We start from the raw sequence: 70893 nt of genomic DNA, 5'->3' as shown, positions 1-70893 counted from the left end.
TCGGGAGTAGCTCTGGTTGGTACAGTTTCCCAAAATAGTGGAGATACTAAATTCTCATGTTTGGTATGTTGACAATTCCTTTCACAGAAGTTAGAGCTTTCTCATATCACTTTGACTGTCTCGAGCCTGTGCTTAATACAAGCCCTTTCAAATCCCCCACCAAATACCTCTTCTACTGTATTCCCAAATATTTCTAAAACCTCCTGATTTCTTGTCCTGATTTTTGTCTAGTCGGATTTGTCATGCTCTTCCCTCAGAAGCTCTAACAGAAAAATACTTTGCTTCTTTTGCCAGAAACTTTAGAACTCTGATTTTAGCCCAGATTGGGCATCAGAACTTAAAGATGAATAGAGATTGCCAGGAGGTATCAGGTAGTAAAGACAGCAGGATCCAATCAGAAAGCAGAGATGGGGTTTTGAGGGGCTCTGTTTTTACACTTTCCTGTTAATAGAAGCACTGACACAGGAAAGACAGCGCTTCCATAACTAAATCTGGATTAGAAAAGAGAGTGGAGTCTAGGTTTTGAGAAAATGTAAGATGGTGTTGGCATCGGTTGGAGAAGGGCAAAGACTACTGGGAGAGCAGGTTTAAAAATCTTAATAATTTTTTTAATTTAATTTTTTCCTATTTTTTTATTTTATTTTTATTATGGTGACATTAGTTAACAAAATCTAGTAAGTTTCAGGTATACAATTTAACAGTTTTAAATTATACAATTTATACAATTTTAAAGCATACATACATACATGTTGCATTATGTGTTCACCAAAAAATCTTAACGATTTTATTTGTTGTCAGGCTCATATTATGTCTTTGTCTGGAGATACATATTTCTTTGTAGTATCAATTATTAGATCAGGATCATTACATCTATCATTTTCAGTGCAGCAAAATGTTTCTCGCAGTAAGTCATGGAATACTTGGAACATTCCCTCTTCGCAAGGATCACAAGATAATTTTGAATAACGATATAAATATCTCCCTAAAGAGAAGAAAGCAAATGTGATCACTTTGCTTAATCTCACCATCTTCCTAGCAATGACTTCTCTCCAGAATCTTTTCAGTTTTCTGTAGTCTGGAATGAGCTTCAAGGCTGTGTCTGCATCTCATCTACATCTCTTTGGATAGGACCAAGCAAAAGACTTTTGCCTCCCACACAGTCTCTGCCCCAGGTCTATGTATGAAGAATCGCACTTTCCCTACCCTCTATCGGGGTCCCAGTCTCCCTCCACACCTTGACTCCAGGGACTGTGGGCTCTATCGGTAATATTTCCTGTCTCTCTCTAATACCTTACTTACCTGAAAAACGTTCATTAAAGTAAAAGTGATCTGTACGACAACTCCTGTTTTTTAACATTACATTAAACTTCCAGCAACTTTTCATGGTATTGAGGCATTTGAATCCATCATGATTATTACAATGATTGCAAAATCGAATCCCTAAAGAAAGAGAGAAAAGCTTAAAGCAGAGCTTCAGGGAAAGTGATTCTGCTTTACCTCTCCCATCTGGAAACATTTATAGTGGTGGTGCCAACATCACAGGAGAGAAGTTGACACCCTTCCCAAGTCTTCCAGGGATTTTTACTCCAGGGAAATAAGTAGGACTCTTTAAGGAGTCAAGGATTCTGCCCCCCCACTCAAGGTTGGGGGCAGAAAGAAGACACTAGGGAAGTGAGTGAGGAGAGTGCAGTGGAGTCAGGGAGGGTAGAGAGACAATGCGTAAAGGACTCAAGACTGTCCCCTCTCGTTGTAGCATCATTTATCCAAGAACAGCAAACCATACATTTTGTGGTCAGGACTCTGTCTCCTGTGAAGAGAAGAAGACAAATTCTATGTGAACCATTTTATAGCAGCTCCATAGCAGAGTCATGCTTAGAAATTCCCTCCTTTCTTCCTCCCCATACATTCTCTTTCCATCTTCACTGCCTCCCTCACCAGGCCTTACCCTCATCCATGAAAAGCACTGTGAATATGCCAAGCAGAAGCAACTGGAACATCCTGGGGCCCATTCTTGAGAATGTTCCCGTGGGGAGGTTCCAGCTTTATTTATTCTCATCACCAGCCCTCAGGCAGCCCACTAAAATCACAGAATCGTAAACTTCAGATCAAACCACCCTAATCCTCTCTCTAATGTTCCCAGGAGAGGATGTACACTGTCTGCGTTTGCATTCCTCCAGCTCCTGGGAACTCAGGCCACCCAGACACCACATTTCATTTTATTAGATCTATCATAAGATACTAATTAATGTTGATGTGAATCTCTCTCCCTGGTACCCCTTCACTTCAGTTGTAAGTCTATTTGTTGGTCTATACAAACACGTTGCACTTTACATCCACGTGACATCCTGTTAGATATAACAAAGCTGGGGTCACTGAGCACTTGTGAGTTGCTCAGGCCCTTCCAGGTACCATAACCTCCAGGGGTACTATATCCCTCACAAAGTGCATCACCAGATCAGAGCCCAATTCTCCAGATATAGTCTGACTGCTCAGTGTAGCACCATCTCTGAGGATGGATGGGACAGCCCAGAAAAAAACAGGTGAGGAGAGGAAGATGATCTCAGCTTCAAGTTTCTTCATTACTTTTTTCAAGGAAGACACAGACCATAAATGATTATAGTGGGAAAGACACACGGAGTGTTATGAGGAGAAAGAGAAAAAATATTTGGATTAATGACAAGAAAGGGCGTGGATGGAAAAAAGAGAGGGCTGGAAATAAGTTTTTCCATCAGTTCCCTGTCTTTACCTTACTTCCTCCAGACGGTGCCATATATTTGTGCCATCCATCTTTCATCTACTAGGTGTTAATTTACCAGGGAAGCTTTTCATATATACAAGCAAACTCTCTTTTCACACTTCCCTGTCCCTTTCCTGTTTGATTTTTCTCCAGAGTACTTAACCCAATTTTAGTTCTATAGCTTTTCCTTACTAATGTTTACTTTGTCTCTCTCCTCTCAAGAATGAAAGCTCCACAAATGTGTTTTACATGTTGTGCTCATCGCTATCTCCTGAGCACCTAGAATGATGTCTTGCACATATCAAATCATCAAAAATCTTTGATGAAAAAATGAACTGCATGATTGGTATGGTTAATCTGAGAGACACAAGAGAACGGTGCCTCTATACTGACACCCCCTAATTCCAAGTTTGCAGGATGATACTCCTGGCCTTAACCTTGCAGTTGCAGTTAGTAGTCACTATCGAGAAGACGGGCAGTAGTGATGACAGATCCCCTTTCTTGGGGAGAGAGTGAGTGTGGGGCCATTTATCTGAGTGGGTGTAACCCTAAAACCAGACACATGTTACACTCAAGTGTGATCCCTTACATTATCTTTACTATAAGGGCACTCCCTGCACACCTGGGGTGCAAACCCCAGTGTGCCACCTACCTGCTGTGACCACAAACAAGTTACTGAACTCCTCTGTGCCTCTGTGACCTCACAGGCAAACACAAGGACTATCACAATCTATCTGATACAGCTGTCAGGACTATGTAAACTAACATATAGGTCACAGCAAAGGGGACAAACATTAAGAACCTACTTAGTATCAAGTATCTTTGGGCATGTTATGCACCTCTTCTCTTTGAATTCTCAGAAGGACCTCACAGGTAGAAATAATTGACCTCATCTTACAATTAAAGACCAGGAGTGCTTAGAGTAAAATATTTCTCCCTAGAGAACAAGGCACACATCTATCTGACTCAGTGGGTTATTGTGTTTGCACTACACCTCAATGTTTCTTTTTCTTTATAATCTGGAAGGATTCCCAGGGCTGAAGCTCTGCGGGGCTGGGCTGTATTCTAAATCATCAGATGACAATGGAGAGAGAAAAAGAATGGGGAAGAAAAAGTCCATCTCCATTTTTTAAAAGAACAAAGAAACTCCCTCTGACTGGCAGAGACCACGTTCATGAGCAAGCTCCCACTGAAACTGGCAGTGGGAGGTGGGGGAGGGGTCCCAAGGCCTGGCTGGGATCTAAGGCTGACGTGCCACTATCTAGAAGGAAATCCCACAGAGATCACCTTCAGGAGTCTTGCCTTTGGAACATGTGAGACACAGGCAGCAATCATGAATATAAGTCCTAGAGAGTCTGAGCTAAGAGCATCGGCTTATGCTTCCAAGCAAAGGACCCTTGTTCTGCCTGGGAAGATGCTCTAGCACCTTAACCTGGGCAACCAGTGATGAAAATCTGGGCATGAATCTCAAACTCTATGCAACCCAAATGTCTCATGTGTTTGTCCTGGTAAACTTGAACAACATTATTCTCTGGATAAAAGCAACAGAAATTTTGGAATATCAACCTGGTAAACAAGTAAATAAAATTCCCTTTATACCCCCAAATCTGAGAAAAACAATGTAAATATTTTGCCATATCTCCACACAATATTATTTCTATACACATACCACATGTTCATGTTAATAAATGCTATCGTAGTTGACATCATATATGTGATGTTATGATGTTTTTACTGTGAAATTTGTGCCCTTAATACTGTACCTCACTGCCCTTCCTATAATGTGAGGGCCAGAAATGGCAGGCAATTCACGAATTAGTCAACAGGTAACTCCCTTCAAAAGGCTAATATTCAAGCCTACCTTCCAGACTCAGCCCTTAAGCCTCAGCTAGCTGCTTAGCCTTCCAAAACCTGTCACCCCAGGATCTTAGTGTGAGGCACAGACAGACCTTGGACACCTAAAGCTATCTCTCTCTTCCACAAATACAGGAGGATGTGCTGGCCAACCTACTCTTTCCTCTTCGTCTCTGTATCTGAGCCTCCAGAAGTAGGTTCTCTGCCCTCCCCTGAGGCGTCTCCTGGAGCCCAGAGTCTGCACCTTCTCCCCTTCAGCACTGGCTTCTGCCCAAGGCCTTTCCATTACCGTTGCTCTTTCCTAGATGAGAGTTGGAGGACATGCTGTCTTGCCCTGTCCTGCTCCTGTCCTGCCCAGAGGCACAACCTGTACCCATCCCCTCTCGCTACAGAAGGAGGGGGAAGGTAATGGATTTGAGGCCAAATTAGGCTCCTTTATAGCCACCCGAAGTTTGGGTTTATGTTTCCCCAGCAGGAGGACAATGAAAGGGCATGAGATACAGGGGAATAAAAAGTAAAAATAAAAATTTCCCCTAAAGAAAGTCTCCTGCATTCAGCGCTATCCCCTTCAACCACTTCTGCCAACCTCAGACAAACACGAGTCCTCAGCCTGCACATCAGGGAGGAGACCTGGGAGTAGAATCATCTGGTCCCAGGTGAGTTAGAAGATGGAGACTTACTTTATTATGCAGCTCTGTTAGAGGCCCCATCCAGGCAGGAGAAACAATGTGCGTGTGGCAGGAGGACAGTCACGTTTCTTCTCCATGACAGTTCCTTCTCCACAGCATCTCATCTGCCTCACTCCCAGGCCTGCAGGGGATATGGGGTCTGACCAACTAGTTCTCCTGACACTTAGATCTGCCTCAGATCCAAGCTCCCTCTAGCAACCTGAATCACCCTTAGAACACCGACCTGCACGCCTGGGTTTCATCCACTCCTCCTCCACATCCAACCCAAATCAGCCTCCTGACCCAATCCCATTTACCCTCTTTTAACAGCACTCCAAACTCTCTAGCCCTGGGCAGCTTTGGAAGCACCATTTTACCCTACATGTAAAATACAAACGTTGAGCATACAAGCAACGTAGCCCAATGTCTTTACTTTGTGTACAAGAAACCAGACCGAATTAAAATGGCACCATGATGTAAAGGCAGAAGGAGATTCTAATCCATATGGTCTTGGTTAACAGGTCAGACATCATGTCCAACAGGTGAGAGAAGCAAGGAATGTGCTTTTGGGATCAGATATGGATTCTGAGTCACCACCCTCCATTAGTGCACCTCCTACCACACGCCCAGCTCAGAGCTTAATGCATTTAACATGGTCAAAAGGGGATTGATTGTGGGAAGGCCAGGATAACAACAACTAGCTTCTTCACAAGGACTCCTCCGAAAGGTTTCTCTGTGACCCCCTCTCCTGAGGCTTTTCCTAGACTGAGTCTCAATCTCTAAGAAGGGAAGGCTTTGCCTTGAGGCCATTCCTTCAATCCCTGTCCCATCAGCTCAGCTCTTGCCATCTAGTCCCCAGCTCTAATGGTAACGCAGCACATTTAGGAGTGATGGGTACAGGTGGGAAGTTCCAGCAAGCTACTGCCAAACAGCAGTTATCGACCATTTCCAGTCTGCAGTCACAGCAGATGCTTGTCACATGCCCTTCCTACTACAGGCTGCACAGTCATGGACTGGTCACACTGGAGAAGGGGCACTGGAGCTTACACTGCCCCCAAGCTGCGACTTCTGTCTGTTCTCCCCTACCCAAGAAAACCCGTGTACAATGCCCATGGGAGTTTCGCTTTGCCCTTAAGTTCACACAAAGTTGCTTTTAAAGTGCAGTGGGAAGAATGGAGTCTGGATGTCACCAAACATGACACTGTGGGGTTCATTATCTCTATTTTCCCAGGCCAAGAATGAATCAGGCTCTACCGTGTTCACCAGGGCTACCCAAACAAAAAGCTCTGTGGTAGGGCTGAGGTAAGGACATCAACACTTTGTTTTTCTAATTTTCCATAGTGCACAGACTTCCTAGCCAGAATAGATGTCAGAAACTTTAGCCAGTGGGAGCCATTCTTTGAGAAGGTCATCTGTCCAGAGAAGACAGTGTGTGAGGGCCTGCAGCTTAAGCTCTGGCATGAGATGAGGAAGAACTTAGCAGTGTGGGTGACTGCAGGAGTGGCCTGATAAAGGTTAACTGCCTCCAGGGTTTGGATTTGGATTATGTATTGGAGTGGGCAGGAAGATCAAGAACAGTTTCTTTGAGAATGGCCTTTGAAGATGGAGGATCAGGCTCAGAACAGACTGGGTTTTCTCAGATGAGTGAGTACTATGGAAATTAAGTGAGCTCTGATTCACTGAAGGAGGGTTAGATCTGTAGCTCTACAACCTAGAGTAAGCAAAGACTGAAACACTGCACAAAGGATTGTATACAGTCTTAAAAGGAACTTGACTGAAGTGTTATGGGGATGCTTTCCTTGTACCTCTTCCATCTTCAGACCTCCCTTCTCTTTAAGATTTTCTGGGAATTTCCAAGTGCCTTTCTAGATGCCAAAGTCTTAGGCACAAGTAATCTTCTTCTGGAAGGCATAAAGGGGCTAGGTCAGGAGTATTAGAAAAGACTGTATTCCCAGACCAAACCTGAATATTGAGTCAATTCTACCAAACTACCCCACCCTTTCCCTCACACCACCCTACCAAACACCCCCACGCCCACCTTTGCTTTCCTGGAGGCCTGACCCTGAGTTCTCCCATGTCTTCTTATATTGGGAAAAACAAAAATTCAACTCTTCAACTCTTCCCACAATGAGTGACTGAAAGAGAGCATCAAAGTCAGAGAATGACTGTTTGCAAAGGTGCACAACTCTGAAGTGCTGTGATTATGGCATCTACAATTATTCCCTGTGCACTGCACCCTGCAAGGGCCTCACTTGGTGATGCTATTGCAACCTTTGTGTTGTCTCTCTGCCTGTAGTTTCAAGACCTTTCCTTCTTGATAGTGCCTTTTCTCTCTAATTAATAATATCCCTCTTCACACTGAAACCAGAGTGCAGTAAGAGTGAAGTTAATAATAGTTTCTTTGTCTCTGCTCACCTGGTAGCCAAAGGAAAAGACTTCTGGACCCCAAATTGAACTGTTATAACAAACAAAACATCCTACCCTATTCAAAGAGACCATGTAAGATTAAAAGTGGGCCTATATCAGACATGGAGAAACTTTTAATCATGTGGATTGCAGCTCAGACACAGGAGCATACCCCTCTCGGTTCCCTCATAGATCTTAGCCAAAACAAAAAGTTTGTTAGTGATATTGAAAGAAAACTCTAGACCCAGCCATATGGAATGTCCTGCCAGCTCTAGGTGGTTTAAATGATTCAAGCATAACGTGAGTGAGTGGTGAGTCTGCGAACGGTGAAGTAAAGGAAGCTAAAGAATTTTTGGAAATTTTAGGTAAGTTTAATTATAGAGGAAATTTACTTGCTAGGGCAAATATTCAGTATGGCTGAAACCTCCCTATTCTGAAAATGAATGCCTTGTCATCCATATGGAGGACAAGTCCATACTAGGTTTCACGGTTTTTAAGGACAGGATAACAGTCTTGCTTGGGGGCAATGTGGCAGGCTACAAATTAAAACCCTGTGTGATCTGGCACAGTAAGAACCCCGGGACTTTTAAGTACACATCAGTAAGTATACACACACTGCCAGTGTACTACAGGAGCAATAAGAAGTCATGGATGACCCCGTTCCTCTTCCAAGATGCTATCTTGAATTGCTATGCAAGCAAAATGGAGAAGTACTGTTTGGAGAATAAAGCATCTTTCAAAATTGTACTTATTGTTGATGATGCTCCTGGAAATCTAGAGTTAACTTTTTGTCTGCTATTTTCTTGGGATAAGGAAGTGAAATGGAATGAAAAATGACTATAACAAAAGGGAGCGAATGGACTTTAGGAGTTTGTTTGTTTGTTTGTTTGTTTGTTTACTAATATTACTGGAAATATGACTTGCCTTTTATTTATTTTGTATTATGAGAAATGTTAAAGGTAGTAATTGATCATATTACCAACTTATCTAAGATCTCCAGTGGGATTAGTGAAGTTACTGAAATGGGATACCGTATTTGCAATATCTGTGATTTAGGAGGAGAAGACATATTGAAAACATCAGTGAGTAAAATGAAATGTCACCCAAAAAATTTTTTAAAAGAAATATGCAGAATCAAATTGCACATGGAGAGACCATGTGCAACAGAAGGAAGAAAAAGGAGTGATCCCATCTGGAACATGGTGCTTTATGAAGGAGGAGAGGGGAAGGCAGAGAAACAGAGTGGGGGAGAGGGCGGGAGAGGAGAGAGGAATGAAGGAAAGGGAAGGGAAGATATTAGTGACCTTTTAATTTTGGAATGTCTGGGATCAGAAAGTACCGAAATGGACACCAGGTATTAATGAAGGAAATTGTGATCATTCAAGTCTTTGGGAATGAAACTTATTTTCAGACGAAACTATTTTTCCCTTATTTTCTTGTCAGCACAAGCTAATATGGTAAAGGATACTAACTAATAGGTGTGTTTATGCATATAGGTGGGAATGGGGTTTGAAGACAAATGTCAGTATTGACTTATTTTAAGAAAATATTACAATTTCATTTTAATTGAGTATACATGTTAAACTTTCCTTTCTGTGCTCTGTCATTGCAAAAGATTCTTGTCTGCATAGAAATTTGCACTTTTATTTTTTTTTAGTAATTGGGAGCCACTGAAGACTTTTAATCAGAGGAGTGAATGAACACGTTGTTTTAGAGAAATTAAGTATGAGAGCAGTAGAGAGGAAAGATTTAGGGTTAAGGGTACTAAAAGGATGGAAGACAGTTCAGGAAAAAGCCAGAATTGTAACAGTGACTGCAAGATAGACGCAGCAGAAGAGAAGACATTCTAAATGATTGATATGCCTGGTTTTTAAAAAGTATGATATAAAAGATGATTGAAGAATGGCTGTGAGGTTCAAAGTTGGAGTAAAGGCATCTGAGGTACCTGCAGAACGTTATATGGGATGTCATATGGGATAGAGCAAATTGCAAACAAGTGGTCAGATGTATAACTTTACAGAAGTAAATTTGATATGACTTTGTATTTAATTTGATGCTGGAGAGAAGGAATCTGGGCACTGTCACACACTGCTGGTAAGTTTCATTTAATCATTTTTGACAGCAATCTGGCAATAAGCATCAAAATCCTTAAAAGAAGTAAACTCACTGTTCCAGCAATTACACTTCCAGGAATTTACACTAGGAAAACAATGGTGCATTCTTCCAGAGAGATAACTAATAAAAATTAACTTATCATATTTATAATAGCAAAATGATAGAAAGCCCCCAAATGTCTAGTAACAAGAAACCGATTAAATAAACTAAGATCCTTACATATTAGAACGTTTTGCTATTATTTAAAATAATGTTATAGAAAATAATTCACATATAAAGAATGTTTACAATAAGAAAAAAAAAAAACAAGTTGGCAAACAGTATTCATATACCAAAAAAACAACTGAAGGTGGGCGAATCAGAGCAAACAGGGAAGATAAAATAGGAAGGGAGAAGAACAGAGACTGGTGCCACAGATGCAGCCTGGAGCTCACTGTGGGTCTTAGAGGAATCAGGTTGCAGTGTGAACTCTGTAGCCCCAAGTATTTCTGACTGAGAGATCAGCATGTACTGCGGCTGAATCCAGTGACCACAACAGAGACAGAATACAGCTGCGTGACAGCAGCTGCCATTGCCAGACAGAAAACAAAGCCATGGAGTCTGCCTGTTTCCCTTCACCCTCCCAGAGCTAGCATTGGGCCCCAGAAGAAGCTGTAGCAGTGAGTGTCAGGTGACAGCAGAATATCCGCAGCCCCGAGAACTGAAGAGACAGTTTCCGAGCAGCAGATGCACACACGCTGCAGCTAATCCCAGTAAGGAGCAGAGATAGAGAGGTGAGGCAGCTGAAGTCTGGCAGTCGCAGTTTCTGGGAGAAGAACAAGCCACAAAAACACAACAGGACTCTTCCAACCCACCCCGCTCCCACCCATGGGGGCTGATCTCTGTCGGGGCAACTGAGACACCTCCAGGCAGTGCAGCACTGTGTCTGGTTGCAGGGGACAGCGCTGAGATTTCACGGGCTTGGAACACCATCGTCCACCACATGCCCCCACAGAGGTGGTGTCCTGAGACCTAGGCGACCTTATCATAGAGGAGATGCCCATCTCCCCAGGGAATACAAATCATTTTCCACTGCCCACAGAGAGACTAGATGGAGCAGGCAAGGGAAAATAAAACACTTGCACTCTAGCGCCATCTACTGGAAAGCAAAAGAAAGACCTCTTCTTATCAACCTGCTAAAGAGGTATCACTGATCAGAATACAGAAATCACGAGGGTGAAACCAGAGGGAAAAGATGAATAACAGTTCATATATATTGCATTTTGCAAGATTAAAAGATATATCCATGTAGAAATTCAAGTATGCAGCTAAGACAGATGTTAGAAACTCAGGAAACAGGTAAAGATTTGAAATATAGATTTTGAAATTATCTCACCTAAAATGGATATTGGAGCAACAAAACTATTAACCTCTATAAGGGGGTAAAAAAAGGACCAATCTTTAAAGATTAGCAACAGTTGAGAGGCAGAAGAGGAGAGGTGAGATGGGAATCAGGGCAGAGGAGTTCTATAGAATTCAAAAAATGGGAGTTTCAAAAAGACAGTAGGTTGCCTTCCTTTTTTCACTCTAAACAATCTCCAGGAAGACCTATTCTCACCCATTACTTAAACTACCGTCTAACCTCCACACTTGAATTTCCAGCTGCCTAATTTTAGCTCCACTTGATGTCTCAAGGGTACCTCAAATTCAACATGCCGAAAATCTAACTTCCTCTCAAAACATGGTCTTCTCCCAGTATTCCCTATCTCAGAAAATGACACCGAGCTACAATAATTAGAAACCTATGACTAATCTAGGGCTTGTCTTTCTCTTGCACGTCAACCCCAACCAATCCATGTTCAAGTCATTATAGGTTTTATCCATTAAATGTCTATCGATTCCCTTCTTGCTATCTCTGGCGACTACCAGCCCAGCCATAGCCACCGCCGTCTTCTGCCTGAATAATGCAACTGCCTCCCATTTGGACTTAAAATATAATCTTGCCCTCTTCAAATCCATTCTGCTTAACGCAGGCTAAATGAAAGTTCAAATGCAAACCTGCGTATGTCACATAGCACATAGCACAATTCTCATGTGAATTTTCCTAGTTCTTAGGATAAAGATCAAATCTTTTGCTTTTACCTGCCTGCATGACCTACATGATTTGGCCCTCCAGTCTCATCTCTACCTTCTGTCTCTTTGCTGGTCTTCTTTCAACTTCTCGAATCTTCCAATCTTCCACCTCCACAGGCTTTTGCATATGCTTTACCCTCTGCCTAAAAACACCTTTCACTCCCATCTCTCCCCTCCACATTCTTCCCCCTACTTGTCCTTCAGTTCTTGGGTCAGTGACAGTGTCAAACCTCCATATTATTGGATGTTCTCAATTGGCCTCTTCTTAGCACTAAACACAATTGTAATTTTACAGTAATTCATGATTGTTTGATCAATGTCAATTTTCCCTATCAGATCGGAAGCTTCAGAAGGGCAGGGTTTGTGTCTTTATTTATTAACAAATCACCAAGACAAGGCACAGTACCTAACATAGGTGTTCAATAAATATTTGCTGAATAAATTATCAAATATCCTCAAAAAAATAAGTAAAAGAGAATGGGGACTGAGCAAAACAATGATTTGACTAAGAAGATCAGTGACCCTTGAGAGTATGGTTTGAATATATTGATGAGGGCAGAATCCAGAACTCAGGGATTTAAGGAACTGACCAATAACAGGAGAGAGAGATTAGACAACTAGGCTGACAGAAGGGGGCAGCAGTGTCAAGTGAGAGTGGTTTTCATTTTGTTTTTCTTTGTGCCATTGTTGCCGTTCCTCAGTTTGGAGAAAATATAAAGAGGGAAGAATTGAAAATGTTAGAGATAGGATTAGTCAGCTAAGAGAGGACTACAGTTGAAGGAGTTTGAAAATGTCAACAAAGGGGTGAAGTAAGCAGAGATATCATAAAGGAGTGATTAACATGCATGACAGTATAACCAGTGGAAAGTAATATCTGAATGCATAGATAAAGAGGCTGATGGGCTAGTAAGCCAGCTAGACTTAATTAAGGCAAGCATCTGGAAGAGGGCTGTATTACAACCAAAAGGTAAGGAAGCCATGTTAAACTACATCACTTAGATATAATCAGCAAAGTCCAATTATGGGAAACTTGATAGGACCAACAATATGGTACCTTCAATAAATAAATTACAAGGGAAAAAAATGGAGGAGGAATTTATAGAATAAAAGAAACTTCAAAGCCATATCGACCAATCACAATGTGTGGACTTGATTGGATCCTGGTTCGAATAAACAAAGAAAAAAAATTGAGACGAGTAGAAAACTGAACACTGGATATTTGATGACACGAAGAAAATACATTAAATATTTTAAGTATGATAATTGTATTGTGGTTTTGCTTTTAAAATATCTTTTTCAAAGAAATCATACCGAAATATAGATTTCGGATGCCTGCTATTTGCTTCAAAATAATACAAGAGAAAGCAGGTAGGTAGTGAAACAGTAGCAACAAGATTGGTCATGAGTTAACAATTGTTGGAGCTGGGCATTGAGTTCATGGGGCTTCATAGGCTTCACTATATACATTTTTTATATGTTTGAAATTTTTCTTATAAAAATTTTTAAAGAAGCAATTTGTTTTGCAAGAATAGGATTTTTTCCATATACATTTTAGATGGTCTTGCTTCAGTTTTCTTCAGGTTCAGGGGATTTCAGGGGACACGAGGATTATTAAATCAGATCTAGGTTAAGTTAGAGGATGAAGTAATCCACCAAAACCAAGTACTGAGTTGAACACAAGATACCACTTGAAATATGACAGGAGGTAGCTCCTTCAAGGTGTTGCCAATTAAAGGTGTTCAAGGATCAAATTTTAACATAAAGCATAACAAGAAACGAATTGGGAAGTTGGTAAGAAATATGTGGAACGATCCAAGCAGTAGGTCAGAAAAATGACTGTTTACTCTCTTATCTAAGACAAACTGACTGGAGATTCAATGCCAGAGAAAAAGGCATGCAGGTATAAAATGACCAAACCTGAACATGGGGTATTTGTTCATGAGGAAAGAAAAAACTGTGTGCAGTAGCGTTAGGATATTGAGGATCTAAGGACAGAGTCATTCAAATCTTTACAACCTACTTCTGTCATCCTGTTTTTTTTTTCTTTCCCCCAACAAACCCAAAGTGCCTTAGAAGTAATGCCAAGGTTTTGAGACACAGGGAGAAGGATAAGAGGTAATATGAAATATTTGGAGGAAAAAGATTAAACATTATTTTCTCGTTAAACGCTGGATTTTAAAAACAGCATAAATTCGTCAACCAGCACCTCCCTATTTGTGTGAGGACTTGGAGGACAAGTTGTTCAATGCAGCGACTAGGCTTATCGAGTCGTGGGGACCTCATCCCTTTTTCTTTTCTAGGTCTCATTCTTAACAATTGCCAAAGCACTAGACCGTTTTTTTATCAGATACAGCTTCAAAACAAACAAACAAACAAACAAACAAAAACACCGTTTTTAAGAATAAGACTAAGTGAAGGGAGTAGACGGGCGCATTCCGCAGGAACACCGCCTGTGAGCGGTGGTTCTAGCAAGGAAGTCAGTTTGAAAGTAAGGTCGGTGGGACTGGAGACATAGCACTGGGTCAGATCAGGGAGCCTGTGAGCCTGAGAAAGTCCTCCCGCGCCTCCGAGCCTTCACACAGAACCCGCGTGTCGGACACGGGTCAAAGGGCTGATGTGCAGAGGCGGGAACCGGATCACGGCTCCGACCGCGCCGGGAACCCTCTGGACGCCACCGAGCCGCCCACAGTCGGAAAAGTTAAGAGACTGATTCGGTGAGGTGGACGGAACTCTAAGACAGCCCCTCCTTAAGCCCAGCTAACCAGGCCGTTAAAGGAAGCTTGAAAGCCCTCCCCTCCGCGTCGGGTGTGCCTAACGACGCAGCAACGGTTCCAGTTCGCGCTCCAGCGCCGCGGGGATCAGATTTTTCCCAGCGGAAGCCCCAAATCCCGGGTTACCTCCCGCCCGAGGGGAGGGCCCAGAGAAAACATAAACCAATCAGGATGTAGACTTGGAAGGCGTACACCCTCAGGACCAATAGAAGGGAAGGGGCGGGGCCAAGGACACCTATTGGTTCTCCGGGTTTTAAACCTCAGCGGCCTGGGGGGTTAAGGCGGCCGCCGTGCTCGGGCGGGCAGTGCGCCTGCGCAAGCTGCGGGGCGTCAACCGACACCTGCGGAGCTGCTGCGCTTGAAGCAGGGCTACGAGCGCACCTCGGTGTGACTGGTGAGTGGGGCGGGCTGGGAGAGGTGAAGAGGCTTCTCAGCGGCCATCCCGATGCTGGAGAGAGGTCGGGGCTGAGTACGTGGAATTGGTTTCGCTGTCCGGGTACCGATTCCCAGGCGCGCAGTCCTGAGCCCCGACGGCCCTATGGCCCGGATTCGGGGTTTCCTCAGGCCGCATAGAGGTAATGCGCCAACTGGAGCCCCCGCGGTCACAGGGACTGCGGCTTAACGCGGTGGACCGGTCAGGAGGGGCGGGTGCAGCGAGGGAGCCGGCCTCTCCGGAGGCCGCGATTGTCGCAGACAGACGACAGCCACATGCTGGCCAGGTGGTGCCCGACGCCGGTCTTTCTTCTAAAGGGACAAAAGCCTTAGTCTTTAGTCACACCTTTTGTGAACTTCTAGGTGTGAACTGTGCGAGAAACTCTTTCCCTGATAAGTTAGGATAGCCTGTAAATTTGAAGAACCTTACTACAGTCCTACCCTAAATTGAAAATAAACTTTTTTCCAATTATAAAAATTACACAATCTCATTGTTTTTAGAAATAGATCCAAGCACTATTAAGTACATATAAAGAAGGAAGAAAATAGTCGAAATTCCATCAGCCACACATAACCATCAAAATAACACTGTTCACATTTGTGCTTACTGCAGATATATTCAATATGAATACATATTTACATGATTATACTTACAAAATGTATTTTTATAATTGTACATTTTGAATATAATAAAGCATATTATTTAAAAGCAGATTATGCCTTATCCAGTCAGTAATTTAGAAGCACATGTCTATCTCAAGCGTAGATATGCATTATCACTTTTAATGATGTGTGGTATTTGTTGCCATGACTGCACTGTATCATATTAACTAACCAGTCCCCTAATGATGGATATTTGTTTATCCAGTTCCATCATCATGATTGAATAACATGCCAGTGGTAATTGGTACTTAGACATTTTTGCATTCTTGTCCAATTTATCTCCTTCGAATAATTCCTGGCAGCAAGTGATGGCTTAGAAATAATGGTACGATTTAAATTCTGATTCAAAAGTTGATATCCCCCATCCCACCCACATACACAGAGAGTGTAGGTTGCTTATTTCTCCACACACTGACCAGAACTGGGTATTGAAAAATCTTACCAATCTAAAAAAATGTTTTTTATTTGCATTAATGAGATTAAACATCTTTTTCTATGTTTGTTATTTCCTTGGTAAATCATGTTTTCCTTATTCTGGTGGTGTGTGTACCTTTTAATAGCTTTGTAAGAAAAAATTGAATTAGCAATTTTGAATCTGTTACAAATATTTCCCCCATTTTGTTGAGTCTTTCGATATGATTCTTTTTAGGGTGGTTTTTTTTTATTTGTGTTGTATTATTGTGGTTCTTTAAGCTACTTTTTACCTCCACAGAGGTAGAGGGATTTGTTCTAATTCTGCAGTAGCCTCTCTGTAACAGAATCTAACTACTGACTCAGCCCTCTGCTTCCACCCTTGAAATCCTTTCACTTGAAACTAGCTAAACCTGGGACACCTGGATGCTTAAGATTCTGAAGAGAAGGTATTGTTGGGTATTTGGGTTAATATTGTGTTTACTTACAAAATATAATATATTCTAACCTCTATATGAAAGTTTCCTCCTAAGATAAAGGATTATCAGGTCTTTATATTAAAGAGAAAGAACTGACAGTTACCTGAGGACCTTACTAAAGTTTAGCTTTTATTATTTGCAAACACTTATACGTTCAAGAAAAAAGAGTGTGCTGTATTTAAATGTAAATAAAATAACATGTTAATCATTATAGTTCAGTACACAGAACAATCTCTTTGGGCTTTAATGTTGGAACCCTTCCTGGCCCAGAGCCCTATTCCATCTCTGTCCTTCCTTTATTCTGTGTTCATCTTTTTAAGGTAGGTTTCTATTGCATGAACATTGAAATGAATAGTGTAATACTTCTTACAAAGCTCCATTTTATTTACATATCACATATTTATTATGTTACATATTAGCTTTTTAAATGTGACATGTATATGTCTATATGTAAAATCTCATTTAAAGTTCACAGCCTATTGAAATAATTCCTTCCATTTTTCCAATGAAGAAAGTAAGATCTAAGCCCTACTTCACTTCTTACATTTATTTAGTCCCTACCCTGGGTAAGAGACTTTGGAATTGATGGAAACATTACCTCAGATAACTAATTTTGCAAAGTTACATTTTGGGATTTCTCACTTGCTTCATCTATGATGACCTGAATTTTATTCTACAATAACTACCAAAAATCATGTCATTAAACGCTTCTTCTAGATTTGATAGTATAATCTAGTTAAACTTGAAAGGATTTTACTTAAGACCTAAAACCCTGATCCTCTACCCTTTGGCTTCTATACACTCTCCCAAGCATGACTTTTTAGTTAGTGCTTTTTGTCCCATGTACCATTTCTTTAGAGTTGATTTTTTAAAATAAGGAGTCATTTCCTAAATCTGTTCTTTTCTAGGTTTTTCTTTAATTCAAAAACTAATGCCAGTGAAGGTACATTGCAATAAGGTAGGAAGTTGAACAAAATAAAATGCTTTAGTTTGTCCTTACATGTTTAAATGAGAATATTCTAATATGCTCAATGGCTACACTAAAAACAAAAGAATCTTTTACATCGAAATTCAAGGAGAAAACAGTATGTTAAGAACACTCAGGGCATTTTGAAATGTTGGCAGATCAGGTCCCAAAAATCAATGACATAATTCAAAATCCAGAAGGCCTGGATGCTACGATTGGTTATTTAGAATAATTCTTATTTGGTATCACTATTTCCCCATCTCTAAAATGGGGATCTTTTCCGTTCCTCCTCTGCCAGAAAGTAAAAGCTATTCTGTCTTCTTACTCTTCAATACAAGATCACATTACTTTTCTTATACTATTTTACTTCCTAAACCGGGAACTCTTTCAGGGAAATCTTGCATCTGTAGCCCACTCACTACTAAGTTTCTGTAGCACTTATATAGCATGTTTACAATTTATGTTAGTATTATTTCCAACTGTCCCATGTTAGTTGTGTTTTAGGTAGCAACTTGAGACTATAAACCCTATTTATATACCTGGAGTTTTCAACATAGATAGGAATAAACTGTTGTTTGGTAAATAAAACTTTGGATCACATAAACATGTAGTATATTGTAATTGTGGATAAGTGATACAGTCTGCAATGATGAAAGCTGTTATCACTTAGGCAGAAGGTCTGAGTTCATTTACTTGATGTTTATTAATTGCTATAAAGGATAATGTATTATTTAAGAGAATAATACGTTTTGAATAAATATTGGTGTTTGTATTTTGAGTTACTTATCAACTTTGAGAATAAACAGTCCCATGTCATTTTCCTGTCCCAGTGTCTCACATGTGCTTTAAATCTGAAACCTGGGAGTTATCCTGAAAACCTCACATTCATTCACCTATAAAGTCCGTTGCTTCTCCTTTCTTAATCCCAAATTCATCCACTTCTCTCTGTTCCCCTTACTACAAATCTAGTCTAGGCCATCATGAATTTCCCTGATTACTCCAACAGCCTCCTAATTGGTCTGTCTTGCCCTCTTCCAATCCACACTATATCTAGGGAAATATTTTTACTACAATTCTTTTTTTCCAGTGGTGCCACAAGATAAAATCTAAGCTTTTGTAGGAAAGTGTGCAAGAAGACTCTATAGACTTGACCCTTGCTTACCCTTCTAAACTATGCTGTTACTCTAAAGCCATAATACAGTAGTTACCTAAATGCAGATGCAGTAATCTTTAACCCTTTATACAAACTGCATCTCTGCCTTAGACACACTAAAGCTCTACTTCTCATTCCCACTTCAACTGGCTCTCCCTTGTACTACAAGATTTAGCTTGGGTACCTATTTATAAGAGCTTTCCTTAAACCTCTGGGCCAGGGGTTGGTAAACTACATGGCTTATTTTTATATGGCCCATGAGTTAATGTTTTTTAGATATGTAAAAGGTTGTAAAAAAAAAAATATATATATATATGTGTGTGTGTGTGTGTGTGTGTGTGTGTATATATATATATATATATATATAGCAGAGACCATTTGTTGCTCATACAGCATGAGATATATAACCTTTGTAAGAGATGCTGTGCTTATTCAGTTAGGTCACTGTCAGGTAGTGTTGTGCCCGGCACTAAAACAACTTATCAAATGTTTAACTGACTAAATTTCATATATATATATTTTTTAATGTCTTAGAAATAAGACACTTAGGCCAAGCTTTTTAGGCAAATCCAGATAAGTAATAACTTAATAAGTAATAACAACTAATTTGCTTTTAAAAAGAACAGTACAACAAATCAGACACTTGCAAGATCAAGCTTTAATGAATTTAAACACAAGGCACAGGTTTCTGGGTATACGTAGATACATCCCCATTTTACATTTACCTTTGTTTCTATCTCTCATTCCTTTGGGACAGAAATGAGAGAATGTTTGATCTCTTGTTCAAGCAAGAACTTCCTTAATAGGGCCTATGATCTTTTTAGTTTTCTGTTTTTTTAAAAGCTGATCATCTAGATTCTGAGACTTCTTGCAGTAAAGATTTCCTTTCCTATCTGCCATTAGCAAGCTGTTGCCTCCTAGATTTTGGTGAGTTTTCTGTAGTTAAATGATCCTATTAATCTCTGTATCAACACAGACTCTCTTTGTTGGTTTCTCCAAAATAGTTCCTTCTTCTACTAGTGTGTCATTACAGTCCCTTTTGGCTTCTGTTTCTTCCTTGCAGAATAAACGTGGGTGCTCAATGCGTCCCCTACGTACAAAATGCTTGATCCGGGATTCTAATCCTTGGCATTTAGGACGATGCATTAGGGGCTTATATGTGCGCATTTTCACTCCTTCTACGAAGGCACTGGTCTGCTTTATGACAGAAGGCATAACATTTCTCCATTCTATCACTCCGTCCGTCTTTGGTCCTATAATATATACAATCAAACATTACATGGGTACTTTACTACAAAAGAATCAAACTTTATATAAATCTACCTCCCCCATTACCCTGTATAACTTTGGTTCTGGTAAATAAATTTATCCATGGATTTCCGTCATACCTGTCCCACAGGGTACTGCAACAGAGTCGAGTCCTTGCAGCATGCTATACAACATGTGAGTCTTAACAGCTTGATTAGCCCATTGTTGTTGAAGGTGGGTAACGTTGAACTCATGAACTTCCCGGTCGTAGATCCACTTGATATTTTCAAACTTACAGTCATACAAGACCAGAGGAAATTCTACAGCCATACTAGAAAGAGAGATGAAACAGTGTGTGAGAATATAGAGCAGCCATCCAACAAATTCTTTAAAAAGAGTTGAGTTAAAAGAAGGGGAAAAACTTTATGTCAATATTGAGTAAGAGCTAAGAAAATACAACACCATCCCTAATCTTGCACAACATTATAACTGAAAAAAGAAAATGACAACAAACTCTGGATCAACTGGCTAGGCTTGGTCTATATTAGGGTAAATTTCAATGATAACAAGGAGAGTTGACCTGGCTCCAGCCACCATATTGCTATGAAATTAAAACAGCTGGTAGTATTTTTCCCAAACTTGTCAATTCTGTATACTATGAAGTAAAAACTCAGATTTCACTGCTTAGGCGTGAATTTTTGGTCTATCTGACCTCAGCCTGCTCTCAAAAGAAAAGTTGACTATTATTCCATTTCAGAAACTGAAAGATAGGAAAAACTCCTAAGTACAGTATTATGCCTCCTCCATAATTCAAAGCAAACAAAATTTAATATAAATAGTTTGAATGCCCAGTGTCTAACTTTAGCAGAACCTAACCATATCTCTTAACATAAATTCAAGGGGATAAAAATGTAGACATGAATGTGCTTTTATTTAAAGGGCCTGGTCCAAACACCTATTTCTTGCTCCTGGGATAGAAGTGTGAGAAGAAAATTCAAAGATACCACTCCCTCCTACATGTTCATAACATTCTACAGGTTAGATTAAAAGCTTCAGAAAGACAGAACCAGTTACTTAGTTATTCAGACAATTGTGGACAGAGAAAGATATGCTAGAATATATTTTAACATAATCTAAGGGCAATAGCCGTTTTGTTATTTTGGCTTTTGTTTTTAATTTACCTGTATTGAGGTTTCTGGGGATTTTTCTCTACATTTAGCAGCTCATCGATAATCTCTGGCTTCTCCATTCCTTGGCCAATAAGAAAAAGGATAGCCATCATACAACGGACCTGATGATAAAGGAACGCCTGGCCAGTCACTTCAAACTGACATATCTGGAAAGGTTCTTGCCATCTCTCTTCAGCCAGGCCCTGGCCCACTAGCTGTACTTGAGCAGAAAGAATAGTCCTGTGAAAATTAATCACTCCGTTGGCTACGTCCATTTTACATAAGTTCCTAAAATCGTGCGTGCCAACATACTTCTGAGCTGCACAGTTCATGGTTACAATATCTAAATCAGCACGAGGGAAGAAATAGCGGTAAGTCCGATCAAGACAGCTGAACCGAGCACTGAAGCTAGGTTCTACAGAGGCCCAGGCCAGTACACGGATGTCTGGAGGGAGCACCCGATTGAGAATGTGGGTATAACGGATTTCTTTAGCGGCATCGTTGACTTCATCTGTCAAGTTAAAATCCTCTGAATCCCTGCCCTTCAGAAAGTGAGAACGAAGGTCAAGAGAAATCACCTGTGGAATTAGAGAAAGACTGCTTTAGAGATACAAATTATCTGAAGCCTCAGTATGCACACCTAGAATACATTGGAATAGCTTGATTTGAAAACAGTAGAGTGGCCCTTACCTGTCCAAAGGCGCTAACTCCTTTGTCTGTCCGCCCACACCGGTGATAGTTGGATGTCTGTCTGCTTTCTATTAGTCGAGTCTTGGTTAGAGCCTCAAACAGTTTCTCTTCAATTGTATTGTTTGTGTTTTCTTGACTGGCAAAGCCCTGGTATCCCCAGCCCAGATAGGCTATCTTTAGGGCTACATGTCTTCGACCATGAGCACTGAAATCAAATGCACGCTTAGCTTTTCCAACTCCTGAAGAATTCTCTCTAACGTTTGAGTCCTTGGTGTTGGCCTGTTTGCTTTTAAGTCTTTGTACCTCCTGTTCCAGTTCTTGTACTCTTTTTAGGAGTTTCTCAGTCTGGATTCTGTCTATGTCATTTTCAGCCATGATAAGACAATGCCAGGAATAAATGAATCATATGGGTCCACACTACCTAAAAAGAGAGTAAAAGGACACAACATTTTCAGTGCTGATTCCTTTGGCCACGTCAGTATCTTTCCATTATGTTCAAATACTATCTAAGATTTAATGTAATGCCTAAAGGATAGGCTTTTGCTTCTGCCAGGGATATAAGCATTAGCTTAATTATTATGGGTTTTTCATCCTCAGATATTATTCTTTTCCATCCTGAGTGGCTAATTCACAGGGGAAAAGAGAAGTAGCATCAAAAAATACTCAGCTAGTATCATTAAGGTTTAAGTAGTCAGAATTTAGGGGAAATGACTGTAGATTTCATATCTCTATTCTTCATTAGCTGAGATGATTAAGGACTGGTATTATTATTTTTTCCCTAAAAACATTTCCTTTTGACTTCCTATTATGTTTGTCTAATCTGTCTAGTCAAAAGACTTGTTTATATGGAATGTATATATCTACTGTGAATTTCTATTGCTTTCCAGTATTTCAGATAAAATTAGTGGCTTCTGTGTTCTATCATCTAATACTCAGTTCTGTCTTAAAGGTGGTACAACAGAAGCTAGCCTGACTGAAGAAATTTGTCAGTGATCGTACTTTGTGTTGGAATTAGAACCTGGAGTCACGATTTTCCCACTTTAACCAGTTTTGATGGCAGAAAGACGGTAATTAAGCATCATGATTCTTTTAAGTCAAATATAATGCATATTCTGTATCTCTAGCAGTTAGAAGAGTCAGTTTGGATAATGTAATTTAGATGTCACTGTTGAAATTCCTGGCATGTTTTAAAAAACTCAGGACAGCTGTACTACATCCTTAAAATTGGGACAGTACTGGACAATATATGACTGATGGTTACTGCAGTAATAGCAGATCATCACATCTATTCTAAAGCTGACTATGTTATCTAAGTCTGGGTAGCACATTTAATTTTTGCCCTTTGAATTTCTCCATCTATGATGGATTAAAAATTTAAAACATGAAACTATGAAAGTACTAGAAGAAAACATGTAATAGCTTTCTAAAATCTTCAAGTGGGAAAGGCATTTCTAAGTAAAACACCGCAGAAACAAGTTTCTGCCAGCAAAAAATAAAGTCAGAAGGTAAGGTAAACAACAAACTGAGAATAAAAAATTGATAATGGTAAAGGGGCTAACTTCCTTAATATATAAGTATTTCATGAATATATAAATAGGTTTTAATATAAAGAGCAATAAGAAAAAGTCCAACAACTTGAGAGGTAAGTGGGGAAACAAGCATTTTATAAAAAGAAAAAATAAATGTTTGAAAAGATGCTCAATTTTTCAGTTTAAATAAATGTTAATTTACACGAGAACTATTTTTTACCAAACTGACTGCAAAGGCTAGGAAGTTTGCTAGCACACCACTTTGGAGAAGGGATGGAGAAACAAGCTCTATAATACACTATAACACAACTTTCGAGGCCATTTAGTAACAGCTATCACAATGAGCACACCCATGCCTTTTGACCCACCTATTACATTTCTAGCTTTAAACATACACATATGCTTGCACAAGTATGGAAAAATTTATTTGTTATTCATTTTAACATTATTTTAAAACAAGACTGTAAGCCTAAATTTAATCAATTGTGGACTAGTTGAAAAATTAATAGTACATCTATACATTGGAATTCTATGCAACTTTAAACAAAATGAATGAAGTCTACATGTGCTAATAGAGCTGGGTCACCAAGGTGATCTTTAAGGCTCAAGAAAGGTTCATAACATGCTCCTTTGTGGTAAAAAATGTGCATATGAATATGAAACATTACTGAAGAAATTATAAGAAACTGCCTTTGGGAGGGAAACTTCACAGGACAAGAGGGGAACTTTGCTTCAAATGACCATGTGCATGTATTTTGTCAGCTAAAAAGAAAAATGGTAGGGACACAGGAAATAAATGATGGGCAAGAGATACCTATCTTAGATCCAGTCAGGAAACCAGCATTGGATATTTGGCTAGTTGATTTGGGCACTAAAAATTATTTCATTGACAGGGTACTGGAATGAACAGATTTGCTTGGGAACTGAAGATGCATCCAGATGACTTACGCATAAGACTATGCATGCGTATTACCGCTTTTGTGGGGGTTTTGGATTAAATCACTCTCGTTATTATAAGCAAGCACTCTGAAGCCGGATTGCCTGAGTTCGAATTCCAGCTCCACTTAATCTTGGGCAAAGTTATTTCACCTCTGTATGCCTCATGTTACTAATCTGTGAAAAGGAGATAATCAGAGTACCTATCCCACAGTTGTGAGAATTACATGAATTAATATAAAGCACATAGAACAATGCTAGATACAAAATGTATATTAAGCATTACACCCCTTTCATGTATCAAGCTTTTCTTAAAGCCATAACTCACCTATCCTGTCCTAGGAACTACTAAAGGTGGCAAGAACTACCAGGCAGTAGAAAGTAGGAGTGAATAAGAAATGAAATGAAAGCAGTAATAGATTTTCTAGAGTTGAGTTAATGCCCCTCCAAACTGTTCTCATTCTACCTAGTACTAACCTATATTTTATTATACAACTATTGCATTATGATTGCCTTAGCCGTTCTTTCTCCTGGCCACTATAAAGACAATAAGGGAATGAACCAAAGAAGGGAATAAGCTGGGAATTTATTATCAGAACTGATGAGTTTTTTCTCTTGCAGAAGGTCATACAGTGTAGGGGGACCAATGGAGGAACTCGTGGCACCTGGTGCACAAAAATGGGCCAATATGGATCCAGAAGAACGAATGTTAGTGGCTGCTACAGCTTTCACTCGTATCTGTGCAGGGCATGGTGAGGGAGATGTCAGGCGAGAAGCCCAGTCTATGCAATATGATCCCTACAGCAAAGCTTCGGTTACCCCAGGAAAGCGACCTGTTCTACCTGTGCAACTGCAGTACCCACATGCAGAAAGTAATATCACTTCAGAAACAGTCTCAGAAGCCTCCCAAAGGATCCGAAAGCCAGTGATGAAGAGAAAGGTGCTGCGTAGGAAGCCAGATGGGGAAGTATTAGTGACAGATGAGTCAATTATCAGTGGATCAGAGTCTGGTACAGAAAGTGATATGGATCTCTGGGACTTAAGAGAAAGGCTGATGAACCTGCAGTTCCAGGAAGACAGGGAATCCCCTGTTGACACTTCAGAAAAATGTAATCCTCCACATGAATACCAAGGAATTTCTGAAGATCAGCTCATCTGCTATCTACGAAGAGAAGGAATGGGCTCTCCAGCTTATGAACAAGACTTGATTGTTGCCAGCCGACCTAAGTCCTTTATTCTCCCAAGGCTGGACCAATTAAGCCGAAACCGAGGCAAGGTAGACCGGGTAGCTCGCTATTTTGAGTATAAACGAGACTGGGATGCAATGCGGTTACCTGGTGAAGACCATAGGAAGGAATTACGCTGGGGTATCCGAGAACAGATGCTTTCTCGAGCAGAACCCCAATTCAAGCCTCAGCATATATACGTTCCAAACAATTATCTAGTACCAACTGAGAAGAAAAGATCTGCCCTCCGTTGGGGTGTTCGCTGTGACCTTGCAAATGGTGTCATGCCCAAGAAGCTTCCCTTCCCTCTTTCTCTTCTAAGTCTTTTTAACCTGTCTCTCCTTTCATAGGATTGTTTGGAATAACCTGGTTATTTATATCCTTTTATTTAAATAGAAACAACTAACTCAAAAGCCCATGGAACTTTAGAGTAAGGACTTCACCCATCACTGATCTTTCCTAAGTGTGTATCACACTGTTACCAGATACCACTTAACTGCCAAAATATCACTCGCAAATTCAGCAATTTAAGAGAAATCATGCCAGAGAAAGAAAAACTGACCTGGTCTTTTCTCTGCTTGTCAGATTAGTAAGTAAAGTCAGCACTATTTCTGTTCTATAATCTTTGTACCTTTGGCCAATGTGACTTGCTGTTTTTATTCGTGTGTTTTTAAAGTTGCTGGGCATTAAGCTTATCCATTAAAGAATTTTGGAAACTTATGGATTTCTCCTTATATTTACCTAAATAATTTCCCAAGTAAGATGATCTCAAACCTGAGTTATGATTCTGCTTCCAACTATACACCCCATAAATACTCTCACCACCTAGATAATGAGAGCCAAAGGGAAGGAACAAAAACTGCCCTTTACACACACAATTCTAAAGGAAAGAAGAAAGGTAACAGCACAGAAACCCTCCACTACTAAAGGGAAAATACAGTAAATCCAGATAACTGTTAAATGCTTTTTAATAGATGTTCAACAATAGCACTATATGACATACAGGCTTCTAACCCAAGTTTTGTTTCAAATTATTTAAATATTTTGCCCTCCGGGTATTACCTCTAAAATATCACGCTTTTTATAATTTGCCACTGAGGTGGTCTTAGAAATTATGCCGATCACGTGAAGCTATTCCCACTATGCAAGAGCACTTCAACCTGCTAACATATGGACTAGATGCAGATATAAACCCAAAATAAATTTGGCCTATTTGGGCACAGACTAAAACACTAATTCTGCTCACCTTAAATTGAATCTCCTTGTTCTTGAGGCTTCTAATCCCATAAGGAACACCTACAAACTGGGAATTGTCAGTTTTAACATTTGAAGCCCTAAGAGTGATAGCAGAAATAGTTTGCTTGTTCAAGGAAAAACAGCTGTGTAAAAATGAATAACCTTGACCTATCTGCTAAAATACATTGTAATATTTAAGTTACATTGTTCATGCACCCGGTTCCACTGCTGGAAATAATCAGTGATTCAAAGATACATGTAGGATACATTAACTGAAAATATATAAAAGCTGTAAACTATCCAACAATAGTTAGGTGATTAAATAGAACATAAGTCACTGGGAGTCATGGGAAGCTAATGGAAAAATGCAAGTGAAATAAACAGGTTGCAAACTATGCAGTATGATCTCAGTCACACACCCATATACACATGCAAAGCACAAGGAAAGGTGGAAACCTAACCCTGGGTAGTGGGATTAAAGGTAGTTTTTATTTTCTTTATACCTTTTTTTTCTTTAAAGTTAAAAGGCACATGATATTTTTACATGCAAATTGCAGCAAAACGCTCCAGTAATTTACCTTCTTCTTATGCATCTCAATGCTCAATATTACCAAATAACACTTCCGAAAGTAATTATCTAGTTTAACCCCTTATTTACCAAAGAACTAGTCCACAGGGGGTTAAGCGCCAGTAATAAGAGGACTTGAGACCAAGACTCCTGAGTGTACAGCGCTTTCTTCAGCACACCATACTCTTTTCTCAGAGTGACAGTGGTTCCCGAGCAGACATGTAACACCTGAAGGGGAGCCGCCAAATTAACACAAAGAGAATTCGTACGTACGCCAAGCAAGCATCGCCTGTGAACACTAAAACAGCCATCGCTAGTTTCAATGATTTAAAAGGGTTTTAGTCTCGAAAATATTAGTAACTAGTGGAGTAGTAAAAAGAGCGTTCCCATGATAAACTTTATTTTAAACCAATGAAGGAAAAAGGAGCAATAACCACAGGGTCAGGAGACATGCACCTATGACCACTAACATTAGAAAGCAATCCCGAGACATCTGAAAAATATCGCCATGCCTTCCCCCCGTCCCACAACCTAGTGGGACCCCGACCTCTACTAGTATTCGTTTTATGAGCAAACGATTCTCACCCAGGCAGCAGGATTTCACAGGCCAAGGGCCCTCTCAGAATCGAATTAAAGCAGCTCCTCTTGCTGCGAGTTTCCGCCAGGAGCTCCAAGAACTATCAGACACAAACACAGAATCTGAAGCGAGGTCCCACTTCCATATACCGGTGCTTTCCTGAAAAGATCAAGGTTTGGAAAATGGAAGGAAGAAAGAGAAACGTCCAATTGTTTGCCTACCCGTCAGCTCCTCTTTGAAGAACCCAGAAAATAACCCACCCCGCAAAACCAACACTTACCTTCCGGTCGTCGGCCACGCAGCTTTTCGCGGGACAGGAAGCTGTCACTTTGCGTCTCCCGGGCGCTCCCGTGGCCTTATGGGAATTGTAGTCCAACATTGTGGGAAATGTAGTTCTAAGAATGGGCGTGCAGGCTTGACATGGAAAGTAGCCTAGTGTTTTCCAGTCTGGCCACCCTTTCTCCACCTAAGGCCTGCGTTAGTACAACAATAAACGGAAAATTCTGGTGCTCTAAATAATAGAGAAGTAACTTCTCATAAGTCTGCTACCCTTCTACGAAAACTAAGATGAAAGAAACTGGCACTATTTCATACCTACTTAAATTCGTACAAAGTTACCGCTGCAAATCAAAAACACTTATTATTAGAAACCACATGTCTGGGCTGAAAAGGATAATGATAACCTCAAAACAATTGCGGAGCCTGCGAGCGACCAACAGAGCTGGGAATCTGACTTCAGCACCACGGAGAGAGCACAAGTAGGTTTTTGTAGGCTTTTCCAGAGACAAAAACCAAATCTCAGATTCCAGTTAGAAAACTGGAAAAATTCTGGTTCTTTGGTCGAAGTTCAGCAGTCAGTACTAGAAGGACTCTCTCCCAGGTTCTGTAGTGCAGGAAGGAGGTGGAGGTCGTACCACAAAGAACAGTGTTCTCGGGATTGCTTTAGCAAGGGCACACATCAGAATTAAAATGAATACAAGCCGGTCTGTGGAGGCATCACCGGCATTTAGGACCACGGACGGAAGTTAACCTGACCTACTTAACTTCCTCTTCGTATCTTTCGCCTTCTAATTCATTAGTTAGATGAAACGTACTCATTCTGACCCTCCACTTCCCTAGCAATCCTCAGCCTTTCTGACTTCTTACCACGTAGAAGCTGAAATTTCAGGGAAAACGAAGGCTCGATAACTTGAACTGGCTCTGGGGTCCGGCCTAACCACCCGGAGAATTACCTGGGGAGTGGGTGGAAGGGTAAGGGAGGAAGACTTGAATCAGTGCGAAGATTGTTGCCCCTCAGAGTCTCAAGACGCTCCTGGCTTAGCAGAGGCCAGCTTCAGGCGAAAGTCCACTGCGACAGCGCCCCTCCCCGGCTTCCAACATCTGGGAGGGGTTGGGGGACGGCTGGCCCTAAAGAGCAACCCAGCTGATGCACAAAGCTCTCCCGCAGCCCTCCTCTTCCCGCAGAGCTTCCTCCTCCCCTCCGACACCCGCTTTCCTCTCTGCACTCTCCCCTTTCCTCCTCTTCTCCCCTCCCCCTCCCCCCCTTCTCCCCGGAGCCCGGCGCCTGCGCTCTGCTGCGGTGGGCGCAGCACGTGAGCCTGCCCCCTGAGGAAGCCCATTGGCCGCTGGGTGGGGCCGGGCCTGCCTCGCCGTGGTGGACGCACGTGCTGGGGCCGGAGCGGCGATCGCAGCCATGGCGTCGTTACTTTGGGAAGGCGACCCGGGGGCGGCAGAGAGCGAGCGGCTGAACAGCCACGTAACCGTCACTGACCGCGAAGGCAGAGGGACGGGGGCTAGGACAGCACTCCCAGGGGAAGTCTGCTGGGGGTGGGGAGTGGGGTGTCCAGTGGTGGAGGGGAGATGTAGCATGGCAAGGACTTGGAAAAGGGCCCTGGAAAAGGAGACCCCGAGAGAGCCGAGACCTTTGGTTTGACAGGGCAAAATGAAGACACCTGGAAGTCCCTGTGAGGGAAAGCGGCTGGTAGTTCCAACCAGGCCCTGAGTTTCCTAGTCTCCCTGTATGACCATTAATCCTCAACTAGTTTCCTTCCATCTATCTACCAGCGCGCTTTTCTACCCAACATCCCTGCATCCCTGATCGTGTGTGACTCCCAAGGGCTGCCACATTTAGACTAGGGGCCTATAAAGCGGAATTGCGCCTATAGGGGCAGCAGAAAGTCTCCAGTTTTAGGATAATTCATACAGGAGACTTGGTCCTGAAAGGAATCTGTTCATACTTAACATTGCAAGGAAACAGTGTTCAACTGGTCTTCCTTGCATCCCTTCCAGCCCTTCTTAGGGGTAGCACCGGGCTTCTTGAAGGCTTGCTTCCTAATATTGGTTGAAATTTGTGTCTTTCAATAGTTTTCAAACCTCACCCACCCCCGGAAGAACCTTCGGGTTATTAAGAGTACTACGGTCCCAAACCTAGGTGAGTGCTGTTAGGGTAAAGCAGATCGGCTTCATTTAATTAAAGACCATTGCCTCCCTCATGTCCTTGCCAACTGAAATACATTTGGCTCCCTTAATTTTACATTCGGGACGGTCCACTACCTTCCCAGTCTTTTACCCCACTGGATGACCCTTCCTGTCAGTGCACTGGGAAGAGCTGGCAAGAGAAACTGGGATAATTACACTTTACATTTCTGCATGGCGTTTTTCTTTACATTTATTGTTTCTTTTCCACCCTTTTAGATGATTCTATTGATAACACCAAAGAAGATGAAGAAGATGTAGGTAGGAGATAAATTCATTTGCATGTATCTACCAGCATCCTGTTTCACTTAATCCTGACCTTCGCAGTGTGAGTGAATAATACAATCTCAATTGGAGAAGCAGCGTCTTTGCTTCTATTTTCTTTATAAACAGTGAATTTCAGAGGAAATACTAAATTAGGAGTGGGGCATATTTCTTTAGAGGAAGTTGAAATGGAATATGCAGGAATAGTTTAAGAATTTTCAGCTGGCAAGGAAAAGTTTGCTCTGGTGCTGATGGATGTAGGCTTGCTTGAAGTTAAGGGTTGGTGTAGCAGCAGGCATAAGAAATTGGATCCTCATAAGGAAAAAAAGGAATTCTCAGTGCTATGCCATTCTTTCTGGAACCTTCTTTAGAAGAAAGATGAAAATAGGAGCAGTTGTTTGATATACATCTACTGAATGGGAGGCAGATTAGGTGTCCTTCAGGGAGCCTGATTTTCCCCCTGCAAAATCTCCTTTTTCATTTTGCTATTCTAGTGGATTTGGCAGCTAATTCACTGTTAAACAAGTTAATACGGCAGTCCTTAGTAGAATCCAGTCACCGAGTTGAAGTCTTACAAAAGGATCCCAGCTCTCCACTCTACTCAGTGAAAACATTTGAAGAGCTGCGGCTGTGAGTATTCTTACTCTTTTAATGAAGGAAAATGCTGGAAAGCATAGCACAGAACAAACTAATCTGCTAATAATAAAAACCATCGAGATCTCCTTTGTATTCTAATAGTCAATATTAAAATGTAATGTGTACATTTTGCATGCAATTAAAATATAGCCCAAAGAGGAACAGTAGAATACCTGCATTGTCCAGTAAATTGAGAACAGTTTTGATGATAAAATATCTTAATCTTGGTGTGTAAAGGGAATAGCTAAACCTGACACAGGCATATTGCTACTCTCCATCCCAGAATATAGGTACGGGGACATTGATGACCCAAATACCCTTCCCCACCACCTTTAGATAAGTTAAAGCTTTTACCTTCATAATTATATTTTATTTCAAATGGCATTAAAATGAATAATTTTACCAAATGTGTTCGCATCTCCTAGGGATTTATCAGCCAACATTAAGGAAATATATTTTATTGATACAAATTTATGTAAAGGGGAAAAAAAATAAAAAATCCCAATGCCCAGACACTTTCTAAATGGAAGAAGTCTACCTATGATTAAAAGTTGGCTTCCAGTTATCTACTAATTAATCTGCCAATTAAGCACATCTAAAATATGCATGCCATTGAAGGTAGAAGTGTTCCAGCCCACTTCACTTTATCCTCTTTCTAATATCTATCATGAGACGCCAGGAAGGAAGCATTTAAAAGGAAGGACGTGGTAACAGTGTGTCTTCTGCTCCTAGAGAGACTTGATAAAAGAATAATCGAAAAAAAACTCTTTCTTCCCTGAAAATATCTGTGAAAACAACAATGTTTATTATTTGTTAAAAAGAATGAAATAATAAATCTCATTTAGTTTTCTGCTTATGTAGAAAATAAAACTCTTCCTGGTATAGTGATATACTTCTATCAGATGAATTTCTCCTTTTTTGCTTAGTCCAACAGAAAGTTCAATGTTAGGCCCTTATTGTTGTCCTTAGCCAGGCGTATAGCATAGCTCATTATTTTAGTAGTCCACTATACAGGCATGACTGTATGTGTTCAGGAGTTGAGATATAAATTATATATTTCTAAGTATTACTTTTGAAGCTCAGTTGCAAAGTGGTTTAATTTAGAACTGCACCTTTCAAGTTTGTATTTATGAGACTGTAAGTGTTTGCTTTTTTTTTTTTTTTGACAGAAAGGAAGAGTTGCTAAAGGGGATATATGCAATGGGATTTAATAGGCCATCCAACATCCAAGAGATGGCTCTCCCTATGATGCTGGCATATCCGTGAGTTTCCAGGGTAGTGGTATTCCAACTTGGTTACTTTTAGTGTCTATATTTAGTTTTTGCCCAGGCTCTTGTACTCAGTTTATGCATAGTGGTTTTCTCTTTTCTACAGACTCCAGAACCTCACAGCTCAGAGCCAGTCTGGAACAGGAAAAACAGCTGCTTTTGTCTTGATCATGCTAAGCAGAGTTAATGCCTTGGAATTGTTCCCAAAGGTAAGGAAAGATTGGAAGAGATGGGATTTCTTGCAACGCCAATGATATTTTAATAATAGGTGATGTTACTGCAGTGACATGGTATTTACAATAGACATTTTTTCATAAAGTCATGGAGTATTGGATAGAAGTATGGGACAGTGATTGAGAGCATAGGCTTTATAGTTTGACTGGTTCTAATCCCAGCCTAGTACTTACTAGCTGAATGTCTCAGGTGAGGTAGTAAATCTTACCGAGTACGTTTCCTTGTCTATAAAGATAACATCTATAACGGCACGGATCGTAGTTGTTCTGTTCACCCTAAATCTTAACACTGAGCACAGTGCCTGGCTTATAGAAACCACTCATTAAACACTGACTGACTGAATGAATGAATGAATGAATGAATGCATCAATGCATAAATACTTGCTTCACAGGGTTCTCATGAAGATTAAATGAAATAGTGTACATTTTTAGCACTGTGCTTATTCTGGAGTGAGCATACATACTATATAGCTTTAGGACTAGAAGATCCTCCAGGTCACCTCACTCATTTAGCAGAGGTTTGGAGTGGGAGATGTTTCGTGGAAGGTCACAGATGTCAGAGAGTGACAGAGATGTCAGTGAGCAGGCAACCGTGCTTGCTATGCTCCCAGTCTAGATTCCACTCGTGGAAAGTCTCTGGTAATCGTTCCCTTTCTCCAAACTGTACTCAGCCACTCGTTTGACAAGCTGAGTACCCGAGTATTAGGCTCACTCAGCGCTTTGGCGAAAACGAGGATTCTCTCAGGAAGTTTACACTCTGATCCACAATATAAGCTGGGGATGTGGATGACTGATGCCAGGCATATGACATCTTGTGCTTTTTAAGACAAGCTCAATGAAGTGTATATTTTGAGTTTGATATTATGGATAAAAATTCTTCAGGAAAATCTGTGTTTGAGAAATGCGTGTAAAAACTATTTTTAGTACATTAGCTGTGTTTCCTTCTCCTTCTATCCCATACCCTAAGTGAAGCACACAAATGCATTAAATGTCATCAGTTTCCCCCATCAACATCTTCATTCATCAACAACCACCACGTATAGAGGGGAGAAAGTAACACATGAAGAATTGGAGGGAATATTCTGCCAGAGATGTATAAGGTGGATCGGGTCAAGCAGGGAGTGTTTTGGAAATAGGCAGACTTTTCATAGCTCGCAAGAGGTGATGGAGATCATACTCAAGCTGTAATTTGTCTTGCGTCCCCTCTCTTTTTGATTACCGGCCTCTTTACATCCCATTCTTCCCCCACCCAAAATGTGTGACCAGTAAGCTATGTGTCTTCATTACCCTCTAGAGAGGAGTATATGAAAAGTAGCTATTTCTCCATCCTTCAGTCCCTTCTCCCCTCCTGTACTCAACATTTGCCTCAGATTTATCAGCTGCTCAATTGTATTCTATTTAAAGTACTTTATTCGACCAAAAATCTCCAGTTTCACTTCTGTGCCTTTCCCTACACAAATTCTAATTGTAGTTCAAATTCGCATGATGGCTTATATGAACCTTTCTTTTTCCTGCCTCGCTCTCTATCTCACAGTGCCTCTGCCTGGCTCCTACTTATGAATTGGCTCTGCAGACTGGCCGTGTAGTCGAGCGGATGGGAAAGTTCTGTGTGGACGTTCAAGTGATGTACGCCATTCGAGGGAATCAAAGTATGTACCAGTAAGCCACGCTTGGTGGATTTCCTCAATCCTGACTCCACCACTAACAAGCTTCTCTGCTTTCTTGTCTCTAAAATGGGAGATGTAATAGCACCTCGATCACAGAGTTGTTTTTAGAATGAAATGAAATTCTGCAGATACAACAATGCCTGACACATAATACAGACCTTTATTTCTGTCATTTTCACATCCTGTAAGAGGATGCTTTGATATATTCTTTTCTTTGAAACTCAGTTGTTTGGATAAGAACAGCTTATTCTGTTTAGCTTTTTTTATTAAAGTATTATGTGTATAGTGGAGAAAATAATCTTTAAAACATCGATTAGGAGGTAAAAATTAAATTGTTCTTTCTTGTCCTCCAAAAACCTACTTTTAAAGATAGCTGCAGATTTGTTAACAGTGTTTTGCTTTGGGGGAGGGGGAACTCATATACATACAAAATGTATATATATGTACTTATTTTCTTAGCGTATTTACAAAAACATGAGCTTTTTTTTCCTTACTGTTCAGAAGCTTACATGTTTTGGACATCTTTTCATGTCAGTACATATAACCCCACTTCATTCTTTTGACTAGCTGCAAAATATTCCACAATTTATTTAATATAACCTATCGATAGACATTTTGGTGGTTTCCCATTTGGGGAGGATTTGTAGGGTCCTTACAGTGGTGCCGGTATTTCTGTAGGACAGTGGGATTGCTGTAGAGTGGCTTTTTAAATCAAATATGCAGGATATCATCATTACCATAAACCTAGAAACTTGGGGATTTATATCAAAACTGCAGAATCAAAAACCACAAAGACCTCAGGGTTTGTACTTGGAAAGTCTTTAGGAAATGTGCTTTTGCTTAAGAGTTCTGTGTAGCATTGCCCTGCATTGCGGGCTGTTTGCATCTTAAGGAGCCCTTCAAACCCTTTTCTCCCTAGTTCCCAGAGGCACTGACATCACCAAACAAATTATAATTGGCACTCCTGGGACTGTCCTAGATTGGTGTTTCAAGCGAAAATTAATTGATTTGACTAAGATTCGTGTATTTGTCCTGGATGAAGCAGACGTGATGATCGACACACAAGGATTTTCAGATCAAAGCATTCGCATTCAAAGGTAATCTTCACATTCATCATTTCTTCCTGGATCTTTTATCCAGTGGAGAAATTTCATTTGTCTATTGCTCCGAATTGTCTTTGCTGCTTAATTCCCCACTTCTTTCACCTTTAAAACAATTTTGGATTTTCACTGTTTCACCAGCTCCCAGGCCTTCAGAGTGCTGTCGTCTTCCTCCTTCCTCAAATTGTAGTCTTTCTCGACTGTTTTACTTTCGCACCACAGGCTTACAGATGAATCCGTAGAGTAGGTCCACTCCAAATTTTTCCAAAAATTTTTTATATTTCAAGCAAAATTCTAAAGAGAATTTATTAAAATCCAATAAGGCTATTGTAAGGATATAGTGGATAGGGAACTAACTGGTGTGGAGAATACGGTCACCCGAGATCCGGAGCCTAGTGGTCTGGTCCCGCCTGCGCCTGTAATTTGCTAAATAAATCCTGCCTTTGTCCTGGGCCTCTGTCTCAGGATCACCTGCGGGGCTGAAACGGACCCATTTCCAGCCCTAACCTGAGATTTACTGAATCAGAATTTCTGGGAGTGGGCTTTAGGAGTCTATCACTTATTTTTAAATGAAGTATTTATACACTCAGTGTTAAATTCAAATCGTATTGAAAGACTTGCAATGAAAAACAGTAATCCCCTGCTGCACACCCGAGAAGACATCTCCATTGCGATATTAACCTTCATGTCTTTAAATAATGTGCTCATACTACTTACTATTTCCTGATGTACAGTCATTGTCTGCTGACTTCCCATTGGAGGAGGTAGGAATTAGTCCCTTTATATCACCACCCACTCTCACTTTCTTGTCCCTTCTGTTACCTTTCTGTGGTTATATCATAAGTGTGGTTGCATTAACAGGCAGTATTGATACCGTTATGATATTATAAATACTGTTCACTGATGAGCAGCATATTATTAAAATTACGCTTTTCTTGTACATCTTTTTCCCCAGAAGTAACAATTGCCTATTTTCTTTTGTTTAGTTAGTGTCACTGTATAGGGACCTGTAACTTTTCTCAACCTGTTTCATCATGTGTATCATATGTCAATGATATCTCCAAACAGTCCAATATGATTTAAAAATCCATTGATTTCTTTTTTTTTTTTCCCTGAAGGTCTTTCATACTTCCTCTCTCCAGTTTCAGTCTGAACTGGTTGCTCTCCATACCTGCTGCACATCTGTCATTACAGGTCTTCTGTCCTCATTTACTGTTTTGAATCTCTTGATTTCTGGGTTCTTTTTCTTATTGTTGGATTACGCAATATGCTGGAATGTTCTCTATTGGCTTCCTAAAAAAGAATGTATAGGAAATTCATTTTCTAGCCCCTGCTTATCTGAAAATGTCTTTATTGTACTTGTAAATTTGATCTTTTGATTGATGGTTTGCCGGGATTTCCATGTTTAAAGCATTCTCCCTATAAATTCAGAGACAATATTGAAAACAAAAGGACTTAAAAAAAAAATAATAATCCTATAACGAGTACTTTCAGTTTTCAGTGTTATCACTGAAAAATTCTGTGTACGATCTGTTTTTTTCTCTCCCTGGCATTTGGAAACTTCTCAATGTGCTTCAGTTTGGGTCTTTTTTTTTTTCATTTATTGTACTAGTCACACACTGTACTTTTTTCATTCCCAAAACCTGTGCCTGTGAAATCTGGGAAAATTTCTTATGTTGTTTCTTTCCCTAACATGACCAACTTTTTAGAGAGCCAATCTGGAACACAGTCATAGCAGACAAAATGTTTATTTGAAATTATATATTTTATGGTTTTTTGTGACATTCAGCCTATTTAAAGAAAACAACAGTAGAACTAGTTAACAGTATGAATTATGGTAATCACTAATAGTAGAACTAATTAAATGAATAATATACATGAAAAATGTAACTATTTTATAATGTTTCATCTCCAATATAGCAATTTATTTTAATCTCTTTTAACTTGTACTGGATGCTTAAATTTTGCAGGCTGTGCTGATGTACATTCCTAAGATACATAAATATAGAACTTTTTTACAAGGAGAACATAAATACAATAAGACTAACTAAACAGATATTATCTATATTCAGAGGACATGAAACAATTGTGAAGAAACAGCACATCATCTCTTTTACTACAGTCCTTTTCTCCGTTCTCATCCACGATGATTTCCAAATTGGAGAAGGACCTTCTTTTTGTCTCACACTTTAAAGATATGATTTTATGGCAGGCCAGCATTTTAAATCTCTCCAATGGCCAGTAGCAATGGTAGTCCTATTATAGGTGTGTATCAATGATAGCCTTCTTCCATTTCCATATAGCTAAAACTCTTACTAAGTGCTTCTACAAGTTTCAGGAAGACTAAAAGGTGACCCAAAACTTTGATAATGACAAGCTCAATATCACAGATGAGCAAACCGTACAGTTTTTTAGATGCGTGTACAAAGTATGCAGGACATTTAGCTGGTAAGATCTTTTCACTTTCTTTGATAAGAAGTTTATAAACTGAATGGAATCTGCCAGAATTTACGTTGGTACTGCTGCAAACGCAGATGGTTGAGCAAAGACTAGTTTATATTTAGATACGATATCAACAGCCTTCTGTTTTATATTTTCTGTGTATCATCAAAACTTCATAAAAGTCGAGATGTTTTGAACTTCCACTTTTCATATCCAAGAACCTGAGAGATAGGGGGAATGCTTTTTGTTGCTGTGATTTGACGTCATGATATTTTGCTTGCAACGTCTGAACCAGGAAATTTAACTTTACTCAGTTTAATGGAGCTATCAAGGGAAAAATGCAGTAATCCCTTTGTGTGGTATGGCCAAACTAATTCAGTGTCTGCTGTTTCCAGCTGAGCACTGGTGTGTTTAGAGGAGCACCCCCAAAAAAAAAACTTTTAATTTATAGGTATTTCCTGTGTCATCCTGAATTTTGAGCTTCGGTCTCCATATATGCTTTCCACATACCCTTCTCCACATGCTTGGTCCCAAATTCTTCCCTTCCTATGGTGCAGTATGCTCTGTTTTTGTTATTTATCTCTAACCCAGTTGTATGTGTTCTTCCATCTGTCATTAGCCTTCTTTTTCTTTTCTGTCTGGATCGTACTGGTATTGTTCTCCATTTTTTTCCATGTCTTTCTGTTGTTGCATGATGGATGCAGTATGCTGCTGTTGTCTCTGAGGGTATCAGTTATAGTACTTAAAAGTTTTTTCTGTTCTCATTGTAGTCTCTGAATTATCTAAGTTTCCCTTTTGTTTGTTTGCTACAGTCTCTGGGCCTGTCCTCCTCGCATCTGGTGATATGTGGCTAGCCATTCATAATCTAAGAGGAAGAACTAGAGAGCTTGTTGACAGACAGCTCTGTGCATGTGGCGGGGCTTGTAATTTGGGAAGTTTTACTTTAAGATGATTGTCATCTGGAGCTCTTTAAGACTGTAATGTCACTAATCTCCTTCCTGGGAGACACACTCTGTGGCTGGCCTTCTTGGGAACAGGGCAGGGCACTGGTCCAGGAGGTTTCTCCATTCAGTATGTGTATTTCACTTGATTCCCTATTTTTAGCTCTGTGCTTCACCTTCACATTCTGCTGAGGCTGGTTTCCCCAAGTCTGGAGTCTGCACAGAATAAACCTCTTGTCCTCAGCTTCCACACACTTAGCTGCCTTGAGTAAGGTGGCATTCACCTGCCGCTCATACGTATTTTCAGCCTATTTAAAAGGCCACAGATCAAGCAAGACTCCTTTCTTGACATCCCTTACCAGTAAGTTGGTATGTCTATAGGTAACAGTGACTGAAAGGCTCAGAACTCCAGGAAAGTTTCCATAGTCAAAAAGGGCTTTCTGCTCAAGAGAATATTAAGTAATAATTAGAACATTTATGTTGGTTGGTCATCCTTCCATTGTTCAGCTCTTTGCTTAAAAAAGATAAAATCACTGCATTGTACAATAGAAATATAAAACACACCACATGTATAATTTAAAATTTTCTACTAGCTATATTTAAAAAAAAAAACATAAAATTTTGTTATATTTTATTTAACCCAACACATCAAAATTAGCTTTTCGACAAGCGAGCAATATAAAAATTATTCATGAAAGAGCTGACATTCTTTTTTTTTCATTCTAGGTCTTCAAAATCCAATGTGTTCTGTAGAACAGCCCATGTCTGTTTCCTTGTGTAATTTGTATAAATTTTCTTTTCGAAACGAAATGACCCAGGCCTTGAGATACCAGTGCCGATGCCATCTTTTTCCAGATAAAGGATTATGATACCACAGATGGCCAGGTGGCCCCAGAATGCTAATGTGGACTGTCCCTAGTGTTTTCTAACACACCAGCCCCATTTTCAGTCCTTTCTCCCTAATTCTCCCTAATTCATCCCCATTACCACCTGTAGCACTCATATCGTGGCTTCATCCACTTTCTCATTTACCACATTTTCCATCTTTGAAAAATGTATTGAAATATCTTATCTGCCCTTTTCTCCTCTTTTATTCTCCATATTTTTGTGGATTCATATGTTTTTATCTCTTTATAATCGTATCGGTGGGATGTGGGAAGCTGAGAAGGTAGCACATGTAGACAGTCTACCATAGTTGACCTGAGTCGGTCAGATTGTTATTTAAAAAGCTCGCCAGGTGATCCAGGCTCCAGGCTTAAAATAGTGTTTGGGAATCACTGGTCTATAAGATCTCTCCCACTCTGTTTTAGCACTAACAGCTTATTCTAGGTGTCTGTCTTCTCGGAAGTGGTGATTTCTCTCTGGTCTCTCTTTTACTTTTTTTAATTAACTTTTTTATTGATGTATAAAATGTATACAGAGAAACACATGAATCATAAAGGTAAAGCTGAGTGAATAATCACAAAGAGGCTGTGCTCATGTAACAGTGGCCCAGGTCAAGTAATGGAACTTCACCAGCACCCCAGAAGTCCCCCACCACCCCTCTCCTGTCACCAGCCCTTCTCCCCTCCCCAGGGTTAACCTCTATCCTGACTGCTAGTGTAGCTGCGTTTTGCTTGTTTGGGGACCATATATAAATTAACCCTGTATTCACTGAGTTCAGTTTACACTTTCTATTCAGTAGCATTTTCTCCTTCAGCCCCCTTTTATTTATATCTGGGTTCTTCCCATTGCAAGTAAAGTTAGTTGTGGCTGCTGTTCTTTCCCTCCCGAGAAATAGAACCCCTGTCATGGGATGACCAGCCTCTGTTTCTTTCATCCCCGTGGAACTCTGTGTGAGGCGATCACCGTAAAGAGCGTCTAGACTTTCACTCTTGGCTCCATGATTCTGCTTCTCCTAAGGAGAAAATTGGCCTGAAAACCTCAAACCCTCCAGAATACATATGTAAACTTTGCTCCTGAGCTCCTCATTCAGTGTAAGTATTTTTCCCAATTCTGCGTAGCCAGGAGGAGCAGGACACATTGCTCTTTGCACAGAGATGCAGCTCGTCACAGGCACACCTCGCATGCTGATCCCTGGAGCAGGTGTGTATGGAGCAGCTGATGGCAGTGGGCGTGAAGTGCTTGAAGCTGCCACCTTGGAGACTGGCAGATGTGGCAGTCTCGGTGACAGTCTTCTTCCCTTTCCTCTCACAGAGCTTTACCCTCCGAGTGCCAGATGCTCCTCTTCTCAGCGACCTTTGAGGACTCTGTGTGGAAGTTTGCAGAGCGAATTATTCCTGACCCCAATGTCATCAAGTTACGAAAAGAGGAGCTAACTCTGAACAACATCCGACAGTATTACGTGCTGTGCGGGAACAGGAAGGATAAGTACCAAGCTCTATGCAACATTTACGGCGGCATCACCATTGGCCAGGCCATCATCTTCTGCCAGGTAACTCTGCCCAGGTTCGTCTCTGCCATGCCCAGATGTCCCTGCAGCTGGCGGTAGGGCGACAGTAATACTGAAAGTGCCACATAGCCAGGCATCATACTCGGCACTTTTTGTGCATTCTATAGTTTAATCTTCAGAGCAACTGAATTACCTGAATTTTATGGGTGAAACGTAGAAAGGTTAAGTGATGGAATGGAGCGTCAGTGCGATGTTAAATGGAGGGATGGCGTCTGACACCTTCCCATTCAGGTCGATGTGAGTGGTAGAGTTTTTACAGATACCTCTTTTCTTTCTAATAATGTTAGTAGTCTCTGACTTTCCAAATATATTTAGCTTTTAAAGTTGATTTAATTTATGGAAAAATCACCCTTCATGCTTTCCTTTTCTTTTTTAAACCTCTCAATGTAGTATAATGTAGTAGGTGGAAATTTGACCTGGGAGTTTGGACACCAGGGTTCTAGCTACAGCTTTGCTTCCAGTGGTGTGACCTTGAACCAAGTCTTTTAACCTCTGGGCTTCAGATTCGTTACTGTAAAGTGAAGGAGTCGGAATGATGCCTGAGATAATACCAACTTTAAAACTCTGTTTTGATGACTTCATTCTACTTGTACAAGGCGAAACTGCTTGGAATAGAACCCTTCTGCATTGTTCTTGTCCCATATTTTTTTCTTGCTTTCGTTAAAGTTCCCTCAAACACTATAAAAAAAAAAAAAACTGGGTTAAGAAATCTATTCCTAACTTACTTGGGTAAAGTAGCTACTGCTAACATCACCCAATTTTTATGTTCATACTTATTTTTTGCTCTCTGACATTTTTCGTGTTCACACATTGGTTTCATTCTCTCACTACCACGAGAGCAGGATCCCCTCTGTCGTACTCACTTTCATATTCCCTGCACTAGAATAGCTCCCGCCTGACACTTGGACAGCACTGAAAACATAATTGTAGAATAAAGGAAAGCTGAGCTCTGCCTTTCACTAGCCATGTAACCTTGGGCAAGTCACTAGCGTTTCTAAGCTTTGTTGTTGTTGTTTTAATTTTTAAAATGAAATTAGGTAGCTACTTCACCAGACTGTTGCATGTAAAGATTTTAGCAACCCACCTGGCATACATGGAGCACTCTTAGAGTGTCTGATATTATCATTATTACGTTGTCTCATTTTGTCATCATACACTATTTTGTTAACTCTGTTTCATGGCTGAGAAGCCAAAACCCTGAAAGGTTGAGGGGATGTGACACTTAGAAGTACATGGAGGAGGAATTCCATGCCACATTCTAGGGTTCCTCTAGGACAGCCCCTCCTGGCTCCCACCCTGCGTATGTGAGCTCTGCAAACACAGCTGGTCTGCTTTAACTTGGGGTGCTGTGCTGGATTTTGTTTTCTCACGTAGACTCGTCGAAATGCCAAGTGGTTGACTGTGGAGATGATGCAGGATGGCCACCAAGTGTCTTTGTTAAGTGGAGAGCTGACTGTGGATCAGCGAGCTTCCATCATTCAGAGGTTTCGGGATGGGAAGGAGAAAGTTCTTATAACAACCACCGTCTGCTCGAGGTGTGTGGGGTGGTGGTCGGGGGGCATGCATGTGTGTATTTAAAGTCAAGTTGTTAAGGTATAATTTATATATGATAAAATTCATTTTTTTAACTATATGGTTCAGTATAGAGTAACAACATAAAGTATATAGTCTATCATGAATTTCAACAAATATATATAGTCATGTAAACATCACCGTAATCAAAATACGGATCATTTCCCTCTCCCCGCAGAATCATGTCTCTTTGCAGTCAGTCTTAACAACCACTGGTCCCTGGCAACTACAGATCAGATTTCTGTCTCTATATTTCCTCTCTTCCAGATGCCATATAAATTAAATCGTACAGTTGGTAGCTTTTGTGTCTGAATTATTCCACTTGACATAATGCTTTTGAATTCATCAGTGCTGTTACATATAGTCGTGGTTCATTCTTTTTTGCTGAGTAATATTCCATTGAATGGATGTACCACAGTTAGTTCATCCATTCACCAGCTGACAGACATTGGAGATGGATTCTAGTTTGAAAGCTGTAATAAACATTCATGTGCAGGTCTTGTGCAGACATGTTTTCATTTCTCTTGGGTAAATAAGAGTAGGATTTTGAGATCATGTGGTAAGTGTATGTTTAGCTTTATAAGAAACTGCAAAACTGTTTTCCGAAGGAGCTACACCGTTTTTCATTCCCACAAGCAATGTAGGAGAGTTTCAGTCGCTCAGCATCCTTGTCAGCATTTAGTATTGTCACTCTTTTTCATTTTAACCACACACAGTACATATTTAGACTTCTGTAGAATTGGCTTCTATAGACTCTCACCCAGCATCATAGACATGCGATGCAAGCAGACTGCCTGACTGAAGTGCCTCTTTCAGTTCTGTGAAACCAGGTCTGATTTATACACTGTGTTTGTGAAATGAGAATTCCCGTGGCAGGTGTGGTTTTGAAGAGTTGTGTCCTAAGGAAGAAGTTGAAGGGCTCTCCACTGCCTTTCCTCTTCCAGGGATTGATGTGAAGCAGGTCACGATCGTTGTGAACTTTGATCTCCCTGTGAACCAGTCAGAGGAGCCAGACTACGAGACCTACCTCCACCGCATAGGGCGGACAGGGCGCTTTGGGAAGAAAGGCCTCGCCTTCAACATGATCGAAGTGGATAAGTTATCCCTGCTCATGAAGATCCAGGATCACTTCAGTAAGTAGCACTGTTCACAGTAGGAACTGTGGGCCTACTCACATTGACAGCGATGAGGCGTGTCATGGACATCGAACCCCGAGATCTTGTGAAAGGATGGGGACAGAAGGCTGCTGATTCACAGTGCCAGAGTGCCTACTGTGAGACAGTTGATTACTTTGCATATGGTTGTTAAAGAAAACATTTTTTAATCAAATGGAATTAATATGAGGTCAGAGTTATATGTTCTTGCTCATTCTGGGACCTGGAGCAGATTTTCATGTCTTATAAAGAACCGCCCTAAACAAAGTAATAAAGTCCTTGAAGATTATATTCTGCCCCCAGCTTCCTCTTTTATTTTCATTTTCCTTTCTTCTTGCCCCACCTTACCAAAGTGCTGAGGTCTGCTGCCCCTCCTACAGCCCGTGTCTAAACAAGGCAGACTCTGATGACCTGCTGGGGAGCTGGGGCTGGCAGGTTGCACTCTGATAGAAACTCCAAGGGTGACGTAACCTGAGCTGTCTGCTTCTCAAATTACCCCAGACCCCAAAGCATGGATATGGCTGGGGAGCAAGGGAAGAACCCAAATATATCTTTCACCATTTAGGCCAGTGTTCCTTAACCTTTGTGGGAAGCAGTGGACACTCTGTCCGGGGACATGCACAGAGGCACATGTATACAATTTGGAATGTAATTTTAAAGGTTTGCAGAATGACTGTAGAACATCTGTGGGCCCTTCAGGGAAGTTGATTAAGCACCCTATGTTTGGATGACTGAGGAGGGTTGGTGGCAGGGTGGGGGTCAGCAGGAGAAGAACCATTAAGGTCCACTGTTACTGTATAAGTTTCTAAAGACCTACTCTTGAGAAGTGACCTCAGTGGAGGAGCCTTAGTCCCACTCCCTGTTGCTGTCCCGTACCCTACCCCCCAACACACACCCACCTCACTCCTCCAGAGCACTGTAGGCCCCTTCCCAGCCCCTCGCTTGCACTGTGGCCTGGCCTTTTTTCTGCCCCAAGGTATCTAGACATATATGTTATATTATCCGGTACATATGATGCTATTTCAGTTAGTCAAATATCTTGATACCACCTCCTCCTTACCTAATCTAGAGATGTTATCGTCTCAAGGTTTTCCATACAAGGTGTCACAAGAATACGTATTCAAAGGTGTCACTGTCTTCAGAAATTCAGAGTTGGATGGGACTAAATTCCATGTGAGCCCTGGGATAAGACTGATTTATTCTCTTTTATTCCTTCAGATAGCAACATTAAGCAACTCGACCCCGAAGACATGGATGAAATTGAAAAGATTGAATATTGAAGAAAGAACTTTATCATTTGTGAAATTTTCTAATTTATGTGAGACTGTCCCAGTGGGGTCTGAAGGTAATTTTTTATGTTGAGGCTTTTTCAATGTGAAATTGTTACATATGGCAAAATAAATGTCTCCTGATAGCCTTAGCTTAAAGACGTGAGGTCTTTTTAAAACCAAATTGATGTGAAGCGCATGATCCTTTTGAATAAAAAAGCAACGTTATTTCTCATTCTAATCTTTTTACAAGTAAACACCTTTGCATAGGCTACTGGCGCGTTTTTGGATGTAATTTATAGAATCTGAGCAAATCATGCCTCTTGTGGATATCTTATCATGCCACAAGATGGCAGTAGGGCTTTACTGGTTTTGGAATTTGAGCTAGTAGCGCAAATGAAAAGCCACACATCTTCAGATCTCACTCACAGCCTGCCCCTTTCAGCCACTGATGTCTTCCCTCTCTCCCCTTCTCCTGCCCACACAAGCATGCAGTCTGCACACACAGTCTTAGGTGATAGTGCAGGGTAAAATTTTTACAAAGGAAAATAATTTGGAAGAGAGAACATTTTGTTTTTTAATGTTTCAGGTGACGTACAGAATTTCAAAATGTTTTTTTATTTTGCTCCTTAATGCTTTCAAATTAGAGAAGATTTAATCCATCACTAGTTACTTAATAGTCTCTGAAAATGTGGCTTTATTATAGGCAGTTCTTAAAAATAGGCAGTGTGTGTGGGCGGGGATGGGGGTGGGGAACCTTATTAGAGAAGTAACATTTCAGAGAGCCAAAAGCTTTTGCTTTCAAGAACTTAAAGATGTATCTGAAGATCCCAAATGAATCCCTGTGAGTCCGTTGAGATGCTTTTCATTTCTCACATTTGCTACAGAAGGTAAACTGGTGAGCTTGAGAAAACAGGGAAATTGATACTTTCCCAGAAAGCTTGAGCAGGTTTCTCAGCCTACAGCCAGAGCCTGGGCCCAAGCTCTGTCACCGGACTACCGCCAGCAGCTTCTATAAATGCTGCCATCACCCTGGCCTGGAAGGGTGTTTCTGATGTATCTCTTTTGATACATTTCACATACATATCACCCTACCCACGTTCTGTCCCCATGAACAGGGCTCAGAAATACATGAAAATCACCCAGTTTCCTTCCTCACTCCACAACAGTATGTATCATTTGCCCATTATGCTACACACTAGGAGAAAAGAGAGAAGATGTTACAATCATCTCAGAATTCAGAGTCTAACAGCAGAAACTCAGAATAAGCCAGTATTATAGTAGACTGTGCTAATGGAGGGGTGTGCAGGTTGCTAGTGGAATACAGAATAGGGAACCCTCTCCCTCACTCTGGGCTGGCTTCAGAAGAGAAGACACTCTCCATCTCCTTTCACGAGTGACAAACATGAATTTAATAGTGCCAGTGTTCCAGATCCAGCTCATCACCAGAATTACCTGGAGAACTTGGAAAAAAATAGAGTTCTTCCCCCATACAGAAAAAAATAGGCCATCTGAGGATAGAGCCCAGAAGTGCATACTTCCATAATGAAGCTGAAAGCCTAGGTGAAGCTTCAGTGATAAAGGAGGAGACACTGAGGCAAGGACAAGTCCTGAGACAGAATCCGTAAACGGTGGCGCCCCCGTCTCTGTCTCATCGGGTTCTCCTTACACTATCTCTGCCTTCCTCTCTGGACTGTGAGCAGTTCGTGATCAGTCTGGGTGTCCACTCGGTACCCAGCCCCCAATCCAGTGCCCAGCACATAATAGGTGCTCAATGAATAACTATTCTTGTTGATTAAATGTTCCCCTGCCCTTTCGTCGTCCACCAACGTTCCATCCTAGTTTTGAATGCTATTTATACAGCTCATGATGAATAAGCACAGGAAGTATGTCAAGACATTTCATTCTGTTACCATTTGAGAATTGAGTTGGACTTTCCATCATACTCAGCTCAGTGTTGGGAGGCGGGCGGGGGAGGTGCTCAATAAAACCGTACCACCTCCCTTTCCAGTTCAGATCTCTGATCGAGTCTCTACCAGTTTCCCTCACCAATGTTCTTTAGTAATTTCTATTTGGCAACTGTTCCCACAGGGTCTGCAAACAATGGGCATTCTTCTGCCTTGCCCTCTGCCCCTCTCCTTACATCCCTTGGACTCGCCACCAAGGTGGCAGCACAGCCATTCTGTGTTCAGTGGGCATCACAGCTGTCTTAACACTAACTGCCCAGTGTGGTGAGTCAACAATCCAAAGGCCATTTTGCAGGTTGTAGCTCCTTCCTCAGAACCGCAAGTGATCGCTATATGTCCATGCATGGCCTGGCCAAAGTCATCTCTGTCAGTCGATGCCTGCCTGAGGAAGAAGTAAATGAAGACACAGAATAGCCAGATGACTTCAGCACATCTGTGCACTGGCTTAATCAGCTGTGTGTTACTTGGCACCAAACACTAAACCAAATCCATGAGGTTTGTCTTGGCCAGCTTACCACTGTTAGCATATTGACATTCACGATTACGTAGAGCAAGGCTGTGATTTCCAGTGGGAGTTGTGAGCGAGCGAGCACCTCGCCTAAGGCATGGCCCTTGTGCTGTTAGGTGCTGGATAAAGCAACTATGAATAATAGGAAAGGCAATGCATTGGTCCTGGTCTAGTAGGATGTCTGACAGCCCTTCTCAAAACCTTATTGCTTTTGGTCATGAGCAACTGTTGATCTATCTCTTCAAAGCTCAGTCCTCGTGAAAGCTGCTGGCAGTCTCTACACGTGTGCTCGAAAGTGGAAAATCTTAGAGGATTAGGGGTGAGGGAGAGCGGAACCTTTCCAGCACAGGGGAGAGAGGCCGGTTGTGTCCAGCCTTGGTTTGCTCAGTCTCCTTCCCTTTGTTTCAAGGAGGGTCCCAGATCAGAAAGAGGACCCAAGGGGAGACAGTGCAGCATTTGGAATAGAAGCAGAAACACGAGTCCAGAGCAGGGACTGCTCCGTGGGCCTGCACTGTGCCCTCTCAGCCCCAGGCCCTTTCTCGGCTCCCTCCTGCTGTTGTACAGAAAACCGGACCTGCTGACCCAGAGGGCACTCAGAGCCCAGTGGCTTGGCACATATTAGTTTTACCAAGGGACTAACAGAAGAGGCAGGTCCCCTTAGGTGTTGCCCACCTCACTCCAACCCTCTAGCACTTCGAGGAGTCCATCGTGTATATTACAGACCCTCCTAGCATCATAACCCAGGAACTATGAGATACCGTGGTCTTGCTGTGTGCTGCAGGGAATACCAGCTTTGTACTCTAGGAAGAGTCCAAAAGCCCCCACCCCGCATTTCTACATTTTTTTTTTTAACCCATGGCTGAGAGCAGAGTAAGAACTTATCCTCCTCACTTCTGTCTGCTGACTCCCTACTTCTCCAAGGCTGCCATTTGCTTCCCCAGGCTAATGTTTTAGTTTCTAAGTTCTACTGGCTCTCTGTGCTCTCTGCGTCTCTAAGGAAGGATGGACAGGCCAGGCTGTGGGCTGAGGCTGTCAGAGCCATTGTCTGCAGATACTGCCCTCTTCCTCTGGTTTTCCTTACTGCTTTGTCTCGGTCAGCTCAGGTTGTCAAAACACCATAGAGTGGGTGGCTTAAATAACAGAATTTTATTTTCTCACGGTTCTGGAGACAGGAAAGTCCAAGATCAAAGTCCATCAGGGTTCAGTTTCTGGTGAAGATTCTCTCTGCCCTCTCACTGTCCTTACCAGGCAGGAAGAGACACAAGTCTCTTATCTGATAATCCCATTACTAGGGCCCCACGCTCATGACCTAATCACCTCCCCAAAGTCTCACCTTCAAATACCATCACATTGGGGGTTAGGGCTTCAACATGAACTCAAGATAGGGGACAGACATTATGCTCCACCTGCCAGACAACACTTTGCAAACTATTATTTTAAAGTTGGGGTAGGATTGAAGCACCGGTATCCATTTTTAATGTGGTTTTCCACCCCACCCTTAAACACGAAACTTTTAGACTCTTCTAATGAAATACAGGAAACACACTTGAAATGGGATGATTCTTGGTTAAGAGAAGTGATGGTACATCCCCAAAACCCAGAGAGCCCCGCTGCCTGTGTCGAGCTGCCAGCCCTCCTTCGCCAGCTTATCAGCCTCCCACTTCTGCTGAGGTTCAAAACAACCAGAAGCTATGATGTAATAAGAAAGACGAGCTCTGAAAGAGGACTCTTCCCTCTTATATTCAGAAAAACCGAAGGAATTTTCTAAATGAGAATCTTTACAGATCTAAAGTCTTTAGTCAGAAAGAAGCGTGGGCAACTATCTGTAACACTTCTCTTTGGGAATTCATCTTTGCCTGTGATTTTTTCTATTCAGTAGAATAGCTTATATAGAAGTAAGTTTCTATATTCCTGTTTCTAGACTATATTTCTCAAGAATGAAGATAGTCTCTTATTTTGAGCTTAATATTTTTCTTTTGTTAGGGAGAATGATGCAGTCTCATTCCCTGTCCCTTAGTTTGTGACCTGGGGCTTGAAATCTCAGTTGGAAGGAAGTGAGTGACTGACCAGAAGCCTTGCTCTGTATGGGGTAAACGGGTATGATTTAGAAAGCAGAGCCTGAACAGGCTGCTTTGTGAGGTGATGAGCCCCCCATCTATGGGAATATTCAATCAATCGGAAGTATCCATTACATTTACTTGCAATGGATGCTGTAGTTCTGGTTCTTGAATTAGCTTGGAGTTTGGAGTAAAATGACCTCCGAGACTCAGCCCATTCTAAAATACCGTTTCCATGACCCCATCCAGCGGAGCTGCACGTGTAGAAGAACGTGAGACATAAAAGCTTTGCACGAAGGAAGATCGTTTTCCACAAATGAAAAGAAAAGGCAGTGATTAGCTCCCAACTGCACCGTCTTAGCTTTCAGGTTCACTGGCTTCTCCCCGATGTGATCAGCTCCTTATACCGTGTCTTCATCAGCTTATGCAGAATGCGGATTATTTTAAATTTAATATTTATATTATAAAAGCAATAGAACAGCAAACAAAAGTAGTAGGGAAAAAACTATCAAAAATGTCACTTTATTACAACAATTATTATCTTGATATAATTCTTTTCATCTAAATACGACTCTTTGTAGTTAACCATAGCACATATTTGTTATTATGTTCTTTTATTTGAAACATTCAAGTATTTTTTCATGTTGCTACAGAGCCTTTTGAATTATTAAAAATAATAATGGACCAGATTGTCCTATCAGGTGAGTATAACACAAAGATATTACTATCTTTGTTGAACGTTTATGTGGTGTACAGTTTTTCAACATTATAATTATAAATAATGCTGCAGCAAAACTTGCTCATTATTTTGGATTATTTCTTAGAATTAGAGACATTAAGTTTGAGTACTAGGTCAAAATATAGCATTTTTGTGGCTTTTGCTGGATAATACCAAATTGCTTCAAAAAGGCTCTAACTACCTCAGTTTATACTGCCCACCAATTTCACCTCACCTGACAGCAAGAGATATTTTTATTTTAAAACTGCTTGGTAGCTTTTTCTGTTTACATTTCTTTTAATACAAACAAGATTGATTTTTTTTTTTTTTTGGTTTATGATATGGTTTATTGTTTGAAGAACATCTGTGGTGTGTTGTGCCCATTTATCTTATGAGATCTTAATGGTGTCCTTATCGAGTTGTGTGAAATACATGTATGAGTTGAATTTACCAAATAAAAGTATTAACTTTTTTTCTGAAAATATGTTTTCCCTTTTTTTATAAATATAAAATTTATATTATGGCTTTTACACACAAAATTATCTAATTTTTGTAGTGAAATATATCAGTAATTTTGTGGGTTTTGTCTGCTGGTTCTAGAATGTTAGCGCTGCTCTAGAAAACTTAATTTTATTCTTAGTTGTTATCGTGATTTTATCTTTAAAAAGATATTTGACTCTAATTCATCTGAAATTTATTCTGGTGTGAAGTACACCAAATTGACCACATTTTTCTCTTTTTAAAAATGTTCACTTAATAATTCTAACACCATTTATTGAGAAATCTTTTTTTCTAATTTATTCTGATATCTCCTTTATCATATTAAATTTTCACATACCTACGTACATATAATAGGATTCTGGGTATCTACTTAATTCCAGTTTATTCCTGTGCCAGTACCACAGTTTTTAATATTATTACATGTAATGTCCCTCCTCTTGGCTATTTTAATTCTCTCTTGTTTTTAAAAAACATCATTACCAGTTCTATTCTTCAAAGATTAATTTTAGATCCATTATCAGCTTACGAAAAAACCCTCTGGATTTTTATTTGACTGCATCTATTTGGCAGTAATCATTTATTCAGTCCTTACATTAACTCATGGGGAATTGATGTCTTTACAGTATTTAATCACATGGTAGGTCTTTCCTGTCTCAAAAAAGTCAGGGGGGAGGCTCGGAGCAAACACGAGGAGCAGGCAAGACTGGGCCAGGTGCCTACGATTGCTGACGGGAAAGGGAGGAGTGTGGTGGTGAGGGGGTCTCAACTGGGGCTAGCGGGGTTGGGTGGGGCCGTGTAGGCCCCCGTGCTGACTCATCTGCCAGAGTGATCAGCGGGTGGTATGTCCTGGAGGGGTCAGGAGACCTGGGTTCTACTCCCACCTAAAGTGTTGTTAGCCCATCTGTGCCAGGACAAAGGCCCTTCACCTGCCATGGCCTCATCCCCCAAGGTCCCTTCCAACCCTAAAATCCTTTTCATCTGTGTGTCGTGTGATGGAAGACACCGGCAGTGCTGTTCCTGCCTCTCCTCTGATGGACCGCAGGTCAGGGATGGAGGAAGAGACCCTTTCTAAGCAATCCTGCTTTCTGCAGGTCCCAGCAACCCGGCCCAAGCCCAGCACCTCACAGGTGTTCCATGCCTACAGGAAGAGAGAGAGAAGGAAGAAATCGTGTAGCCAGTGAACGGGAGAGCTCTGTTTTGGCCAATGTGTTTCAGAGACCCTCATCTCAGACTTTCCTGCGAACAGAAATCACCTGGGGTTGGAGTTAAACTGCAGCTCTGAGGGAGCAGGTCAGGGTAGCCCAGAGTCCGTTAGCTTGCAGACCATACTCTGAACAGCCCAGGTTTAGAACACAGATCCAGGTGAGAATTTTTGTTGAAAAAAAAAGGGGAGAGGTAGAGGGTAGGGGAGTGGCTGGAGTCCTGGTCACAATTATGCTTTAAAAGTATGTGTATATACAAGAAACTTGAAAGTATAAAACCATTTGACACATTATAGTCGTGTGATGGGTGACTTTCTTTTTTTTGTTTGTTGCTTTAAAGTGTTTGCAAAGAATAAACACTTTAAAGAATCTCTTAGTGAGGGGAAAAGCAGAAGCAGTTCTTTGTCTTGTGACCACACGGCCAGCCAGGCCACCCCACTCATTGTCTCTTCTCTGAGTGACTCTGCAGCCCCGAGGTAAGGTTTCTCTCTGGCTGGGAAGTTTTTCAAACAGCCTGCTCGAGTTTGGTCTAGTTTAGAAGCACTTGAGGCTGTCCCATAGCCCAGAGAATGAAACGTGGCCAGTGGCCCCACCTCTGGCACAGATGCAGCCTTCAGAGATGTGAGAACACACCTCACCCCTTCCTTGTCCAGAGTCACCCACAGCCAGACCAAATGACCAGGGACTCTCTCTCCGCACTCACCAAAAGCACTAAGGAAAATCTCTGAGTTCAAAGTTTGCCTTTCTATCTGGAAAAATTTTTATTAGGTCAAAGCGTTGACAAGTTTGTCATTCCCAGAATCTGCTAACACCCTCCCCCCACTCCCTTCGATTTTTAGTACTTTTCCCCCCTCCTCATTTTTAGAGGGGAGGAAAAACTGTCTTGAACAGGCAGAAAGTTTTATCCAAGGTGTTTGGCAATGACTCCGTGTGTTGGGAAAGATTTATGTCTCCGTTCTCTGGCACTGCCTAGTGTGAGCTCACTTAAAACAACTGAATAAATGAGTTCACTTTATCCTGTCAAAATGGAACTGAGGGCAGCATGGTACCCAGCTGGGGTCCACAGGGACCCTGAGGCAACGTTCATGTCTCCGTCACTTGTGCTGAGCTCAGCCATTTTTATGTCTGTCTGAGGTCATTCAAACCAGGAGGGCATGGAACAGAAAGACCTGTGGAATGAATGGTGTGATGGAAACACCACTCAGAGTCTGGAGGGCTCAGCGAAAAGCATGGATTTGGGGGTTCGTTTAAAGGCAACCTTTCTCCCAGTGTCATCCCTACCAGTTAGCCATCCTGTGGACCAGAGCAAGACCATCTGGTCTGACCTGAGCTCCTCGGAGGGGCTCTTCCAGATGGGTTTCTTCCTGCTCATGGTCACAGAATCTTTGTTTTCCTTTCCTTCATTTGTGTCTTTCCTGCTGCCCCACTACCATTAAGACTAGGCCTATTAAGACCGGGCCTTATTGCTCTGGAGAAAGGAACATGAATTCTGTCCTGGATGGATTCTCTGGGCCAGGCCACTCACATGTGTTTGGGCTCAGGATTCACCCAGAAGCTTTGTTATTACCTAAGGCAGCATGATTAGAAAAGTGACAGCTGCCACAAAAGGAGGGACTGTGCTGTCTTGCCCCAAGCTGGAGGAAGCTGGCAAGCTGGAGGGCCCAGGATCTGCGCCTGCCCATCCTCTTTTCTCCCTTGTGCTAGGACTTTGTTCCTCCTTCCAGAGCCTTTGAGCTTCCGCAGAAGGGACCAGTGGTTTCTGTCTTAGGGTGGGGAACCTGGGGCTGTAATAAGCCTTGACAATGTCTTAGCATTCAAAGGTGACAGAGCATGTCCCCTGGACTGTAAGAAGCCTAAGAGTGGGATTGTGCCTGCTTCCTGAGGAAGAAAGGAAAGAAGGAAGGGAAGGATGGAGGGATGGAAGAAGAAGGAAAGAAGGAAGAAGGGAGAGAGGAAGGCAGGCAGGCAGGCAGGCAATCCCATGGAAATGTAAGAACACCACTTTATAAGTGAAGGAGGGGAGCCGAGAGATAGTGATTTGCATCTTGCAGCATGGGACCTGAGTGCAAGCCTGTCTGAATCCTCATTCTTTGGCAAAGATGCACGTATGAAGGTGTTAAAGAGTGATTGAAGTTTGGGCAGTACTGATGAAAAGGAAAAGGCAATCTTCATAATACATATATATGTAAATATATTCTTAAATTATTTTCTTTTTACTTAAAAGTGTAACTCGTTTGATGCACTGGTTATATTTTTTCAACATGCATTAGAGCATAAATATTAGTAAGGTAAACATTGTCACCCATGGATCATGTTGCGTGTGCCCAAAGTGCTGCTATTGCCAGAACAGTGATGTCACAGTGGGGTCCCCACATTGGCAGCATCGGTATCGCCTGAGAAGGTTTTAGGTATGTGGGTTCTTGGGCCCAACCGCAGATCTCCTGAATCAGAAACCCTGGGGGTGGGCTCAGAAAACTCTTCTCAGCCCCTCCAGGTGATTCTGACACCTGCTAAAGTGTGAGAACCACAACACTGGACTGTTGCACCATTGAGGAGTGTCCTGGTTGTGTCACTTTTGCCTGTCCTGAATTTTCGCAGTGTTCTCATAAACACAGAGCATATGAAAGCCCCAGGTGAAGCACCACATAAATGTTAAATCAGGCCCAGCTTTCACAATTTAAAAAAAAAGACAAGAAGTGTGATATGAATGAACATCTATATCAAGGAAAACACCTTGAAATTTACATGTTATGTGTATACGTGTATAAGAGCTTACCCTTAGCCAGAAATGCTGGCTCATTTCTCTGTGACTCCTCGGGTCAGAATTCAAAAGTGCTGGGAGGATCTGGTAAAGCAGCCCCTCCCCATTGCTTAGAGCAGCACCATTCAACAGAACTGTCTGCAGTAATGAAAGGTTTAACAACGGCATTGTGCTGGGAGACAAATCTCCACGGATCTCTTGCGTTTCTGCATATTTTTGAAGCAGAGGCACTGAATGCCTTTTTCTGTACACTTTTCAAGGACATTTGTATAGCCAAAAGCCTTGGAAGATAGAGATAATGTCTTCCTCCAGGGCAAAGGACAGCATGCCTCCTGCCATTATAAAAGATCCAGGTTCCCTAAACTCATGCTTCCTCTCTTGTATTGCAACCCACTGCATGTGCAGGTATCAGCTGGTCCTTTTCACAGTTGCCCTGGGGGAACTGGAGCTCCAGGGAATCTAGAACAAGAAAATGCTGATACTCTCTTGCTACTGGTATTGCTACAAATAATAAAGTTTGTTGTCTCAAACCCCCGAAGTCTCATGTCTTCTGCTAGCATCCATTAAACTGGCATATTAATTGTTATGTTGCAACTAAGTAAAATATGAGATCTGTTACATTTTTTTTAAACACTTTGTCCAACACAGGTAGCTATTGAGCACTTGAAATGACTTGAAATGTGGCTAGTATGACTAAGAAATTGAATTCTTTGTTTTAGTTAATTTTTCTCCAGCTTCATTGAGGTATAATTGACAAATAAAATTGTATATATTTAAAGCATACAATGTGTGATACTATCTCACACCTGTTAGAATAGCTGTTATCAACAGGACAAGTAATAACAAGTGTTGGAGAGGGTGCAGAGAAAAAGAAGCCTCGTACACTGCTGGTGGGACTGCGAATTGGTACAGCCACTATGGAAAACAGTATGGAGGTTCCTCGAAAAACTAAGAATGGATCTACCATATGATCCAGCAATCCCTCTACTGGGTATTTACCCCAAATACTTGAAAACCCATATCCGAAAAGATATTTGCACACCGATGTTCATAGCAACACTATTCACAGTGGCCGGGACTTGGAAGCAACCGAAGTGCCCTACGATAGATGATTGGCTAAAGAAGCTGTGGTACATATATACAGTGGACTATATTACTCAACTATAAGAAGAAATGAAATACTGCCATTTGTGACATGGATGGACCTTGAGGTAATCATGCTAAGTGAAATAAGCCAGATGGAAAAAGTTGGAAAACCAGGTGATATCGCTTATATGTGGGATATAAACCTAAAAGCACCAAACAAACATGACAAACAGAGACTCATGAACATGGACAATAGACTAATGGTTACCAGAGGGGGTAGGTAGATGGAGTAAAAGGGGTCAAATATGTGGAGACAGAAAGAAATCTAACTATGGGCGATGAACACACAATGCAATATATATATATGTCTTACTGTTAAATTGTACACCTGAAACTTACTGGATTTCTTAACCGATATCAGCATAATAAAATTTTAAAAAGTTTGCCATAACTTGAAAAGTTTTAGAGAATAAGAGTCTAAAATGATTAGAGGTATTAGGAATAAAAAAATAAAATAATAAAATAATAAAGTATACAATGTGATGACTTGATGCATGTATACATTATGAAATGATTGCCACAATCAAGTTAATTAACATATTCATCATCTCTGCCTTTTTTTTTTTGCTGAGAACTATTAAAAGCTACTCAAAAATTTTTAAGTATACAATACAGTATTATTAACTATAGTCACCATGCTGCACATTAGATCCTCAGAACTTATTCACCTTATAACTGACAATTTATATACTTTAACCAACAACTCCCTATTTCCCTCACCCTCCAGCCCATGGCAACCACCATTCTACTCACCATTCTACTTCATCTATCGTAGGGCACTTCGGTTGCTTCCATGTCTGGCTTATTTCTCTGTCTGGCTTATTTCACTTACCAAATGCCCGCCAGCTTCATTCTTGTTGTCGCAAATGGCAGAATTTCCTTTTTTATGGCTGAATAATATTTCATTATATATTTATACCACATCTTCTTTATCCATTCATCCGCTGATGGACACTTAGTTTGTTTACATACCTTGGCTGTTGTTCCAATGACTAATGTTCCAATGAACATAAGAGTGCAGCTATATCTTTGAGAGACTAATTTAATTTCCTTTGGATACACAGTTCACCATTGAACAACACAGGTTTGAAATGCGCTAGTCTACTGATATGTGGATTTTCTTCAATTGACCCTCACAGTTCAAACCCGCATAGTTCAAGGGTCAGCTGATAGTTGGGAATCCATGTATGTGAAGGGCCGACTTAAATTACACATGCATTTTTGACTGTGCGGGCAGTTGGTACCCCTTGCCCATGCGTTGTTCAGGGGTCAACTGTATCCCCAGATGTGGGATTTATTTTTAAATAGCCACATGTGGTTAGGGACTACCATATTGGACCATGTAGCTTAGAACGTTAAAGCCTCAACTGCATGACCATTGGTCCGGGATGCTATTGAGGGAGTTTCTAGGTTGAGCAGGGGTTGAGACGTAGGTGATCTCTAAGTTATTTTCAGTATTTGAGTTTTGATGATTCTACAGCTCTAGGAAGAGTGGAGTTGTGGAGAGATGCTTTTTTTATTTATTACATCTGCAGGGGTTTCCTGGTACATCTGAGAGATGAAAGGCAAGAGAAATTGGGGCTGAATTTGGAGCTTGGGGATAGGGAGATGTTCCCACTGGAGAATACATCTTCTGGAAAAGGCTTGGAAGCCAGAGAGAGAGAGAGAGAGAGATGGACAGAGAAGATGAGCAGACCACGGGCCCTTAAAGAATATCCTCGGCTCTGCCCTCCCTTTCTCCCCACAGCTTGAGAATATCCCCCATCTGCCCCAGGCTGGCTTAAGACTCCTCTGGGCCCTTCTCAACTCTGTAGGCTTCTGGCCCTCTCACTTCCTGGCTCAGAATGATCTCCTCTTTGCTGGCTCAGGCCCTGCTGACAGGTCAGGTCATATGTACCTAGTCAGGAGGAGCTGGGGCCTGAGGGATGATAAACGGGGCTTCTCATTTCAATAAAGTTTGTGCAGAATATTGGAAACAGCTGTGGGTCTTGGCTGGTGGTGCCAGAACCTGTGGGGACCTGGTGTTTGGGGGCAGGGGGCTGAGATGGGGGAACACCAGGGCAGGAGTCAACATCTGAAAGCTGACAAAGTCAGGGAGCTTAGTTTAGTGCTAGCTGGGGCCTGGGACCCTCAGCTCTGAGGAGGTGGGGAGTGCTTCAGAATCGAAGGACTCGGGTTGCACCCCAGGCAGGTCTGGGGTACCCAAGAGGTATTTATTTACATTTATTATCACTTATTTCACACTCACCACACAGATTTCCCTGCAAGTTGCTTTTTTCACTTAACAGCGTGAAAAATCATCCAGTTTATTCTTTTTCTTAAATTGTAGTAAAATATATATGGTGTAAAATTTACTTCCATTTTTAAATGTACATTTTAATAGTGTTAAGTATATTCCTGTACAATTGACCCTCTGCAAATCTTGCAAAACTGAAACCTGTACCCGTCAAACAACATGATGAAGAAGTAAATTTTACATCATATATATTGAACGACAGCTCACATTTCCCCTTCTGCCTCAGCCCCTGGAAACCAATATTCTTTCTGTTTCTACGAGTTTGACTACTTTAGAGCTATCCCAAGTGGAATCATACAGCATTTTACTTTTTGTAATTTATTCTTTCTAATAGTTGCATAACATACAGTATAGGAATATATCTGTATCATTACTAGTATTTTTGCCATCACGAAAAAAAAATGCTATAAAAATTTTTGTATGCATGTCCTTGCATATTGGAGTTTGCTGCTTTTTTTCTGTAAAATAAATTGCCAGAAATGGCAGAGCTGGATCAAAGAGATGCATATTTGTAGTTTTCATGTGTGTTACCAGACACCTTTCTCAAAAGTTCATGGTAATTCACATATCCACCAGATGTGATTAAAAGTGCTATTTCTCCCCCATCTTCTCCAGCCCTGACTATTTTAAGTTTTGCTCTTCTGATAAATGAAAAATGGTGTCACACTTTTAAAATCTGAATTTACTTGACAATTAGGCTGAGCATCTTTCCATAAATGTATTGGCCATTTGGATTTTCTCTTCCCTGAGTCACCTATTCAAAGGTTTTGTCCATTCTTTCTAGTAGGTTATTTCTCTTACATATTGTGTATAGCAGCTCTTTGAGTATTACAGATGTTAACTCTTTATTGGTGGCATGTATTGAAATATTTTCTCCAGTCTACAATTTGTCTTTGACTTTGTGTATGTTATCTTTTATCCTTCTAAAATTTAAACATTTTATGTCTATCTTTCCCTCTGTAGCTTTTGAATTTTCTGTTTTGTTTTGAAAAATCTCCTCAAACCTAGATGGTATAAATATTCTCCTAATTTTTTTTATTAAATTGTTTTAAATATTTAAATTGTTTTAAATCTTGTTTAAAATTGTTTTAAATATTTCCTTATGAAGTTGTTTAAATATAAAAAAACAATATTTAAATGGTTTTAAATATTTAAATTTAAATGCATTTACGTATATTTGAAATTTAGTTTTAATAACTTCTGAGGTAGAGAACTTACCCTTGTTTTATTTTTCTCAGACAGATAGCCAGTCGAGCCTATACAATTTATTAAATAAACTATCCTTTTTCCCACTGGTTTGAAATACCACCTTTACTGTATACTATACTGCAATCCAATATCCTGGGATATGTTTCTGGACTTGGTTCCCTTTCTGGCTCATAGATCTATTTATCTTGTCCTTTGTCTTTTACCCTTAATATATAATCTGATCATAGTGATTTATAGTTTTCCTAAGGCCACTCTTACCTAAATATTTCTTCACTAGCGTTGTTTCCATCATTACCAAGATACAAATTCCTTCCAGCTGTCAGTAACTCTGCAAGAAAAGCCAAAGTTCAGAAAGCCTTGCCCACGTACCCTTTCAGGAACTAACCAAGGCAGAGGCCAGACAATGATATCAGATGAGCACCTACTGTGTGTTTGGCACTGCTCCTCCCACTAGAACTGGGGCTGGAAGACAGTGACTAATACTTTAAGATTCTTGCTTCTCAGCTGCGGCCTATCCTCTCTACATTGCTTTGGGATGCAGTGTACCCCCATCTCTGCTTCGTCAGCTGTTCCCTAATAGATTCTCCCAATAGGGGCCACTAGAGGGAGGCTGCAGGCTGGAAGAGGAAGGGTGGACATGCTCCTTCCTGTGTGTGACCATGTTCCCTGTAAGCGTCACCCCAGCAGCAGCAGGCCTCTCCTGAAGCAGCAGCTGAATCCAGTCTGCAGTTCCTCCAACACTTGCAGCTTCATCATACACTACCACCCCGCTACATACACCCCTGCCCCAGGGCCCCCAGCACCAACTGGCAGGTACCTCGTCCTCAGAGGTTTGGGCACAAACCCACCCTGGTCCTTCCTCCTTGCTCAGAGCCTTCTCCTCAGAGGTCTGGGTCCTAGGCTCGAGGTCCCTTCCCGAAAATGTCTACAGTTTAATCATTCTACCCTCTTCCTTTGGTTTGCCCAGCCCTGGGGGTGGTAGCCGCTTCTGCAGCAGCCGCCTCCATGGTGCCTAAGCGTGCTCTTGTTACCCTTTCATTACCTAATTAACAACTTCATACCTAGTTATCAATTCTTTATATTAAATTCTCTCTTTTCAACTAACTGGTGTGGTTTCTGTCTCCTGACCAGACCCCGACTGACACAGGTAATGAGAAATTGAAGTTTTCTGGGGGCTGAGGGCTGCTTCTCTTGGCTGCTCTGTAGAGAGCTCCCCTCCCTCCTTCATTCCCAGAATTATTTGGCTGCTAGTCGCCAAGGAGATGGCTGACAATTTCCAGTTGCCAAGCCTCTCCCTGGAGCTCTACGGAGACATTCTGGAAACTCCCTACTCCTTCGTTTTCCCAGCCAAGGAACTTGGAGAAACTAGCCAGGCTGGGGGCAGAGCACTGGTGGGAGGTGGGGAGGCGGGGAGGGAGGGCAGGGCACGCAGACCAGGCGTTAAGATGGAGAGAGAGAGAGAGAGAGACAAGAAGTTTCCTTGGGCTGTGGCTCCTTCCACAGATCTCAAGTGCCTGGCCTGGCTCCTGTCGGCTCTGTCCAGATGGACACCCACTGGGCCCAGCCAAGGCCGAGTTCTTCTCCCAGACCCTCAACTGCAGAAAACTGTCCTAACACTGTCACTCCACATATGATAGAAGCCCAATTGCCAGCTGGAGCAGGGAAGAGCCTGGAACCTTTACTGAGGGAGGAATCTCACCCAAGCATTCCTCTCATTGGAGCCGTATTCAGCACACACTGAAAACTAGTATCATGGCCCAGGATCCAGTCTATTTCATAATAATATTAACAGCAGCAACACTAATGATAATGATAGCAGTGAGGTAGTTGTGACTGTTATTCCACACACTTAGGTGCATGTACCTGTTTCTTTAAATCAAATGAAGCTGACTCTGTTACTGGGGCCCTTGCCCTGCCCATGGTCCCTCGCCGCCCTCCCCCCCACGACCCCCCTGCCCAGAATCTGGGAGGCTGATGAGGCACCAAAAACCAGAAGAAGCTTCTGACCATGGGTCCATCATGGGTGCTGCTGACCTCATCGTTCTGGCTTTGGGGGAGGAGGAATTCTCCATGTCTCTTCCTCTGTGGGTCATGGGTCTCCCTCTCAAGATTTATCCTCTCCCAGGGACTCGGTGACTCTGACTTGTCACCAAACTCAGAGAAATCTCTTCTTCTCCACTCTCACTGCCTTCAAAGGCACTCTCCTGTCTCTTTCTCACGTAAATACCCAACAACTGTTCAGTGAATTGAGGGTTTTACAAAAATAGGAAAACGTTCCCTCTGGTGTCAAGCAGGTTTTGCTTCTGCCGTATAAAATTCTGAGGTGATGAGGAACTTAAGACCTGACTAAGGCTTCATTTATTTTATTTTTTTAGAAGTATTTTGAAGTAAGCGAAAAACATTATTATAGCTCATCCCTGAATATTGTAGTATTCATTTTTAAAAAATAGAAACATTGTCTTACATGATCACAAAACTATTATCACCCATAAAATTAACAACGATTTTCTAATATTGTCTAATAAACAGTTTACTTCAATTTTTAGGAGAAAAACCGAGACCTGGGTAGGTAAGTAACTTGTTTGGTGTCGCTCAGCTACTGGGCAACGGAGCCGGGATCTGAATGGTGACGCGATCCTGGGGGCCCTCTCCTTACATCCCACTTTTGTGCAGTGGTTTGTACTTTTCACAGTCCTCTCCTACTCATCCATCATTCCCGCTCTCACGACACCCCTAAGACGCAGCTGGGCAGGCATCGCAATCACATTTTTAACCCATCAGGAGGAGGAGGCCCGGAGCGATGGTGCGTCGTGCCCACGGTGGCCTGGGAAGGGCTGGTTGTGAAAGGGCTCCCAGAACAGCAAAGCAGATGGAAGGAGGGCAGGTAGCAGGCAGAGCCAGCGCAGAAACCAGGCCTTTGCCCTGCAGCCCCAGAGGGGCTCTGGCCTCACTGTCACACCTTGCCTCTGCCTCCCCCTTCCTTCCTCTCCTGATCTTTAGTCTCCTTTTCTTCACCCCTCCATCTAGGGCCTCATTCATTTCCTCTCTGGTCTCCAAGAAGCAGTCTACAAAGTGATGACCCCTGCCAGGCCCTCTGGCCCTCCTCCCGCCTCCTCTCAGCTACAAACACAGCGGGAGCCATGTCGACTGCCCAGCCTCTGACCCATTTCCTCTCCAGCCCTCGGCCCATCTCCTGCTGGGGTTCCCGAGGGCCTGCGGTTGGCCTCCAACAAAGTACATGTGGACACACATGGAAAAGCCGTTTATTTTAAGGAGCATCTGCTTCCTCTGCTCCAGCCCAGCTGTCCCCATCCTTCCACATTGTGCTCCTCCAGAAACCTGGGGTTTTAGTCAGGACTCAAAATGGTCGCACCAGGCTGGAGAGCTGGGTTAATACCCACGGCACAAAGGGAGGGGCCTGCGGGTCGGCTAATAGAAGCAAAGATGCGAGCGCGAGGCAGGGATGAGAGTCATCTGGCCCCGAGTCTGACAAGTATCACAGTCCGATGCCCATGGCCAAGCAGAAGGTTCCCAGTAACCTGGGCCCTTGTCGCAGCCACACCACTACCTGATCAAAAGCCTGAGGGCCCAAAGGGGGCCACCACTTCCTCTCCAAACACCGAGTTCTGCCCAGCTTCCCCATGAACCCAGGTGAGGGCCATCCGTGGTAAGCAGTAGAGTGAACATGCCCTGGTACCAAGTGGACAGGAAATAAATGTTAACCAGTCGAATAAACAAAAGTAACAGCACATAACTGAGTAAGATTTTGAGCCTTCTTGTCAGAGAGAAGGAACTTAGCAGTTCCACAGGCTCCTGGCCAGCCCCCGAGTGAAAATGGCCTCAGAGGGGTGGACGGGAACAAACTGGAGAGCGCCCAAAGGTGAGGTGAGGAGAAATTTGGGCCTGAGAAGTCAAGTTATAGGGGAAAAAATGCAGAGAATCTGAACCCATTTGTAAAATATAGATAGCAGTACTCTCACGAAGTGCTGAGAGCACCTAGCACAGGTAGCACACGCCTGGTAATAAATGGTAACTCATTAATATTCAGGTGGAGAAGAGAAGGGCTGGATATGCTGTTTGAAGTATGGGATGATTTTCTTTGGAAGGGAGATGTGAATAATTTTGCAAAGCTTCAGTAGAAGAACTCAACCCCAAGAATAGGAGTTTCAGGGAAGCAGAGTCCAGCTCGACCTAAACAGAAAGAGGTCAAGAATGCACATTTATTGAATCTGTAGGATGTGCTAAATGCCTACAGGGTGCTTGATATGTGCGATTGCATCTTCTCTGTCCCATAACTTGATGAGGTAGTTATTATTTTAAAGATGAGGATGATGAGGCTCAGAGAGGGTGTATGTGGCTTGCCCAGATTGTGCAGCTAGAGTAGTGCCTGCTATGTTGGTCAGTGAGAGAGGCTGAAGGGACATCTCTCCAGAAGACTGCAGAGGGGCCTCCCGTGCTGCAAGGGATGCTCCTCAGACCCATTCAAAGTCCATGGCCTAGTTCTCCAAAATTTCAGCTCAAACTACTCAAGAGACTAGATCCTCAAGTCTATCCTTATAGTCTCCTCTTTTATGACTTCAGCTGGGAGAAAAGGTCAGGGTTGACCCCTTGCTGCTCCTGACTCTATTCCAACTCCTCTCCCTCCCTTTAGTACCTCTCAAAGCAGTGAATGCAGGTACCGATGTGAACCTTCGGAATCCAGGTAGGCTGTGGACGGAGGAGTGCACAGGGCCTGAGCAGGAGAGGAAGACAAGAAGCAGGCATCCAAACCTGGGGAGTCTGCAGCTTCTCTTGCCCAAGGGCCTGGGCACTGAGCTTACCCAGAGCAAAGCACAGTTCCAGGTTGCCTCGGCTTGGCCGATGCTCCTTGGGAAAGAGGAAAGAGAACAGAAGGTGCCCTATCATATACAGCACAGTGCCTTGCATTTAGTAGATGCTCAAGAAATGTTCGTTGAATGAATCGTTTACATTCTTCAGGTCAAGGGGTATAAGTAATTTTATAGGCAGGTGCTATATATGCATAACCTCACTTATTCTTCTCAAGAAAACGATTATGTAAATGAAGAAAGTGAAGCTCAGTGGGGATAAGTAACATGCTATGGTCACACAGTAATAAAGAGGCAAAGCTCTGTTCTGACTACTGTACTTTCTTGTCTCTCAAAAATGAGGGACCCTCACCTTGTCTCTTCTGGGCCCTGAGCTCTCATGGCAGCAGAGACAGGAGCCCTGGCCTGTTCTCCAGTTCCAGTCACGCTTCCTCTTCCTTTCCAGATGGAGCCAGGGTGCAGGATTGGGAATACGCTCACCTCCGCCATGATTGATTTATGTGTCAGCTTCACTAGGCCACAGGTGCCCAGATATTTGGTCAGACATGATTCTGGGTGTGTTCTGAGGGTGTTTCTGGATGAGGCTAACATTTGAATTGGTGGACTGAGTAAAGCAAATTGCCCCCTACACACACACACACACACAGTCGAAGGCCTGAATAGAACAAAAAGGTTGACCATCTCCTGCCTGACTTCTATGAGCTGGGAAATCAATGTCCCCTTGCCTTTGGACTAGAACTGAAGTATCAGCTCTTCTTGGATCTCAAGCCTGCCAGCCTTCAACCTGGAACTTATACCATCAGCTTTCCTGGGTCTCCAGCGTGCCAACTGCAGATCGCGGAACTTGCCAGCCCCACATAAGCACATGAGCATCTCTTTCTACATATACACACGTCCTATCAGTTCTGTTTCTCTGGAGAATCCTTTCTAGCATACCTCTTTCCAAGGTCTCGCTTGCTAGGAGACAGTGAACTGAGGAGCACCTCCGGAGTCTGCTGTGATCCCACTGGCCTTGGGCAAGAAGAAGCCAGAGGGGCTAACTCCATACACAGACTAGATTAACTTGAGGGCTAGCTCAAACGCTTACTGCAAGCCAGAGGATCCTTTAAAGGTTTTTCCAATTCGCCTTCCTGAATTCTCACATTTGCTCTAGAGACAGGACTGCTGCCCACCCTGAGGTAGACAGCAATGCCAAATCCCCATTTTTTGCTCCCAAAGGAACAAAATCTAATGGAGTTCTAAAGACTTTCTGGAATCAGTTTAGGGTGGGGGGATCAAACCGAGTGGGCCATATGGACTGGCCAGTAGGGTCAGTCGAACATGTGTCAGCCCCACTTCATGTGTCTGACTCCCAGGAACCATCTGCCATTCCGCTCAAAGCTGAGTTGGGAGGGAATGGGGGCTTAAGAGCCTAAGGAGAGCACAGAGGATCCTAGGACTCCTTAAGGTCTTAAACGAGAGTGGAACAGAGGTTTGTCCACAGTCCTAGGTCAAGCGAGAGGCTGAGAATGCCATGGTGAGCATCCCTGGGCTCAGCAGGAGCGTGTCTGGCATTCAGCTCTGACATCTTCTGTCACTGATAAGGCCCAATGAACCTGACACCAGACATCAGATCCCTGTCTCACTGGGCTCCAGATTCTCACCCTTCCCCTAACCTGCCACCAGAGGATGGAAGGAGAACTCTGGCCTCATCTCAAACTGCCATGCGAAGAAAGTGAAGACAGACAGCAGGGGTAGCAGGAAGTAGCAGGACTTGCTGAGAGAAGTAGAGGGAGGAGGGGAGGAGAGAGAGAGAGAGAGAGAGAGAGAGAGAGAGAGAGAGAGAGAGAGAGAGAGGAGAAACAACATGCAGAGATTCAGAGAGCCCTGGTGAGGAGCAAAGAGGAAAGCTGGTGTCCAGGGTCCAGACTTTGTAGGTCAAATCTAGCTAGGAGCAGGCATGCTGGCGCACTGGCTACGTGCTGGTGCTGTTCGTGTGTGTGCGTGTGCGTGTGTGTGTGCGCGCACGTGCGCGTATGTGAATTTTATCAGACATACGTAACAATGTATTAAAAGAAAATGAATGTATAGCCTAATGAACTGTTACCCCTACTCAAGACAAGAAACAGAACAACACTCACCTGAAACTAATATAAAATAATACTGAATATCAATTCTAATTGAAAAACAATTTTTTTAAAAGAAATAGGATATTACTAGTACCCAAGAAGACCCAATATGCTAATTTAAGTTTTTTCATTTAATATTCCTAATAATTTTTACAAGAAACATGGTATTATTATCCTCATTTGTCTGTGAAGAAACTAAAGTTCAAAGAGACCCAGAAATTGTCTAAAGTTTCACAGTTCGTCAGTTAAACCCAAACTGGAGCTGTCTGAATCCAGAGTTCTTCTCACAGCTCTACCAGCTTCTGCCAAATCGTGAGGAAAACAGGGACGAAGGCCATTTCAAGGTGTGTTTGAACCTCAAGATCCCTGCGGTCTGGAGGGCTGCGGGCAGGGGTCTCACACTGGGCTGGAGGTTGGACTTGATGAGGTGGCAGCCTTTTCCAACTCTATCTCAGCGACTCTCTAATTTTATCACATGCAGGGAGCTGGGGGTCCTTCCTTAGGTCCACCCCAGCCAGGTCTTGTCCTCCCCAACTCTACATTATGGATGGAGTGAATCATCTGGTAAATAATTCACCCGTAATCGAGGCAGCACAGGTAATAGGAGAGTGGGGGAAGTGTCATTAGGGCTGAGGTTGGCAACCTGAGCCAGACCCCCATCCTTCCAGGACTGAGCTTTGCCCCTGGGAGAGAGAGCTCAAGAGTCAGGCGGGCACCGCAGATGGGCAGCCGCCCAGGGAGATGGGGCCATGGTGGGTCAGAGGGCCCTGTGCAGACTGCCTGGTCTCCTGCTGCTGACACCCTTCTGCCTTCTGCATCTGGGGGCCTCAGGTAAGTGATACTCAAACCACCACCCACGATGGCCCATTCCCCACTCACGTCCCATCGTTTTTTTCCTTTCTTCCACGGGATCCTTCTTTGTCCTTGCGTAGCCATTTGGCGAAGTCCGTTAACTTCATTCATCTGCTAGACATTGGCCAGCGACCACGATGTCTGAGGTGGGAGGGCAGAGCCAGAACACAGCCCTGAGTATTACCTTAAACGCTGAGAGTTATCCTGAGGGTCACTGTCGGGTTGTAATCACGGAAGTGACATGGTCAGATCTGGTTTCAAAAAGATTCCTCCAAGTCTGATGGTCTTAGGGCACTGAGAGGTGTTGGGATTGAAAAAAAACATTTTCTGGGTTCAGTGTTTTCCTTCTTGGTCAATCGAACATCAGAATTTGCCTTTGATTCCTTCTCTCCAACTCCATGCCTGTCGCCTCTTCTCTCTCTGGAGAAGCTGATAGCAACGGGGAGCGTCTCCGATTGAGAATTAAACAAGGCTCCAACCCCAGTTCCGCCACGGACTCCGTGGTTTTGGACAAAGTGATTTTGTGTTTCAGGGTCTCAGGGGACGTTATTAGTGTGACAATTAAGGTCAGTAGGTAACGCTGTGAAGAGTGGGACAGGGCCTCACACAAAGGAAGCATTCAGCAAACGCAAGCTGGTGTGACTTACTCCTGTGGCTTGGTTGTCTTCCGCGGCACTTCTTTCTACCCCCATGCGCTGAGGCTGTCAGCACTTTATAGTAACCTGCCTGCAACGGCGAGGACATGGTGCTTGGGCCGATGCTGGGTTCCATGCCAGACCTGGAGCAGAAAAGCACACCTGTTACCCCATTACGACCGTCCAATGTCTGACTCCCTGTTGCCTAAAAGCTTCATGAGAGCCACCACAGGGTGGCTCATTTGTCATTGTAACTCTGGTGTCTGGCATGAGGCAGGCACTTTAATTTTTAAACAATTGACAAATAAATAAATGTTGGATGGGCCGATAGCAGGCTGGTGTCACCTTCCCTTTGCCGATGGGTCTGGAATCCCCCTGGAATCCTTACAGCCTAAATTGCCAGTGGCCATGTAGCTCTCCTGACTCTCTGGGCATCATCTGGCCGATGCTTGTTAAAAATACTGATTGCTGGGTGCCGACCTCCTTGGGGATTCTGAGTTGGTGGTCATATTTTTATCAAGCCATATTTTTATCAAGCTTCCCAGATGGTCTGATGACCCGTAAAGATGGGAACCTCTGCTCTTACGAAAATCTGCCCTGCCCTCCCCTCCCAGACTGCAGAACAAGGTACAGAGGCTCTGGGCAAGGAGAAGGAGCAGGAGAATGCAGAATAGCTCCAATGTCCTTAGTTGCCACTCTGTCCCCAGGGCAGCCTGATGAGGAGGCAGTGTCCATCCAGGGAGTGAGGGGTGGCTCTGTGGAGCTGGCCTGTGGCTCCCAGCCCACTCCCCTGGTGGTCTTCTGGAGCTTCACTCCACTGGGCTCCCTGATTCCCCGGCCTGTGGCTGTCACCAACGGAGCAGAGTTCAAGGTGGAGGCCGGAGCCTCAGCTTTGGGGACTGTGAGCCTGCGGAACAGCAGCCTGGTGCTGGGGGAGCTGCGGGAGGGTGCCCGCGGCCACTTCCTGTGCCAGGCCCTGCATGGGGCCGGAGGCCAGCTGCACACTGCCTACTCACACTTCAGTCTGATTGTGCTGGGTGAGGGCCTAGCTAGGGACCTCGGTTCGAGCTTCTTTGCATGCTGCTTTGCGTCCATTTGCATGTGCTTCCAGTGTACTCTGTTGGGCCCCGATTACAGAGCCTGCTTCCAGGGGGGTGAGGAAACCTGGGATATTTGGGAACCCAGTGGGTAGGCTAGCCCCCAACTAGCAAGAGCTGGGCTGCTGGACACAGCTGGGCATGGCCTGCATCTGAGATAACAAACATAGGGCCTCTCCTACCTCTGGCCAGTGCCTGTATCGAAGCCTCAGGTGCGGCTGAGTGAGTCATCCCCAGTGGAGGGGACATCCGTGCTGGCCACATGCGCAGTGCGGGAGGGCACGGAGCCTGTGATCTTTGCCTGGCAGCATCAGGCACCCCGAGGCCCTGGGGAGGCCCTGGTGGGGGTCACAGAGCGACGGTTCCAGCTGGACCCAGTCAACCGGACACACCTGGGCTGGTACGTGTGCAGTGCCCACAACGCTGTCAACCGACTAAGCAGTGACAGAGCCTTCCTGGATGTCATCTGTGAGTCAGACTGGTGGGGGCAGGGTGGTCAGGGCTGGCACCCACCTGAGGGCACGAAATTAGAAAGCAGAAGCTTGTCTTTAAAGTGTATATAGTAAACAAAGGATTATTTTCAGAACATACAAACAATTCTAAAACAGCCAGTAAAGAGGGAGTAGCAAGCTAATACAAAAGTGGACAAAAGACCAGAATAGTTATTTCTGTAAAGAGGAGAACACAGAAAACTAATGAATTTCTGAAAGTAAGAAGTTTGCGTGCAAGATGAAAGCAGGGAGGGACTAGACCGGCACCGTCCAGGATGAAAGCCACTCGTGTGGCTTTGAACGCTTGAGATGGGGCTGAACCAAACTCCAGTGTGCTCAGAGTGTAAAACTCACACTGGACTTTGAAGATTTAGTCTAAAAAAATAATATAAAATAGCTCATCAATAATTTTTATATTGATTATACACAGAAATGATAATATTCTGGATGTACTTGGTTAAATAAAAAATATTAAAATTAAAAAAAAACATTGTTTTTTCTTTGCTTAATTGGGTTTGGGTATTTTTACTTTGGAATATCTGACTACTGGAAATTTTAAACATCTGTGGCTCACATATCTGTTGGACAGTGCTGGCCTAGAAGATTTAAGTGGCAGGGCCCAACGGTGTCCTGTCTGTCTGGTCGGGGGTGGTTTGTGTGAATCGTAAACTGAGGACTGTGAAGGAGACAGGTGGACAGTTCTTGGGAAAGACGCAAGAGCACAATGGAAGCAGGCAGAGAATTCAGTGCTTTCAGGGAGTCGGGGAGAAAGAGGACACAGGACAGAGGGGAAGGCAGTGACCTAAAGAAGCGAAAAGGGCTGGCTGCCAAGATCATGCTCAGGATGTCTTCCCACCCTGTCTCCAGTCTAGAGGGACTAACCGTCTCAGTCCCAAGAAACCCCTCAATGCCAGGCATTGTGGGTAGGGCTGAGCACCCTACCTTTCTTCTGCCTAGCCAATTCTTGCCTGTCTCCTACCTCAGCCCAACTCACCAGTCCCTCAGAAAAGCCTCACAGAGTCACAGATGCCCTCTTGGGTTCCCAAGGCCTGGGTGCTCACCTCCACAGACCCCGATCACCTACACTGGGCTGTGCCTG

At 42.4% G+C, this 70893-nt stretch overlaps 4 protein-coding genes across 16 annotated transcripts in view; 3 read left to right on the top strand and 1 right to left on the bottom strand.

The window, feature by feature from the left end:
• The first annotated feature begins 14939 nt into the window (after positions 1-14939).
• Positions 14940-26286, top strand: HYLS1 (HYLS1 centriolar and ciliogenesis associated). Of its 7 annotated transcripts, none has more exons than XM_039872769.1 (5): positions 14940-15057; positions 16471-16618; positions 17557-17606; positions 22825-22942; positions 24962-26286. In XM_039872769.1, exons 4-5 carry the CDS (start codon positions 22929-22931, stop codon positions 25914-25916), a joined length of 969 nt encoding a protein of 322 aa, XP_039728703.1. In that variant the 5' UTR covers positions 14940-15057; positions 16471-16618; positions 17557-17606; positions 22825-22928; the 3' UTR covers positions 25917-26286. The 7 variants fall into 7 exon arrangements, with proteins under 7 accessions (XP_039728703.1, XP_039728704.1, XP_039728706.1 ...); XM_039872771.1 differs by having other exon boundaries at positions 14954-15057; positions 16577-16618; XM_039872770.1 differs by lacking the exon at positions 16471-16618.
• PUS3 (pseudouridine synthase 3) lies at positions 19412-28318 on the bottom strand. Of its 7 annotated transcripts, none has more exons than XM_039872764.1 (6): positions 28228-28318; positions 27956-28106; positions 21876-22296; positions 21198-21763; positions 20157-20347; positions 19412-20021 (listed from the first exon to the last, which is right to left on the bottom strand). In XM_039872764.1, exons 3-6 carry the CDS (start codon positions 22248-22250, stop codon positions 19711-19713), a joined length of 1443 nt encoding a protein of 480 aa, XP_039728698.1. In that variant the 5' UTR covers positions 22251-22296; positions 27956-28106; positions 28228-28318; the 3' UTR covers positions 19412-19710. The 7 variants fall into 7 exon arrangements, with proteins under 7 accessions (XP_039728698.1, XP_039728696.1, XP_039728695.1 ...); XM_039872762.1 differs by lacking the exon at positions 28228-28318 and adding an exon at positions 26813-26900 and having other exon boundaries at positions 27956-28221; XM_039872761.1 differs by lacking the exon at positions 28228-28318 and adding an exon at positions 26813-26869 and having other exon boundaries at positions 27956-28221.
• A 1214-nt stretch (positions 28319-29532) lies between these two features.
• Positions 29533-45650, top strand: DDX25 (DEAD-box helicase 25). The gene is made up of 12 exons (XM_039872760.1): positions 29533-29703; positions 30312-30378; positions 30642-30683; positions 31181-31316; positions 32492-32584; positions 32697-32799; positions 34359-34473; positions 35411-35588; positions 41171-41408; positions 42801-42963; positions 43943-44131; positions 45371-45650. The coding sequence occupies exons 1-12, from the start codon at positions 29641-29643 to the stop codon at positions 45430-45432; spliced, it is 1449 nt and encodes a 482-aa protein (XP_039728694.1). The 5' UTR covers positions 29533-29640; the 3' UTR covers positions 45433-45650.
• A 23235-nt stretch (positions 45651-68885) lies between these two features.
• VSIG10L2 (V-set and immunoglobulin domain containing 10 like 2) overlaps positions 68886-70893 on the top strand; it is a 7976-nt gene continuing 5968 nt past the window's right edge. Inside the window, exons 1-2 of the mRNA XM_039872916.1 lie at positions 68886-69243; positions 69496-69771. Of these exons, the coding sequence (XP_039728850.1) occupies positions 68886-69243; positions 69496-69771 (634 nt within the window). The remainder of the gene's footprint in view (positions 69244-69495; positions 69772-70893) is intronic.

Source organism: Pteropus medius, unplaced genomic scaffold (assembly GCF_902729225.1).
Source record: "Pteropus medius unplaced genomic scaffold, Ma_sr-lr_union100, whole genome shotgun sequence".
NCBI lineage: Eukaryota > Metazoa > Chordata > Mammalia > Chiroptera > Pteropodidae > Pteropus > Pteropus medius.
Note: the sequence above shows the minus strand (reverse complement) of the source record. Positions and strands in the feature narration are given on the sequence as shown.

What these genes read in the sequence shown, in the direction of transcription:
- DDX25 (XM_039872760.1), top strand. Translation starts at nt 29,641, where the DNA reads ATGGCGTCGTTACTTTGGGAAGGCGACCCGGGGGCGGCAGAGAGCGAG. An exon ending in CGCCATTCGAGGGAATCAAA is followed by an intron (nt 34,474 to 35,410) that starts GTATGTACCAGT and finishes TTTTCTCCCTAG; the next exon opens with TTCCCAGAGGCACTGACATC. An exon ending in CAAAGCATTCGCATTCAAAG is followed by an intron (nt 35,589 to 41,170) that starts GTAATCTTCACA and finishes TTCCTCTCACAG; the next exon opens with AGCTTTACCCTCCGAGTGCC.
- PUS3 (XM_039872764.1), bottom strand. Translation starts at nt 22,250, where the DNA reads ATGGCTGAAAATGACATAGACAGAATCCAGACTGAGAAACTCCTAAAA. An exon ending in GAGTTAGCGCCTTTGGACAG is followed by an intron (nt 21,764 to 21,875) that starts GTAAGGGCCACT and finishes CTAATTCCACAG; the next exon opens with GTGATTTCTCTTGACCTTCG. An exon ending in TGCAGTACCCTGTGGGACAG is followed by an intron (nt 20,022 to 20,156) that starts GTATGACGGAAA and finishes TATATATTATAG; the next exon opens with GACCAAAGACGGACGGAGTG.